The sequence below is a fragment of the Carassius auratus genome, chromosome 18, assembly GCF_003368295.1.
Source record: "Carassius auratus strain Wakin chromosome 18, ASM336829v1, whole genome shotgun sequence".
Classification (NCBI taxonomy): Eukaryota; Metazoa; Chordata; class Actinopteri; order Cypriniformes; family Cyprinidae; genus Carassius; species Carassius auratus.
The window spans coordinates 14315648-14376595 of record NC_039260.1 but is presented as its reverse complement, the minus strand read 5'-3'; the positions used below and the strand labels follow the sequence as shown (position 1 = coordinate 14376595).

The 60948-nt window shown below is 37.0% G+C and overlaps 1 protein-coding gene across 1 annotated transcript; it reads left to right on the top strand.

Annotated features, from left to right (window-relative positions):
• The first annotated feature begins 18643 nt into the window (after positions 1 to 18643).
• On the top strand, positions 18644 to 27216 carry LOC113118019 (extracellular calcium-sensing receptor-like). Its single transcript, XM_026286872.1, has 7 exons — positions 18644 to 18697; positions 23607 to 23866; positions 23958 to 24249; positions 24700 to 25488; positions 25597 to 25824; positions 26061 to 26184; positions 26318 to 27216. Exons 1-7 carry the CDS (start codon positions 18644 to 18646, stop codon positions 27214 to 27216), a joined length of 2646 nt encoding a protein of 881 aa, XP_026142657.1.
• Positions 27217 to 60948: the final 33732 nt, after the last annotated feature.

Sequence of the window (60948 nt, the reverse complement as noted above, 5' to 3'; positions counted from 1 at the left end):
TTACTATTAAACGTTGATGGAATATTTGAATCAGGTGGCATCTGGTTATTTGTTAATTTAGCCACTGTGCTAAATAAAAACCTTTGATTGTTTTGGTTAGTTTCTATGAGTTTGTGGATATTATCTTAGGTTTTTAGAGCCTGTCTATAGCTGGACATACTGGTGTTCCATGCAATTCTAAAAACGTCCAAGTTAGTTTTTCTCCATTTGCATTCAATACTACGAGTTTCTTTCTTGAGAGAGTGAGTATTACTGTTATACCATGGCACAGTACGTTTTTCTCTAACCTTTTTCAGTTTGATGGGGGCAACAGCTTCTAATGTATTAGAGGAAATAGTGCCAATGTTGCAAGCCTTTTTTCTAGTCCATGTGTATTTTTGGGTACAAATAGCAGTTGAGATAGATCAGGCAGGTTATTTGGGAATCTGTTTTTGGTGGCTGGAACAATAGTTCTGCCCAGACGATAACGCTGAGCCATATAGTTAATATCAGTGATATGCAGCATTCACGATACGAGGAAATGGTCTGTAACATCATCACTTTGAGGTACGATATCTATATCAGTAAGATCGAGATGATCAGTGGGCCAGGTGACATTTTGCTTGACTCCAAAATAGTTTATTAGATCAGTAAACGCAAGTCCTAATGCATCATTTTTATTATCAACGTGAATATTAAAATCTCCCATGATTAGCGCTTTATCAACTGTAACTAGAAGGTCTGAGAGGAAATCTCCAAATTATTTTAAGAAGACCCTGGTGGTCTATACACAGTAGCCAGAGCAAGAGATACATTAGATTTATTTTGCATGTCTGACAGTGTAACATTAAGCAGAAGTATTTCAAATGAGTTAAACCTGTATTCTGTTTTCATGCTTATAACAGTAATTTTAGACCAATATAATCATTTGGTTTTACCCAGGTTTCAGTCAATCTGAGTACATCAAAACTATTATCTGTGATCATTTCATTTACAATAACTGCTTTGGGTGTTGAGTGATCTAATATTTATGAGCCCAAACTTTAATAATTGTTTTTGTTCATTTATTTTAAATTTTTCTGGTTTAATCACAATAATATTTTTTTTCTAGATCCTACATTAAATGTATATTTTGAATTCACTATTCGGGGAACAGACAAAGTCTTAATAGATTGTACAGCGCAATTCCTTTTATAATTTAAGCGGCTGGAACGAAAGTCATCATAATAGTTATTTGAGAATTGTCTTACTAGTCACATGGTGTTAGTGAAAGTTCTTGAAGATTGAGACGTTTACACGGATGTCATATTTCTCGTTCTTTTTACTTCAGAATACAAGAAGAAAAAAGCCACGCAACTCACCTACTTGACAAGGCTAAAAGATTAATAAAGTTATCAGCATACTTAGTGTGTACTTGAAGTATAACAGGGTGAGATACATCATTGCGATCTTTCAAAATAAACAAAAACATAATAAAAATAATAAAGTGTTTATAATTATTTACACTTAGCATCACATATGCTTCTATTCCGAAAATCTTAAATAATTATTCAACAACAAAAGTTACAACATCCTCCCACCCGATGAACTAGGTTCATCTATACTAATTTTAAGGACGTTGAATTAAATTAACTCCAAGGGATATAGCAGTTGCACAGGTCTTCTTAACACACTGCCTGATGAAGTACGGACAATGCATGAACGTACCAGGCCATCTCTTCCTGAATTCAATTTTTCAATTCTTCCCATTTTCCAAGTTTGTCGGGGTACTTTGTCATCTCCAACTAGGACAACATCACCTTCCTTCAGCATAGTTGCTTTTATTGAATCACTCTTATGAGCTGACTTTAAGTCCATCAAATAGTCTTTTCGCCAGCGGTTCCAAAATGTAGCTAGAAGTCTCTGTCGGTACTTCCATCGGCGAACAGCATGCTCTTTAGTCAGAATGGAGGAATTAGACTCAGAGACCACAGTCTTTGGTGGCAGAGAGGTTAGTCTTTGCCCTACCAGGAAATGTGAAGGCGTCAGAGGTTGGGGCTCATCGGCATCATTGTGTACGTACGAAAGTGGTCTAGAATTTATAACTGCTTCTACTTCTGTCAAAATAGTAGTCATCTCTTCAAAGTTTAGTGAGGCCTTTCCTAGGACTTTTTTCAAACAATTCTTTACTGATCTAACAAGTCTCTCCCAAAAGCCTCCCCACCATGCCGCGCGTTCCACAATAAATTTCCAAGTAATAAAATTTGAAGAAAAGAAATCTGTAAGCTCAGAGGTTTTAAATGATCTCCACAGTTCCTTTAAATCTTGGTCTGCCCTTTTGAATGTTTTTGCGTTGTCCGAGTATATTATTTTGCACAGACCTCTTCTTGCTATAAATCTTTTCAGAGCAAGGAGGAATTTCTCTGTGGTCTGATCAGACACTAACTCTAAATGTACCGCCCGAGTAACAGCACATGTAAAAAGTGCAATATATGCCTTTTTTGGTACACCATTAGATTTAACATATAATGGGCCAGCAAAATCGACCCCTGTGACTTCAAAGGGTGGTGCTTCAGTAACTCTGTCCTTTGGCAGAGGTGCAGTAGTTTGCTGAGCTGCCTTGGCTTTCAATCTATTACAAACATGACAGTGTCCTACTATTTGCTTCACAAGCTGTCGGCCACGCAAAATCCAATATTTCTCCCTAACCTGGACCAGTGTATCTCTTACACCTGAATGCATCACTCTTTCATGATAACTCCGAACTAGTAATTCCGAATATCTTTGTTTTGTAGGGAGCACCCATGGGTGTCGTTCTCTGAAGCTGAACTCAGACTGTTGTAATCGTCCACCTACACTAATGAGTTCATTTTCATCTAAGAAGGGTTTCAAATCCTTGATCTTTGAGTCTTTGTCAACCATTTGTCCTAGTTTGAGCAAATGTATTTCCTTGCTGAAACTCTGTTCCTGAGTCATCTTTACCCAGTACATTTCAGCTGCAAGAAGTTCTTTTGCTGTGAGCTCGCCTTGGATTTTACATCTTGATCGGGCATTAGTTATGAACCTCTTTATCCATGCAGTTATTCGCAACACTGTCTTCAGTCTGCTAAATTTTGATAAATCCAAAAGAGGTTCTGTTGTTGAAACACCACCAAACTGCACGGTGACCTGAAACTTAGACCTCAGTTCAGTGTTCATTTCAGCAACACAATTTTGCTCAGGCTCTTCCAAGTGAGCTGGAACTAAAGATGCCGGCCCATACCACCAGAGTTCACTCTGTATGAGATCATCTATGCTCTTTCCTCGAGTGGCTAAATCAGCGGGATTGTCTTTCCCATTACAATGGGACCAAGATTCAGGGTTTGTGAGATTCTGTATTTCAGCTACTCGATTACCTACAAATGGTTTCCATTTCTGTGCAGAACTCTGTATCCAGTGTAAGACAATTACTGAATCTGTCCACATGTGAATTTGATGTTTCTCCATCTTCAAGGGACGAAGCAGATTATGTCCCATTCTAGCTCCGATTAAAGCTCCCATTAACTCTAAACGTGGTAAAGTAAGCTTCTTCAAAGGAGCAACTCGTGCCTTTGATGCTACAAAACTGTTTACAGTTTCTCCATTTTCATTTTTTCCTTGCAGGTATGCAACTGCGCTGTACACCCTTTCACTAGCATCACAAAACACGTGCAATTTGTGCGATTGAACATTAGGTTGAATCTCTATTTCGTACCATCTTGGTATAGCAATTAAACGAAGCTGTGGAACTTCACTACACCACTGATTCCACTTCCTTGACAATTCAGAAGGCAAATGTTCATCCCAACTAAGTCCTCTTTCCCACATTTCTTGAAGAAGACATTTCACTCTAACAGTAAAGGGAGTTAGGAATCCTATGGGGTCAAAGATACGGGATGATGTTTGCAACACATTTCTCTTTGTGTTTTCTTTTCTCTCCAAAACACTCAACAGTTGCTTGAAATCAAACACAAAATCATCGCTTTCTGGTCTCCATACTAAACCTAATACCTTCAGTACATTTCCACTACTGTCCGATACTAAGTTTTGCTCCATTGCATTCCCTGTCCATCTTGCTCTCAGTTCTGGTGAATTCGTCACCCATTTACACAATTTCATGCCTGCATCCAGTAAGATGTCTCTGGCAGCTGTAGAAATAGTGTGTGCCTCATCCACTTCACGAGAACTCACAATGAAATCATCCACGTAGAGCGATTCTCTCAAGGCTTCCACTGCCTTAGGCTGTTCTGACTCCTTTTGTTGAATGTGATGCCTAATAGTTGCAGCTAACAGGAATGGACTTGGGGACACTCCGAAAACCACTCTACACATTCGCATAATGCGTATATCATTTTTCTTATCATCAGTTGGAGAACCGTGTAGCCACAGGAATCTGACGGCATCCTTCTCCTTTTCTGCCAAAGCGATCTGCAAGAATGCCTTTGTGATGTCAGCAGTAAATGCAATTTTGTGCAATCTGAACTTGACAAGCACATCTAGCAAGTCAGGATTCAAGTTTGGTACTGCAAGCAAGCAGTCGTTTAGTGATGGACAACCCTCCGCATGTGAGGATGCATCAAACACTACCCTTAGTTTAGTTGTTGGTTTGTCTTCTCTGAGTACAGCATGGTGTGGTATATAATATTCAACAGCACCTGTTTCCTTTACTTGTGAATCATTGGCTGGAACATCTTCACAAATGCCTTGTTGTAAATAGTCTTGTATTACGTCTTTGTATTGTGTGTAAAAGGTTACATCAGCTTTTAGAGTTTTCTTCAGCCTTTCAAACCTTGTCTTAGCCACCTTGAAATTATTTTGTAGCTCTTGTTTATTTGGTTTCCAAGGTAATTCAACCTGATAACGACCATCCTTAAACCTTACTGTCTGGTTAAAGTGTTGTACGGCTTCTATTTCTTCTGGACTCTCAGTTGTCTTGTTTAGTATGCCCAAAGACTCTACTTCCCAAAAAGCAACTGTTTTGAAATCTGCGTATCTTCTTCTAAACAAATTTGCATGCAGGTTGTGTCAGTTACACTCAACATGGGAATTGGTCCTTGAACAGTCCATCCAAAAATACTTTCCAGGGCTACAAGAGATTCAGTTAATCTCTCAACTCTACCTGATACTATTTGCCAGTAGTAGTCTGCTCCTATTAATACTGAAAGCTCAGAATCATTGGTGTCCTCAGAGAAAAAATCTGCAAGTTGCAGACCCTTAGCTTTAAGCTTATTTTGCACATGTTCTCCAGGAACTTTCATAACAGCAGTACAGATTTGAGGCGTCCCAATTGCTGCGATTTCTATTTTTTGATTTTCATTCCATACACTTTCAAGTGTCAATTTCACGATGTTACGTTCTGTACTCACAGGACACTCAGCTCCGAAAGTGTGAAGATTCAAAGTCTCTTTTTTCAGCACTGGTAATTCTAGTGTTTTCACAAGACTCTCTCGCACAAAGCTTCTTTGGCTGCCTCCGTCCAATAAACAACGTACTAATTTTTTACCTGCTGGACCTTCTATCCATGCCTTAATTGTCTGAAGCAGCACAGTTGGTTGCCCTTCAGCCTTTGGTTTTACAGTGTTCGACAAAGACGACACTACAGCTTCAGAGCTAGGGTTGTTATCTTCCACACTGTCGTTTTTGTTCTCAGGCTGCTTATCATTTTGCTCACAGATTGACTGATGGTGCTTACGTCCACACTTAGCACAGTTAACTCCTTTAACCCTACAGAACTTTGCTATGTGTTTAGGACCCAAACAAGCAAAACATTTTCCCATTTTACTTAGCTTGTCTTTTCGAGCAGACACTGAATACTCAGAGCAATTTTCAGGCTTATGGTTCAGGTTCTCACAATATATACAAGCCTTGGGAACATGACTAACAGTGTGCAGTGCAGCTGCAGAAGACATTGTCCATTTTTTATGCCTTAGTTCATGAATCATCTCAGGTTTAGCGAAATATCTATTACTCATCTGTTTGTCCCTTTTTGAACTTTCTGGTCTAGTTAGTTGCAGTGCTCTTTCTCGGCTTTGCACTTCCTTTTGTAGAAATTGAATAAGCTCAGGCACTTTCCATTCACCATCAAAGTCCAACTGACGAGTATAAGCTAGAGCAATGTCCTCTGGCATCAATTGCAATAACACAGGGCATAAAAGACTGCCATACGTGTCACAAGGAACACCCAGAGATTCCAAACTACGAATTTGAATTTCACATTCATCATATAAACTTCTCAACGCGTTTACGTCTGATGATCTCTTTACAGGAGTCAAATTAAGCAGTTTAGACATGTGAGCACTGATAACAATATCCTTCCTTCCAAATCTGTTCTGTAACAATTCAATAGCTGCATCATAATTACTGTCCGTTAGAGTGAGCCCTGATACTGCTTTGGCCGCTGCGTCAGCCAAATACGTTTTCAAATAGGCGAATTTCTCTTTCTTACACAGCGCTTCATTAGAATGAATTGCGGCTTCATACTGACTCCAAAACTCCTGCCACTTGCTTATTTCTCCTGTAAACTTATCAATAACCAATTTGGGGAGCTTGACAGACTGTTTTTCTGGCCGTCTTTCTTGATTTGCATAGGCGTTTTTTACCCGTTCACTCTCTTGTTCACGCTCCCTTTCTATCATTCTCACTGCACGGGATTTCCACATGATAATGCGGTCCTGATAATCCAGCGCACTCTCTATCTCTCTCTCCAGATCGTCCGTGGGAGTTTCGTTTTCGATGCCTCTGTCAAGATCCACCAAGCTTTCTTCTTTCGTCGATAACATTGAAAGTAACTCGCGCAGCTTTTCACAGTCTGGTTCTTCTTTACCAATCTCTTCTTGCATATGAGTCAGTAACTTCGTCGTTGAGCTGCGGATTGTTTTCCTCTTCTTCTTCATCCGTTCTAACTGTTCAGCCATCTTCATTAAACTTACTTTCACTTTCCTACTCCGAGATTCTTATTCCGCGACCATTCTGTGACGCTATCCCGGCTTTCGGCACCAAAAAATGTTAGTGAAAGTTCTTGAAGATTGAGACGCTTACACGGATGTCATATTTCTCGTTCTTTTTACTTCAGAATACAAGAAGAAAAAAGCCACGCAACTCACCTACTTGACAAGGCTAAAAGATTAATAAAGTTATCAGCATACTTAGTGTGTACTTGAAGTATAACAGGGTGAGATACATCATTGCGATCTTTCAAAATAAACAAAAACATAATAAAAATAATAAAGTGTTTATAATTATTTACACTTAGCATCACATATGCTTCTATTCCGAAAATCTTAAATAATTATTCAACAACAAAAGTTACAACACATGGAGCGAAGTATCCTGGAGCAGCTCCGCTCCGACTCTGCTGGGGTCCAGGCCATCAGCGCGAAAAAGCCTAGGACGCTCCCAGAAAAGATTCCAATTATTAACAAATAGCAGTTTCTGTTCTTTACACTATGACAACAACCATTAATTTAAAGGAACAAGCCTACTGAACCTTTCGTGTCGTCGTCAATAACTGGGTAGTGCTCCTGACACGATGATCGTTGCCGCACGCATCGTGCCACGGACCATCTCGATTAGGCTCCTAAAGTCCCTCTCCAGCTTCTACGTCTGCCGCAGCAAAGTGTCGTTAACCCTGGTGTAAAGCACGACCATTCTGAGGCTCTTGTCGGCCTTCAGGGTCAGGGGTATCTGCGCAGAAACATCGAGCACCAGGGAAACAATGAGTGTGCACTTTACCTTCGGCTAACATAGCACGGACGTGTCGGACAATGGAGTCTCATATGATCACAGCGTCGTGTCCCGTCTCGTAAGGTCTTTGCCCGGCGCCTGACTCGCATCCTCCGCTTTGGATGCACCCAGGGTCCGTGTTGTACCAGAGTGAAGGACATCTGGGAAGATCGCCTCATGGGTGCACCGGGCCTGTGCAGAGAAACACATGGAGTAGACGTTGTGGGACTGTTAGCAGCACGCTGTATACTTACCCTGAACTTGTGAGTGTCAGCCCGGGAGGATTCCAGCGCGGATCTCCACTCTCTCAGCTGGGCCTGCCTCACCTCCAGGTCACGAATCTGCTTCTCCACTGCCTCCAGCTCGAGCTGCGCCGATTACAGCTCGAACGTGTCTTCACCTGCAATCAAAGGTAGACATTCATCTGCCATTAAAGCAAGTAACAGTAGGTAAAACAATGTTAATGTGTGTGAATAGAGAATTAGCAATGCAAGCGCGGTTAGCAGCAACCACGCTGCTGATGCTAATGGGCTATAAGCTAATAGTGGACCCGGGAGATCAAAATAAAAGTAGTGATAACGAGGCGTTCTGATCGTTTTTGTTGTAGAATACGATAGAGGATATATTTACACGTTATAGAAATGGAAACGATGGTGTATACATTATTATTTTTTTTTTTACAGCAGGCTTATTTTAGTAAAATAGCAATACCCCTATCATCCTCTACCATTTTCTTTCTATTTATCATGTGGAAACTGTCACCATCAAAGGGTTCATATTTTCACTGTCCTTCAGATGAATGGTTTGGTCTGGGAACAGAGGATCCTGTAAAAATTTAATAAAACACACTTTCTCTAAATAAATTGTATTGTTTAAATGATCTATTAATCTTTTCCCCCTTTTCAGGGTTATGACATAAATACATGAATGATGTTAGAATGATGAAACATAACATGATAATAAAAATTTAATGAAAATGGGCAGCGATTTTGTTAGCTGAACTATACAGCAATTCACAAGATCGCATATGCACATATGAAGAGTTTTGTTCCAAAGCGCAATAAATCCATTTTGATTAATATTAATAAAAAACGAGTTTTCTTTACCAAAAAAAAGTGGCAAGATGAAAACCACTATTTTATATTTCAAACCTTCACATAGCATCTTTAGGTTATACAAACATGAAAAATTAAAATCCAGGTTTTGATTTTCAAAGATTTATTATACAATTTTATTATTATTTTTCCCCAAAATGAAATAAATTCGTGATACTTTTTTTTTAAGCAAAAAATTCATTGAATCAATATGAAAGTAATTTTTCATATTGAAACTGTTAAAAATACACAACATAGTAAGTTGATCCACATATGACAGCCTCTCAACTTGGTCTATACGAATTATATTATATCAAAATCAATAATTATATTATATCAAAATCAATAATTATATACAGGCACAATCAATACTTATATACAGGCACAATCAATACTTACACTAAGTAGACATCGAAAACACCTCTTTATACCGCGGCGGCTTTTGACCACTGAGTGGCGCTTTAACCACAAGTTATCAAACAAGCGCATCAAAGCACATTTTCGCAAATAGACGTCAGTTTTGCCTCGCTGATGTGTTACATTTGATGGCTTCAGTCACGGAAAATGAAAGAAAAACACTATAGTTTAAATATTTAATATATTTAATATTTAATATTCACAGATGAAAGTTTGGTATTTATGAAGTTATGTGCATTTCTTAGAACGAGAAAGAGAAAGAGTATGTGGTTATATTTTCTAAGCTACATGGTATTAAACCATATTTTAGATTGGACACATTTAAAAGGTGTTCAGTATTATTTATATTATATTAATTATGCGTTATATTATTCAGAAATTGAGAAATTAAGATTAAGAAATTGTTGCATGTTTAAATGTGAAGCACTGTATAATTTCGTTCCCATTATTTAGGCCTAATTTGCCTAAAACAAGAAACGAATAAAATTAAACCGTCACGATTAAATCTTTGAAACTCTAAAGAATTAATAAAACGTCCTCACGATTAAACTCAAGTTCGCTCATTATAATCAACAACATTCACACGATGTAAAAAAAAAAAAAAAAAAAAAAAAAAAAACTTTAGTAAACTAAAGTAATTTTAGAGTAATGTTAGAGTCTGCGCTGCAGATGATTTCTGAAAGATAACAGCTTTAACACCAGCATTAAACACTTTTTTAAATAAATCAAGCTCAAAACAGTCAGCAGCTAGTCTTTGAAATAACTTGATCCAATGTGTACACAAGGCAGAAATATTTATAAGCAATGCAAAAGTCTGTGCAGGCTAGGCATTAACATTACCATAGTAAACATGGTAAATATGACCGTTTGAGGAAATCAGATGTCAGCTTCTTATTTTCGTGTATTTATTTAGTAACGTATATTATCTGTCAAAGCCTCATCTCGAGAGTTTAGCTCACGTCATAAAAAAATATAATAGCCTAATGTTTATGTTCGGGAGCTTTTATATATTTTTGTGATCTCGCATGTTCCAGTGACTTTTTCTGATAACTTCTCTTTGTTGGTGAAATAATGAGGTTGCATGACGTTGTTCTGAGAGGCGTGTAAAGGGCGTGTTTTAGTGTCGCGCAGCGGAGCTTCAGGCTCCACTATGGAAACCCTGCGCTATTCTGACCTCGGTCCTAATGGCCCGAGGCTACGAGCCCCGCCCAGCCCGCTTTAAGCCCTTGCTCGCACTGGCCCGACATAGGAAATGCGGCTGTTGATACCAGAAACATGCTCCGCCTTCACTCCGTGAATAAAGTATTTTTATGTTTGAAATGTTATGTTCATAACATAGCATATAAAATAATAATAATAATAATAATAATAAAAAAATAATAATAACAGGAGAGTTTCAAAGTGGCTTACGCTATGTGTAAACTTTTTTTCCCTACATCACATGCCAAACTAATCTTTAATTGCTGCTTTCTGCTGTGAACATTTTGTTTGTGATGAAAATAACATCTTTGTCAGTTATTTTATCTAAACAGATTGATTAACTTCAAGATTTCAAAATCAGATAGCATGCTGATAATGTAGCACTGTAAGATTACATTTGTTTGAACGCATTAGGCTATTGCAAAAGCGATTGAGTGTGTATCTGTTTAAATCATGCTTTAACCCGAAAATAATCAGTAAAAGAAACAGACAAACTCTTAACATCCCGCTCGACTTTTGCAGTCAACCTTCTGATCAAGCTAAATATGTTGACTGTTGGCATGAATTTTACTCGTGATAAGAAGCTCATATTCAAGTGTTTGTGCAAAAATTATTATTGTGCATTAATGACAGGGAGGCGCCGTCTCATCACTTTAATTTTTCATGATAATGAATGTATTATTTTTTAATTAACATAATATCGTGGTGTCTCACATAGGTACATTAAAAATATATATCTACAGAAAGCTTGAAATGTTTTTAAACGAAAAGGAATAGTGTAATGTGTGAATGTTGCATTTCTCTCGTGGGAGAGAGCCAGCACTGTGAATATAACCAAAACAACAGTCCTATATAAACCGGTTCAGCAAGTGAAAGCCTCATAATACACTGTCCATATGAAAGAGCAATTCACACCTTTATCTCGACCCCACAAGCCATGAGTAACTATCCAAAACCCAACCCCCTCCAGCTGAACAGAATTCGGTCTGTGTTTTGGCTCTGAGGAATGGTGTGTTACTGGGCTGAAACATGTCTGCACTCAGCAGCACTACTCTTTGTATTCATAATTTTCTCGCAGCCCATATTATTATTTTCACAAGACCATAATGATAATAATAATTCATCAATTAATAATTAATCATTATTTTACGAAAATCATTGTTATTTGTGATCGTGGAAGTTTGAAGGAGGCTTTAAGACCAAGCGGAGTCCTCTGTTCCCGCCTCACAGCACGCGGGTCTCCGAGGCTTCACTGTCAGCGGTTTGACTTCACTGAATCAGATTGAGGCGAACTTATTGATCATGAGCCCAACATTTAGCGAGGCATGAAAATTCTAACGGAAGAAGACGTATATCATTGAGCTAATGCTGTTAAAAAGAGAGAGAAGTCTAGGACTATTCTTAAACTTGGAGCTCATTATATTGAAGTACATATCCAAACACCAGAAACGTTATGCATTTTATGAATAATGAAATGTTATGAAAATTATGCATCATTTTATTTATTCACATGCTGTATGGTTGAAATAATATTTTAGTTCACAACTTTAAGTTCCGTTGTTTAAAAAAATGCTTTATTGGCTAATGTTTCATAAACCATTAGTTGTTATGCTCTAAAATCCATGCCATTATTATTTTCACAGTATTTTTACCACCTAAATGACTAATCTTTAAAGTCACAATTCTATAGCCTAATGGTCAAAATTACTCAGGCCAATGGTATTTTTAATGACATTATTTTATTATTATTATTTGAATAATTGTAGCTTACATAAATAGTTATGCAAAACAAATTTTGGGATTGTCCCTTATTTTTTCCCTTGTTTTCCTAAAGAATAAACACATATTTTTTACAAGAATAAACATGATAACATATTATTAATTAATAAAAATAATTGAAGCAATTAAAACCTTTTTTTTAACTTGAATTTAAATACTATTAAACTAATAATAGTAAGTAAAAAATAGTTTAGCCTATAAGTAAAAAAAAAATTCTAAATGAACTTGTGTTAACAATATAATTAGAACTAACAATAGTTCTCTCTCTTCTGCTCTCAACGGAGGCGGTCGCATTTCTTTCCTCTCCTCCCTGCCTTTCCTTGCTTCGCTTGTTTTTCTCTTGTCTTGTCTACTTGAGAGACTCTCTCTGCACTGCTCTCCTTAACTGGAATTATGGATTTGATAAATTGGTCTCTCAACGCAATTGACACCATCTTCTCGACGAGAAGCCTGGGTTCGGGGAACCTGACTGCCCTGCCGGAACGTTTGCAGCTGGCTACACGATGGACGCGTGGGCGAATTGGCGGGTCGTGTGTCTGGCGGCTCTTTCCGTGGAGGACATTGAAGACATCTACCTATTCGGAACCATGATAACAGGTCTTCTGCTGATTGGATTAGGCTTTGCCCTGGGTTATCGGAAAATTAAGAAGACAGGAACAGCTGTCCAAAGCCTCACAAGGCTGCCCGTCATGATTGAAGTACTGGGCAGAGCGGTCAGCATTGAGACTGAGACTATTAACCGCAAAATGGATAACATCATGAAGAAGCTCACGGATTTGGAAAAGAAATTGGAGAATTTGGAGACCAATGGACAATGAACAATCATAGTGACCGTGAAAAGAAATGTGGCTACTAGACCAAACAACTGGTATCTTATCTTCTTTTGGCTTTCTTTTTTGGCTGGATGACAAAAATCTCCCAGGCGAGCTGGGCAGCTTGACTTCTCTTGCATTCCTCCACCCTCTCCCACAGACACCTGCTTATTGTTGACTCTGTCTAGGACCTGACCAAGGTCGTCTCCATGGCAACTTGCTGTGACGCTGTATAATCTGCGGACTGAGGCATCTAGAGAGAGTCTCAACTCTCCAGGCCTACCAATACACAAACTCTTACACATATACAGATATGCATTCACCCTCCCAACCCCCATCCCCCGCCTTTGCCGATTTGTACCGCCAGTCTGGCAGGCGGGTCTGTGACTAGCGCTTTTCAGCTGCTGGACCGGATGGCTGTTTGCCTGCGCTGGATTACCTCAACCACCCCAAGTTCCGTACCCAGTTGCAAAGTCGTGTGTCTATGGTGTATTGATTATGTGCTTTTTGTGCTGAGGTGTTTTTCCTGTTCTCATACTGTGCTCCCATAAGGAGCATAGTCTGGGTGTTGGTTTTTTGCTCCTCACTTCCCTAATGTTATGCTGTATTTCTTCCTCTTCCTGTCCTGTCTACCCCACTGTCATATTGTATGTATGTATGTATGGACAGGTTGATGGCTAATTTCGCTGGTACTTGTGACTAGTGACAATAAAGGGCTACTACTACTAATATAATTTGATTTTTTTTAAATGAACAATTCCTGTATAAAATGGGACAGCAACCTTTATATCAGTGGTTCTCAACCTTTTTTCCAGCGGGCCGCACTATGGTCTAAGTGCAAGTCTACGCATATAATTTACATATTACGTCAGCAATACAAACCAACCTGATTTATAATATTATAGCCTAACTATTATGATATATAATCTATTACATTCATTGAAATAAACAATTCTACTCCCCATAAATAAAACACCTGATGCTGTCGGGCAGACATGGGGACTTGTGACTTGGTGACTTGGACTCGAGTCGACTCGAGTCGCTATTTTTATGACTTGAGACTTGACTTGGACTTGGAAGTTAAAGACTCGGGACTTGACTTGACTTGAGAGACGATGACTTGAATGACTTGCGTGTTAATCACACCACGTTTTCAGTTTAAATATAAAATATATAAATTATTTTTAAAAATAAAGTTGATTACTCAGCTGGAGCGTAGGCTGAGAATAGCGTCGTGACTGGATCAGGACACTATCATCAGTCATGTCCTCTCTACCTCACACCACGCCCACTTAGATCAGATATCACATCACATCAACATGTCAGCCTGAGGGGTACCGAGGGTCATCGCTTTTGTCTTCAATAATTCGCGCCTAAAAATGCGTGGAAAACGCTGGGTGCGCCGCGGTACTGCCCCAGAAAGGCTGGCTACCTACTGTATATACAGGCACATTCATCAATCAATGCTTCCAAAATGAATTCAACGGGTCATCTTTTTAATGCTATAAATTAATAACAGCAATAAAATACAATTTCATTATGAACAAGAAAATTAACAATATCACATTAGACCACCGAAATTTCCCTTACATTTAACTTCCAAAAGTGCATTCATCTTTGCCATACTATATTCATTTAGTTGACTAGTGCTATGTGCTGTATTAACAAAAACATAAATGTAATTAATAAATTACTAACACTGATAAGCTATGTGATATCATGTTCATTATCGAATGTGATATAAGGTAGCTTGTCACTGATCTAATGCTCTGTGTATTTAATGTCGCGCCATCTAAAAGCCTGTGATGGAGATTTACCCTTACGAAAATTAACCATGGTTTTACTACAAATAAAACCAAAAAACCATGGTTACTATAGTTAATCCATGGTAACCACAAATTAACCATGGTTTTGCTAAATTAACCATAGTATAACCATGGTATTTGTAGTAAATCTGTGGTTATACAAATGGTAGTCAATACGCCAAAAAACCACGGGTTACTACAGTTTTACTATAATAAAACCATGGTTATTTTTCGTAAGGGTATACCGGTACTATTAATCACAGAACTGGCTTTACTGACTAGATGTGCATGACAATCACATCCAATTTAACTTGCAGCCCTTGTTTACTGATCACAAAGTACAAAGTAGAGGAATAAAACTAAGATGCGGAGTGTATTCAAAGTGCCGCCACTATTGTCTAAAGTTGGACAGTGTTTTCTCTACTTCCTGTTTGCCTTCTGTAGCTAATCGTAGCTCCGTGTAGCTGTTTTCACGAGTTCACCCTTACATCTAATCTGAAGGCAAATAGTAGGCATATTTTGGCGTGCTGTCCTGGGGGAGGGGTCCGGGCCCGGAGCATAGCCCGAACCCAAATAACTCCCCCTATCCCTAATTTGGGATAAATAGATCTGAAGTGAGGAGTTGGGGTGGAGGAGGGTTGCCGAAAAACTGTCGTGGGACAGGAGGTAGGAAGACTGGATATATATACGCTTGCGTGCTATTTAAGATGATTAGCTAAACGAGATGCACCTGTGCCAAATTGGATGATTATCTGATCGTGCTTCTCCCGAACTTTGTTAATAAAACCACATTTTTTTTTTCTCTAGAATTCTCTAGAATCTTTATCTTATTATCACTCTGTTTTTTAAAGTGATAAAATATAACTAAATTCAGACCCTATTTCTGATATTATCGATCAATTTTATAAGATTAATTTTGATTGTTCACTTTTATTTTATATCCGTGAGTGCAGTACACCTGCAAAGCACTAGCACTCGTTAGCTTGTCATTAGCGTTTTTATTCGAACCTATCGCTGTTTTCTTTTCTCCTCTCCTCTCTCTCGCTCCAGTTTTTCACAAGTTCATCAAACAACCTTAGTAAGAATATTTCATCAAGCACGGTGAGTAATGGTTTCTCCTGATATTGTTATTTGCACCTCTTGCCACATGTACAGTTTATCTAACTCTGTCGCAGATGAGGGATTCACATGTGATAAATGCAGGGAAATAGTTAGGCTGACAGAGAAGATTTCAGAATTAGAGAAACACATCCAAACTTTAATTGAGGACAGTAAGAATGTTAGGGCTCTAGATAAGGCTTTGGATGGGTCTAGCTCAGGGATTCCTGTACATTGTTCGGTTCCGGCAACAGAGCCCTTGCAGCAGGGCAACTGGGTGACAGTGAGGCAGCGTAGTCTTGGCTCAAAACACCGCTCTTCTGTTCCGATCAGAACATTAAACAGGTTCTCCCCACTCAGTGATGCACCCACTGAGAAACCTGATGAAAGTGCTCTTGTTATTGGTGATTCTATTGTATGGAACGTGAATATAGAGACATCAGCCACCACAGTCAAATGTTTACCAGGAGCCAGAGTGCCTGACATCTTGGCAAATTTAAAAGTGCTGGCTAATGCTTAACGTAAATACAGTAAGATTGTTATTCATGCCGGCGCTAATGATGTTCGACTTCGCCAGTCGGAGATCACTAAAAATAACATTAAAGAGGTGTGTGAACTTGCAAGCATGATGTCAGATACTGTAATATGCTCTGGTCCCCTCCCTGTTTACCGTGGTGTCGAAATGCATAGCAGATTGTCATCACTCAATGGCTGGATGTCTAAGTGTGCCCACAGAATAACATCGGTTTCATAGACAATTGGATGAGCTTTTGGGGCAGACCTGACTTGTTGAAAAGAGATGGTCTTCATCCCTCCTGGGGTGGCACCACTCTTCTCTCTAGAAATATGGCAAAAAGTCTTAGTGTTTATACTTGACTAACTGGGGCCCAGGTCAGGAAGCAGACAGACTGGCTAAACCGACAGTCTGCAAGCTGCCTCACGTCACAGAGGTCAGTAAATTATCAGCACACAGAGACTCTTTCACCTATTTAACCTTTAATTGAGGTTAAACAAATAAAAAAACAAATACATATGACAAAAAATTATAAATCTTGGCTTATTGAATATCAGATTCCTTTCTACAAAAACACTTTTGTAAATAATATGATCACTGATCATCATATAGATGTGCTCTGTTTGACAGAAACCTGGCTAAAACCTGATGATTACATTATTTTAAATGAGTCCACCCCCCAAGATTACTGTTATAAACATGAGCCGCGTCTAAAAGGCAAAGGGGGAGGTATTGCTTCAATTTATAACAACGTTTTCAGTATTTCTCAGAAGGCAGGCTTCAAGTATGACTCGTTTGAAGTAATGGTGCTTCATATAACATTATCCCGAGAAACAAATGTTAATGATAAATCCCCTGTTATGTTTGTACTGGCTACTGAATACAGGCCACCAGGGCACCATACAGACTTTATTAAAGAGTTTGGTGATTTTACATCTGAGTTAGTTCTGGCTGCAGATAAAGTTTTAATAATTGGTGATTTTAATATCCATTTTGATAATGAAAAAGATGCTTTGGGATCAGCATTTTTAAGCTTTCGATCAGCCTTTTTAAGCTTTCTTTCAAATTCCTTATCATATCCAAAACCTCAGAACAACTTGATGATTTAACAGAAATTATGGACTCTCTCTTTTCTAGCACTTTAAATACAGTTGCTCCTTTACGCTTAAGGAAGGTTAAGGAAAGCAGTTTGACACCATGGTATAATGAGCATACTCGCACCCTAAAGAGAGCAGCCCGAAAAATGGAGCGCAGCTGGAGGAAAACAAAACTAGAGGTATTTCGTATTGCTTGGCAGGAAAGTAACCTATCCTACAGAAAAGCATTAAAAACTGCTAGATCCGATTACTTTTGTTCTCTTTTATAAGAAAACAAACATAACCCCAGGTATTTATTCAATTCAGTGGCTAAATTAACGAAAAAATAAAGCCTCAACAAGTGTTGACATTTCCCAAAACCACAGCAGTAATGACTTTATGAACTACTTTACTTCTAAAATTGATACTATTAGAGATAAAATTGCAAACATTCAGACCTCAGCTACAGTATTGCATCAGACAGTGTACTATAGACCCCCTGAGGAACAGTTTCACTCAGTCTCTACTTTAAGAGAGGAAGAATTGAATAAACTTGTTAAATCATCTAAACCAACAACATGTGTTAGACCCTATACCAGGGATAGGCAACTTCGGTCCTGGAGGGCCACTGTCCTGAAGAGTTTAGCTCCAACCCTAATTAAAAACACCTGAACAAGGCAATCAGTGTTTTTGGGATTACTAGATAGATACAGGCAGGTGAGTTTTTATGAGGGCTGAAGCTAAACTCTGCAGGATAGTGGCCCTCCAGAACCGGAGTTGCCTATCCCTGCCCTATACCATCTAAGCTCCTAAAAGATGTGCTTCCAGAAGTCATAGATCCTCTTCTGTCTATTATTAATTCCTCATTGTCATTAGGATATTTCAAATGCAGAAATGTTAATCCATGTATTTATGACCTCAAGGTTAGATTATTGTAATGCTCTATTGGGTGGTTGTTCTGCATGCTTAGCAAACAAACTACAGCTAGTCCAAAATGCATCAGCAAGAGTTCTTACTAGAACCAGGAAGTATGACCATATTAGCCCGGTCCTGTCAACACTGCACTGGCTCCCTATCAAACATCGTATAGATTTTAAAATATTGCTTATTATTTATAAAGCCCTGAATGGTTTAACACCTCAGTATTTGAATGAGCTCCTTTTACATTATAATCCTCTACGTCCGCTACGTTCTCAAAACTCAGGCAATTTGTTAATACCTAGAATCAACTGCGGGCGGCAGATCCTTTTCCTATATGGCGCCTAAACTCTGGAATAACCTACCTACCGGTGTCACCTCTGGCTTGCCTAGTTGGGGTCACTTCTACACATCAGCGATATTGTTGACTTGATTGCAAATAAATGCACAGACACTATTTAACTGAACAGAGATGACATCACTGAATTCAATGATGAACAGCCTTTAACTATAATTTTGCATTATTGACACACTGTTTTCCTAATGAATGTTGTTCAGTTGCTTTGACGCAATGTATTTTGTTTAAAGCGCTATATAAATAAAGGTTACTTGACTTGACTTGACTAAAGTGTGTGGAATGGTGTTCTGTGATTGGTTAAGCAGATATATTGCATTCTGCGAAAAAGGGAGATTGGCACTTGTCACGGTTTGGCAAAAAAGGGAGAAAGCTTGACCTAATAATTCTGCGAATATTGCATTTTGCGTAAAATACAAAAAATATTTTTTAATACTGAACAGAAATTATGCTGATTTTGGCTGAAACTCAATTTTATTTATTTATTTTTTTTTTAAATAGCGCTTATCACATTTTGGAACCAAACTCTTCATATAACAGAGAGAATAAACGTATTTGCTGTAAAGCTTGGTATTACAAGATTAAGCCAGAACGCGTGCAGATCACTTGGATGTGGTTGTGTATAAGAGTTAAAAACTATATAAATACAGTTCGTTTTCTCACACAAATTGCTAATTTTTTGTCTTAGGTCATCAATGTGTACTTACTATGGGGAACTGTTTAATTTGGATTTATCTGTGCATGCTCTTTCAGATGGTCAAAGTCACCTTTATTTATATAGCGCTTTAAACAAAATATATTGCGTCAAAGCAACTGAACAACATTCATTAGAAATACAGTGTGTCAATAATGCAAAATAATAATAATAATAATAATAATAAGTTTTATTTATATAGCGCCTTTCCAGAGCTCAAGGACACGTTACAATAAACAAACAACAATAAAGGCAATTGACAAAGAGAGCAGACAGAACAACAATAGGCACATGAGAGTGCAAGTACAGTAAGTGAGAATTGGGTAGATGGGGCAGCAACCAGCAGAGAGAGAGGAAAAAAAAATGAAAATAAATAAAAAACACACTAAGACCTATAACATTCAGAAAATATGTGTGTTTTGAACATGGATTTGAATTCAGAGATAGTGTTAACAAAACGGAGTGATGGGGGGAGAGAGTTCCACATTTTGGGCGCAACAACACTGAATGATCTGCACCCCATTGAAGCAAGGTGATGCCGAGGGACAACGAGAAGGCTGGAATCAGCGGATCGTAAAGAGCGAGTTGGGCTGTAAGGGAGAAGCAGGTTACAGAGGTAGGGGGGACCAAGGCCATGCAGAGACTTAAAAGCGAGAAGGATAATTTTGAATTTAATACGGTAAGCCACAGGAAGCCAGTGAAGATCATGCAGAATTGGGGAAATATGTGCAGAACGCTTGGTGTGGGTGAGTAGTCTGGCAGCAGAGTTTTGAATGTATTGTAATTTGGAAATGGAGCTAGCTGGTAGGCCAATGAAAAGTGCATTGCAGTAATCAAGACGTGAGGTGACAAATGCATGGATGACAGTTTCAGCATCTGAGATACCGATAAAGGGACACAGCTGAGCGATACGACGTAGATGAAAGAATGCCAATGCCAAAATGATAGTTAAAGGCAGTTCATTATTGAATTCAGTGATGTCATCTCTGTTCAGTTAAATAGTGTCTGTGCATTTATTTACAATCAAGTCAAGGATATCCAGAGATGTATAAAGTACTAGAGACCCATACTTGAGTAAAAGTACAAGTGCTCTATCAAAAAAGTGACTTGAGTAGAAGTAGAAGTGCTCTTTAAGCACCACACTTAAGTAGAAGTACTAAAGTATTCAACATTTTTTGTACTTAAGTATTGCAAGTAGTCTATTTTAAAATTTACTACTCAAGTACTGAAAGTAAAAGTAGAAGTATTGTGTTATGTAGTTATTAAAGAAAGTAGTCAAAAGTTTGAACATTTTTGTTCAAAATAGTAATTGTTTTTACTATTTCAAATGATTAACCTAAAGGACAATCACAATTCCTTTGACTGTAACTTCTTGTAAACAAAAAACTGTTACTAGGGTTAGTTAGCCCAGTTTGCAAAATGATGTCATTAATAACTTACCCTCATGTTGTTTCAAACCCGTAAGACATCAGAGGGTCATTTAGAATTTTTTGAAGCATCGAAAATACATTTTGGTCCAAAAATAGCAAAAACTACGACTTTATTCAGCATTGTCTTCTCTTCCATGTCTGTTATAAGACAGTTAGAAACAAAGCAGTTTGTGATATCTGGTTCGCGAACGAATCATTAGATGTAACCGGATCTTTTTGAAACAGTCCACCAAATCGAACTGAATCGTTTTAAACAGTTCGCGTCTCCAATACGCATTAATCCACAGATGAATTAAGCTTAACTTGTTTAATGTGTCTGACACTCCCTCTGAGTTAAAACAAACCAATATCCCGGAGTAATTCATTGACTCAAACAGTACACTGACTGAACTGATGTGAAGAGAGAACTTTGTGAACGATTCGTGAACCGAGGAGCTGATGATACTGCGCATGTGTGATTTAGCGTGAAGCAAACCGACACACAGAGCGTCTGAAACGAACTGATTCTTTTGGTGATTGATTCTGAACTAATTCTGTGTTAATGTTATGAGCCCAGGTGCAGTCAACGCCAATTTTCAGGGGAAGTCGTGGCCTAATGGTTAGAGAGTCCGACTCCCAATCGAAAGGTTCTGAGTTCGAGTCCCGGGCCGGCAGGAATTGTGGGTGGGAGTGCATGTACAATTCTCTCTCCACCTTCAATACCACGACTTAGGTGCCCTTGAGCAAGGCATTGAACCCCCAACTGCTCCCCGGGCGCCACAGCATAAATGGCTGCCCACTGCTCCAGGTGTGTGTTCACTGCTCTGTGTGTGCACTTCGGGTGGGTTAAATGCAGAGCACAAATTCTGAGTATGGGTCACCATACTTGGCTGAATGTCACTTCACTTCAATGACGCCATTGCATTGAGCGCAAAAGAATTGGTGAACTGTTTTCTTCAACTGGTTTATTGAATTGAACTGTCAGAAAGAACTAACGTTACTGGTCATCCGAAAACCGATGCAACCGGTTCTTGACTCGTGAACGAGTCATTATCTGGCTCGGCTCGGTGTTCATCTCTCTCTTCACAGCAGTTCAGTCAGCACGCGCAGTCTCGCTTGATTCGCTCAATGATGTGCCAGCTTCATCAAACCTGCCATCTACAGTTCTGGCAGTGGTTTGTAATGGAATGATTCATAACATTATTATAATTGTAACGAGTAACGATGCAGCACATAAAAAAAATATCGGAGTAAAAGTATTAAACTCAGCGAAAATATGTACCGAAGTAAAAGTGGAAGTAGGAGGAAAAAAATAATACTCTAGTAAAGTACAGATACCGCCTTTTAGTACTTAAGTACAGTAGTGAAGTAGTTCTACTTCGTTACTATACATCTCTGAGGATATCGCTGTAGATGAAGTGACCCCAACTAAGCAAGCCAGAGGTGACAGCGGCAAGGAACCGAAACTCCATCGGTGACAGAATGGAGAGAAAAACCTTGGGAGAAACCAGGCCCAGTTTCGGGGGCCAGTTCTCCTCTGACCAGACGAAACCAGTAGTTCAATTCCAGGCTGCAGCAAAGTCAGATTGTGCAGAAGAATCATCTGTTTCCTGTGGTCTTGTCCTGGTGGTCCTCTGAGACAAGGTCTTTAAAGGGGATCTGTATCTGGGGCTCTAGTTGTCCTGGTCTCCGCTGTCTTTCAGGGCAGTAGAGGTCCTTTCTAGGTGCTGATCCACCATCTGGTCTGGATACGTACTGGATCCGGGCGACTGCAGTGACCCTCTGATCTGGATACAGACTGTATCTGGTGGCTACGGTGACCTCGGAATAAGAGAGAAACAGCCAAATATTAGCGTAGATGCCATTCTAATGATGTAGCAAGTACATAGAGTGTTCTGGGAAGTGTTTCCGGTTCCAGTTTACCTAATTAATTGCAGCCTAAAAATCCTTTAACAAATTTGGATATTAAAAGCATATTAGTACGTTATGTGTAAGCCAGGTTAAAGAGATGCGTCTTTAATCTAGATTTAACCTGCAAGAGTGTGTCTGCCTCCCGAACAATGTCACGTAGGTTATTCCAGAGTTTAGGCGCCAGATAGGAAAAGGATCTGCCGCCCGCAGTTGATTTTGATATTCTAGGTATTATCAAATTGCCTGAGTTTTGAGAACGTAGCATATGTAGAGGATTATAATGTAAAAGGAGCTCATTCAAATACTGAGGTGCAAAACCATTCAGGGCTTTATAAGTAATAAGCAATATTTTAAAATCTATATGAATACAATCTATACGATAAAGATGGTGACCACAGACCTGCATAACCTGGGTCACAGACAAGAACCGTTTGACCTAAAAATATAAAAAAATTTAATTACTTGCAGAAACAAAGACACCTTTATCTTGGATGCCCTTGAGGTAAGCTAAAACATACCAAAATGTAATTTGAAAGTGAACTATCCCTTTAACCCACCCTTGAAACCTACCCATACCGTATCCCTAACCATGCCCGTATCCCACCTCAGTAGCAGCGTTTTTTGTTTTTATTATTGCAATATTATTATGATTATTTTTTATTTTTTATTTTATTGTATCAGTACATAGTAGTCAAAGCCATCAAATATAGATCAGCTAAATATCTTACTTCACTATTGTTTCTTCCATAATGACAAATAAATGTAAAAAATCTAGCACGAAAGATTCATAATGCCAACCCCAAAGGACATTTAAAGACAATAAAAGGCAGCACTATCCCTGTTCTTCCTCAAAGGTTCTTACGCTTCATACAGATTGGCAATGACAAAGAGTACTGTGCCGCTACTGTTGCTGGTGGTGTATGGGGTCTATTCAGCACAACTCTGCAGACTGCTTAGTCAGCCCGCTCTTCCTCTACTATCTACAGAAAGAGACATTAACATTGGGGCGATATTCTCAATCCACATTAGTGCTCTGCTAAAGATGCATCCTTTCACTTCCAAACCAGAGCCAACAACATGCACCAGGTTTGTATGATGATATAAATTACTGAACATGACTCTTTGATGATGTAATAAAAAATGTTAAAGGAATAAAACTAATGTTTTATTTTCACAGCTTCAGTTTGCGTGAGTTTAAATTTGCACAGACACTGATTTTTGCCATTGAGGAGATTAATAACAGCACACAGTTATTGCCTGGTGTTTCTTTGGGCTATAAGATATATGATTCCTGTGGCTCAATAGCTCAGGCTATATTCTCAGGCATGGCTTTGATGAATGGATATGAAGAGACTCTGAGTGACACGTCATGCTCTAGACCACCAGCTGTTAATGCCATTGTTGGAGAATCAAACTCCTCTCCAACCATAGCCTTGGCTTCTGTAGTTGGTCCATTCAGTTTGCCTGTTGTAAGAACTCTTTTATCTGCTGCTTGATATCATGTTAAATCAGTGCATGATGAACCACTGAAGCAGGCACCAAAATATGTGCTTCAAGTTATATTTAACCAATTAAAAACAATTGTTGTAAATGTATAAAACAAGTATGTTAAATTATTTAGATTGTTTTAGTCTATTTAGTAACAATTTTGCCTTTTTGGATATTAGAAATTATTTTTTTAAAACATTATATGTATTAAGTAAATTAAAAACTGTGTAGTTAATTATTATTATTATTATTATTAGATTGTTTGGTCTATTTAGTAACAATTTTTCTTTTTTGGATATTAGAAATTATTATTTTTTAAACATTACATGTATTAAGTAAATAAAAAACTGTGTAATTAATTATCATTATTATTATTATTATTATTATTATTATTGTTAATATTATTATTATTTCTTCTTTTTTTTTTGCAGATCAGTCATTTTGCCACATGTGCATGCCTGAGTAACAGAAAAAGGTTTGCATCATTCTTCAGAACAATACCCAGTGATTATTACCAAAGCAGAGCACTGGCTCAGCTTGTAAAGCACTTTGGCTGGACCTGGGTTGGCACAGTAAGGAGTCGCAGTGACTACGGTAATAATGGCATTGCAGCATTTGAGGAGGCTGCAAAACAAGTAGGGATTTGTATTGAATACTCAGAAACCATATTAAGAACTGATCCACAAGAGCATTTTCTGAAGACGCTAGAAGTGATAAAGAAGGGTACTGCCAAGGTGGTCTTGGCTTTTGTTGCACTAAGAGATTTTTTCCCCCTTGTGAATGTAATTGCACAGCACAACATCACAGGGATACAGTGGGTTGGCAGTGAATCCTGGATCACTTCTCGAACTATTGCAGAAACAAAGGAATACAGTTTCCTTTCTGGAGCAGTGGGTTTTGCTATAGCAAATGCCAAACTTGTGGGCCTGCGAGAGTTCCTAGTGAATGTGCACCCTGATCAAGAACCAAACAATAAACTTTTAAAAGAATTCTGGGAGACTGCATTTCAGTGTTCTTTCAGGATTCGCAGCAATGGTGGGTGTACTGGTTCAGAGAATATGGCAGAGCTGCAAAATGAATATACTGATGTTTCAGAGTTACGGATAGCAAATAAAGTGTACACTGCAGTGTATACTATTGCACATACACTGCATAATATATTAAAAGACTTCAAATCCTCCACCAACAGCAGCAAAGGAAAATGGCCTACCCCACAAAAGGTATTTAGAGCATATACAATAAAAGAAGAAGAAGAAAAAAACTTTAATCTACAATAATAATAATACTAATAATAATTTAATCGAAATTAAAATATTGTTTCCTTCCAGGTTTTGGAGTATATGAGAGATGTGAGATTCACTGTTAAAACAGGTGAAGAAATTTTCTTTGATGCAAGTGGTGATCCAGTGGCGAGATATGACCTGGTGAACTGGCAGCCTGCTGGGAATGGAGGTCTGCAGTTTAAGCATGTGGGTGTCTATGACAGCTCAATGCCTTTAGAGAAACGTCTTCAGGTCAATCAAGAAAATGTGTTATGGGCAGGGAAAAGTGGACAGGTATGTTAATACTAATTAATAACAATTTATTGAGGTCACATTACATATTTGAATTGTGAAAAAGACAGCCAAGTACAAAACAATAATTTTAACAACGTATTTGAAATACAAATATATAAAAGCAGAGTCTCAAAATAATAATAATAATAATAATAATTAAACATTTCAGAGTGTCAAATAATAACTATTAAATCATAATAAATTGAGGTTTTATATGATATCTTATTTTCTTATAGTTGCCTGTGTCCATGTGCAGTGAGACCTGCCCCCCTGGCACTAGGAAAGCTGTGCAAAAAGGACGACCTGTCTGCTGTTATGACTGTATAGCTTGTGCAGAGGGAGAAGTCAGTAATGGCACGGGTAAACTAGGACATGGTGTGATAAAGTGATGAGTGATACTGTCTGTTGTTCTAGGTTCTTAATGATTCACTTTCATTCTTTCTTTCTTTACTTCTTTTTTATTTATTTATTGTTTGTTTGTTTTTCTTCACAGATTCTAGTGATTGCTTCTCTTGTGATTTGGAGTACTGGTCGAATGAAAGCAAAGACATATGTGTCTTAAAAATGGTTGAATTCCTTTCCTATACTGAAATCATGGGGATGGTACTTTGTATTTTTTCCTTCACTGGAGTGTTATTAACAGCAATGGTATCTTTTCTCTTTTATCTTCATAAAGAAACACCTATTGTAAGAGCAAACAATTCAGAGCTGAGCTTCCTGTTGCTCTTCTCACTCTCACTGTGTTTTCTCTGTTCACTTACTTTCATTGGTCAACCCACTGAATGGTCCTGTATGTTGCGTCACACAGCATTTGGGATCACTTTTGTCCTCTGTATCTCCTGTGTCTTGGGGAAAACAATAGTGGTCTTAATGGCTTTCAAGGCTACACTTCCAGGAAGTAATGTCATGAAATGGTTTGGGCCTTTTCAACAGAGACTGAGTGTCGTTTCCTTAACGTTAATACAGGTGATTATATGTGTGATTTGGTTAACAATATCCCCCCCTTTCCCATATATGAATTTGAGCTATTACAGAGAAAAGATCATCCTTGAATGTAACTTAGGTTCAGCTCTTGGTTTCTGGGCTGTTCTGGGTTATACTGGTCTGCTATCAATCTTGTGTTTTATTTTAGCTTTTCTTGCTCGGAAACTCCCAGATAACTTCAATGAAGCCAAGTTCATCACATTTAGTATGCTCATATTCTGTGCTGTCTGGCTCACATTTATCCCAGCTTATGTCAGTTCTCCTGGAAAATTTACTGTAGCTGTAGAGATATTTGCTATTTTATCTTCGAGTTTTGGTTTATTATTTTGTATATTTGCTCCAAAATGTTACATCATTTTGTTAAAACCAGAGAAAAACACAAAGAAACAAATAATGGGGAAATCTTAAACTCATTGAAACAAATAATTGAATAATATAGCTATATTAAGCAATATATCAATAACACACGCACACACAGAGAAAAACAGCCTTCAAGAAAAGGTTTAGAACCAGTAACTTAGAAATGTTCATTATATCTGTTTAAACTGATAAAAAATGCACCCCTGTCTGTTTAACTGGTGGTGCTGCCCCTTTCAGGCTGTGGCATGGCGTGCAGTCCGGTCCTAAAATAAGGTTACAGACTTTTCGTGCGAATTCACCATACAATTGTCAGAAGCCAATGAGATTACCATTTTGATAGGTCAGCGGTGCATCAGTATACGGGTCATTATACGAAAAAGTGCCATTTCCCACTTTTAATGTTTGATTTTCAAAGTATTGTTTTGAAAATCTTTAAGCTCCTTTTTGGATGAAGTAGATTCTTACCTCTGAGGAAAATCTGCCGTGCCATCTCAGGCCATCTTATTTTTTTTATTTTTTTCATATAACAATCTAAATGTGTGTTTTTGGTCAACCCTGTTACCAACATATTAATTAATTTTTGAAAAGGTTTTGATTACATGTATAGAACAAATCTGATATATTGTGGAAGATATACCCCCCCCCCCCCCCTTGTTACATTAAGAGTGTTTGTGAATTGAGAATATTGAAAGTTTTATTTTTTTTAAGTGGATGAATACGTTCATTTCCAAATGACACTCCCCAGCATCTTCCGTTTTAAGAAAAAAATTTATGGAAACAAAAATGAAACACCTCAATTCAATTTTGAGTGGATTATTAGCCTATCTTACTAAACATTTACAATTAATTGATTACATGTTTATTCAATTTTTTTAATTATATTAGAATATTATACAAGTAACAGGGTTGACACATCAGTAACAGGGTTGACAACAGTTACCGTATTGGTTATACTGCTTGTTTGAGTTACAGTTATGGTTGTAATGGAGTCTTAATTGGACATTCATAAACCTTTAATTCAACACGACTAATCAGCATATTTTGTAGACTGCTCTATTGGGATATTTTAGCATAAAAATGATGTAAAACCTAAACTTATCTGTTTGCATGAACTTTAACTTTACAATTTTTTAACTGTTGCCCCGCCTTCTACTTCTCAACCTCGTACTTTCTATGATATAGTGCTGAGAAAACACAGAGTTACCCATCGTGTGTTGGTAGTGGCGTGTACCACAGTTTGCTTTGCCAATTGCGAAACGTGATTGGTAAACGGTTTGCCAGAATATACCCTGACCCAGATCTATCCAGTTAGTGAAGCATTGGTTTCCACACTGGTTTCGTTAAATAAATAAATAAATAAATATATAAATAAATAAAGGAAATTATTATTTTAAAAGATTCACCCATAAGAATCATCTGTTCACGAATTGGATCGTGAACTTGCATTACCAAGCCAAAGATGATACTGAACATTTCGAATGAATAAAGAATTCAAGTTCATCTGTAAAGCACATAAAGCTATTGTTTAACTTCATAAACCTTTATTTCATGCATGCTTCATATGGATCTGTTGACTGAATGCAGAGTGTGATTTCTAGGAGAATGTTTGTGTTGTTATGTGCTTGTACGCACGCTCACTAGGAGTTGCTAAATGAACAGCTGCTGCACACAGTTTTTTGTTTCGCAGGTGTCACAGTATTGGTTGAAATACCCATACTTAAATATTAAATTAATAAATGACATCTGCTATTTGTACCAAAAAATACACATGAATTAGACGAAATGACTGACAACATGGGCACTATTTTCTCTAATACATTAGAAACTGTTGCCCCCATCAAATTGAAAAAGGTTAGAGAAAAACGTACTGTGCCATGGTATAACAGTAATACTCACTCTCTCAAGAAAGAAACTCGTAGTCTTGAATGCAAATGGAGAAATTCTAACTTGGAAATTTTTAGAATTGCATGGAAAAACAGTATGTCCAGCTATAGACAGGCTCTAAAAACTGCTAGGGCAGAGCATATACACAAACTCATAGAAAATAACCAAAACAATCCAAGGTTTTTATTTAGCACAGTGGCTAAATTAACAAATTACCAGACGCCACCTGATTCAAATATTCCACCAACGTTAAATAGTAACGACTTTATGAATTTCTTCACTGATAAAATGATAACATTAGAAATACAATAGCGAATGTAGATTCTACAGCGTCTAACACTTCGGTTTCATCCATCGCACCCAAAGATAAACTGCAGTGCTTTACAACCATAGGACAGGAAGAGCTAAATAAACTTATCACTGCATCTAAACCAACAACATGTTTATAAGATCCTGTACCCACTAAATTACTGAAAGAGTTGTTACCTGTAGCCGAAGAACCGCTTCTCAATATCATTAACTTGTCGTTATCTTTAGGTCACGTCCCAAAACCATTCAAGCTGGCGGTTATCAAGCCTCTTATTAAGAAACCAAAACTAGATCCTAGTGTACTGGCAAATTATAGGCCTATTTCAAATCTCCCATTTATGTCAAAAAATTTAGAAAAAGTTGTGTCTGCTCAATTGAGCACCTTCCTGCATAAAAATGATCTGTATGAAGAATTTCAGTCAGGTTTCAGGCCCCACCATAGCACAGAAACTGCACTTGTTAAAATTACAAATGACCTGCTCCTTGCGTCAGATCAAGGCTGCATCTCATTTCTAGTCTTACTTGATCTTAGTGCTGCGTTCAGCACCATAGATCATGACATACTCATAGACAGGTTACAAAACTATACAGGTATTCAAGGGCAGGCTCTAAGATGGTTTAGATCCTACCTGTCCGATCGTTACCATTTTGTTTACTTAAATGGGGTGTCATTTCATTTATCATCAGTAAAATATGGAGTGCCACAAGGATCCGTCCTAGGTCCCCTTCTATTTTCAATATACATGTTGCCCCTTGGTAATATTATTAGAAAATACGGAATTAGCTTCCACTGTTATGCTAATGATACTCAGCTATATATCTCAACGAGACCAGATGAAACTTCTCAATTATCTAAGCTAACCGAGTGTGTTAAAAATGTAAAAGATTGGATGACAAATGATTTTCTCCAGTTAAATTTGGATAAGACAGAGATATTAATTATTGGACCAAAAACACTACACAGAATCTTGTAGATTACAATTTGCAACTAGACGGATGTACTGTTACTTCCTCTACAGTCAGAAATCTGGATGTCATATTAGACAGCAAATTGTCTTTTGAAAATCATATTTCCAATGTTGCAAAAACTGCATTCTTCCATCTTAGAAACATTGCCAAGCTACGAAACATGTTATCTGTTTCTGATGTAGAAAAGCTAGTTCATGCATTCATGACCTCTAGACTGGACTATTGTAATGCACTTCTAGGTGGTTGTCCTGCTTCGTCAATAAACAAGCTACAGGTAGTCCAAAATGCAGCAGCTAGAGTCCTTACCAGGTCAAGAAAATATGATCATATTACCCCAATTTTACAGTCTCTGAACTGGCTACCTATTAAGTTCCGTATCAGCAGTGGTGGACAGTAACGGAGTAGCTTTACTTCGTTACTGTACTTAAGTACATTTTTCAAGTATCTGTACTTTACTGGAGTAGTTTTATTTCGAGTAACTTTTACTTTTACTTCACTACATTCCAAAGCATAAAATCGTACTTTTTACTTCACTACATTTCATAAAACATATCGTTACTCCCTATAATATATCACGTGCTCCGACACGCAGAAGCGGTGTCTGATTCATCATGAATGAACTGAGTCTTTTCAAAATATACTTTTAAATCGGATCGCGAGTCGCACCGAACGATTCGTTTACGAATTAGAATGATCCGATTGCAGCTGTTCTGGAGTCGACCACTCACTGATTCAAATGAACCGTTTAGTGCGAGTCAGTAAGAACCGGGAGATCTTGTGAGCGCGCGTGCGTCTGATGTTGCTAAAAGTAAGTTATTAATGTCGAAATTTAGGATTAATTATTGTAACTGAAAATCATATTTAGGTCAAAATTGTCAAGTTGTTTGGGAACTAAATCCGCTGTAAAGAGTGATCTGTTTAAGCCCACTGAAATGCTTGAGTGCAGACGATGCAGACACATCAATAAGCATCTCTGTGTTTTAGGTAAACACACACACACACACACATTAAACTAACACAGATTATATAAAATAACTCGTGCATGTTCAAATTCCCCGCTGCCGTAATATTAACAGTTTTATTAAAATGCTACTATGTGACGTCTGTTTTTATATTGTTTATCAACAGTAACGTTATATTGTTTGGATTAACTAGACGAGTAGACAGACATGAATGTTTATTCATAACCGTACTGAAAATAAGTAAATATTGCTAGCTGATGCTAACTGTCTACCTAACAAGCTTGCTGGTGCTAACTTGAGGTAATTTTTTATAAATAATGTCCAAATATTTTTATTCAACCACCTATATATATATATATATATATATATATATATATATATATATATATATATATATAGTCAGGTCCATAAATATTGGGACATCGACACAATTCTAATCTTTTTGGCTCTATACACCACCACAATGGATTTGAAATGAAACGAACAAGATGTGCTTTAACTGCAGACTTTCAGCTTTAATTTGAGGGTATTTACATCCAAATCAGGTGAACGGTGTAGGAATTACAACAGTTTGTATATGTGCATCCCACTTTTTAAGGGACCAAAAGTAATGGGACAGATTAACGATCATAAATCAGACTTTCATTTTTTAATACTTGGTTGCAAATCCTTTGCAGTCAATTACAGCCTGAAGTCTGGAGATCAATTAGACATCAGCGTACGCTGGGTTTCATCCCTGGTGATGCTCTGCCAGGCCTCTACTGCAACTGTCTTCAGTTCCTGCTTGTTCTTGGGGCATTTTCCCTTCAGTTTTGTCTTCAGCAAGTGAAATGCATGCTCAATCGGATTTAGGTCAGGTGATTGACTTGGCCATTGCATAACATTCCACTTCTTTCCCTTAAAAATCTCTTTGGTTGCTTTCGCAGTATGCTTCGGGTCATTGTCCATCTGCACTGTGAAGCGCTGACCAATGATTTCTGAAGCATTTGGCTGAATATGAGCAGATAATATTGCCCGAAACACTTCAGAATTCATCCTAATGCTTTTGTCAGCAGCCACATCATCAATAAATACAAGATAACCAGTTCCGTTGGCAGCCATACATGCCCACGCCATAACACTACCACCACCATGCTTCACTGATAAGTGGTATGATTTGGATCATGAGCAGTTCCTTTCCTTCTCCATGCTCTTCTCTTTCCATCACTCTGGTACAAGTTGATCTTTGTCTCATCTGTCCATAGGATGTTGTTCCAGAACTGTGAAGGCTTATTTAGATGTTGTTTGGCAAACTCTAATCTGGCCTTCCTGTTTTAGAGACTCACCAATGGTTTACATCTTGTGGTGAACCCTCTGTATTCACATGGTGAAGTCTTCTCTTGATTGTTGACTTTGACACACACATACACCTACCTCTTGGAGAGTGTTCTTGATCTGGCCAACTGTTGTGAAGGGGGTTTTCTTCACCAGGGAAAGAATTCTTTGATAATCCACCACAGTTGTTTTCCATGGTCTTCCGGGTAGTTTGGTGTTTGGAAAGCAACCAAAGAGATTTTTAGGGACATCTAGGGACAAAAGAAAGGATGTGATGTTCAGAACATGGTAACTACAGTAATTATCAAAGAGGGGAAGAGATGCACCCCGTTTGGCCAGGGGTGTTTTTACACCACAGACAAGATTTGAGAAGGAAAAAATCATTATGAAAATATAATTATATTTTCCTTAAAATGTTCTTCTTAACTTCAGGCCTTATTATCATGTCATATATAACTGTGATGTTCTGTAAAACAACAGACTTTAAAATACTTTGTTCTTACTGGTGAAAATCAGATGGTCATCTCTGTTTTCTCTCAGGTACATTACAGTGTAAACTTCACAGTGAATATCACTCTCGTCAACATAGTCCATATCAACAACAAAAATATATCTTGACTCCATATAGTGGTTATTTTGGAAAAAATCCCAGGGACCGTATTCATAAAGAATCTTAATGCAAAAAGTAGCTCCTAGTGACAAAATTCCAAGAAAATTCTTAGAAATGTGGGCGTTTACTCTTAAAATTAAAGAAAAAATCCTAGTAAAGAAAAAAGTAATTCAGAAAGCATCTTAACCCTTAAAACAGGTCTTAAGGTCAAACTTGTTAGGAGCACAGATGAGGACTTTTAAGAGGCTTAAGAGTTTCTTTAGCAGAGGAGAAAATGGCAGAAAGACGAAGAGGCAGAAGAAATGTGTTGCAGACAATGGATGACAGTTAGTTAATAAGACGCGATAGATTATATAATAATTTTTTTATATAATTAAAATTTAATATATAAATTAAAGTAATCACTACATTACAATATTTGGCAACTGGGAAAATGCAACAATGCAATAGTGATGATTTGTGTCTGTCACAACCTTCTGTAAGCAGAGTGATCACACAAACAATTACAGCACTTTCAGAACATAGCAGGCTTATAGGTGCGCACAAGCAGGGAGAATGAACCGTTAATAGTTTGTGCTATACGCTCCCATGTCTGCTTCTTGTCTCTTGCTGTGACACCCGGCCTGAATTTTCCTTTAAGAATGGCCTTGTATTCATCCACTAACTGGGCTAACAGTAAACTCTGTTCCTCTGTCCAGTTTGGCTTTCTCGCACTTCTTGGTTTTGATTCCATGTTTGATACATTTGAACCAACATTCAAACCGCCACTTAAATAGGACAACACTCACTGTAATTGAAAAGAGTGGAACAATTTTTATCATTCTAAGGCAATCAAATACCTTATAGGAAATTACAAGCATGGTTAATAAAAAAAGGATTTATATACACACATATAATGTGTGTGTGTGTGTGTGTGTGAGAGAGAGAACGGTCAAATAGGAAAAATTAGGCATGTAAATTCAAAGTGAGAATTAGAATAGACCCTATACTTAAAATCACTCTTTTTTTCCTTCTTGTACAACCAACCAATCACAGTCTTCAAAAGATTGTGTCATACATAGCAACAGGGTCAACCCGCCTCCTCACTGAGATGAAAGTTTTTGTCTTTTCCTTACTCAGAGTTGCTCTCAGATCGGTCCCGAATCGCTCTTAAGCTAAGACTCCTACGTAAAAGTTTTTAAGCTAAATTAAGAGGTTTCTGAGAGGATTCTTAGAATCTTTATGAATGCGGGCCCAGGTATTTTGAGCAGTAGCATTATTTAAAAAAAATATGTGCTAGTATAAAATTAAATTAAGTACCCTATATAAAATTTCAAACATCTATCTTTCAGTACTTTTTAACTAAGTACATAAAAAATTTAGTAGTTTTGTACTTTACTTGAGTAAAATTGAAAAAGGAGTACTTTTACTTTTACTGGAGTAATATTTTACTATACGTATCTGTACTTTTACTCAAGTACTTGATTTGTGTACTTCGTCCACCACTGCGTATCAGTTACAAATTATCATTACTTACCTATAAGGCCCTAAATGGTTTAGCTCATGCGTACCTAACTAGCTTTCTACCACGCTACAACCCATCACGCACCCTAAGGTCACAAAACGCTGGACTTTTGGTATTTCCTAGGATAGCAAAGTCCACTAAAGGAGGTAAAAGCTTTTTCACATTTGGCTCCCAAACTCTGGAATAGCCTTCCTGATAATGTTCAGGGTTCAGACACACTCTCTCTGTTTAAATCTAGATTAAAAACGCATCTCTTTCGCCAAGCATTCAAATAATGTATCTCTTAAATTGTGAGTGTAGTTGCATCTGATCTAATGTGCATTTTTATTCATTAGTATGGGTTAAACTAATTTTAATTTGTTGGGCTATGCTAATGATGTCTCTATTTTGTTTCTATGTTTTGCCACGGGATTTACATCCCTAGGCAACTAGGGTAACTAGGATTTACACAAGCTCCAGTCTGGATCCAGAACACCTGAGAAGAGATGATGCTGACCCTCAGAGGACCTCAGATGATGCTAACCCTGACCTCAGATGATGCTAACCTCAACAAACAGAACTAACAAATATTGCTACAAGTGTGACTGCATCATATAACAGTTATTCATTAATAATATTAATAATGTTCATCGTCTAGCTGACTACGTCTTGTATTAATTTTTTCTAAAAATCCTGTCAAACGTGCACAAACTTACAGTCACCACCATAAGCTACTACTAAATATTGTAGAAACATTATTTTCAGTAAAGTTGCTTTGTAACGATTCGTATTGTAAAAAGCGCTATACAAATAAACTTGAATTGAAAATTGAATTGAATTGAACATCAAAATAAAAGTAATCACTGGTAATCTAAAATAGTTTTAAGATGTAACTGTAATCTGATTACCCCTTATTTAAAATGTAATTATAACGAAATACAGTTACTCATATTTTGTATTTTATGTATATACATATATGTATTTTGTTACTCCCCAGCCCTGATTATTTATGATTGTGTAGCATACAGTAAATGTAAGTAGTTCACATGCCCTCAAATCATAGGTGTAGGTGTGGTCTCAGCTTTGGTGAATAATTTTGTTGTAAGATACCAGTGATTTAATGGTGATTTAATATAACTGTATAATTTCAAAAATGCACTCTCAAAAAATAAAAATCTGAGACTGTGTAATGCTGAACAACCAAATGTTTTATTAAGATAAATTATTATGTACATTTGTATTTACATTACCACAAGGAAACAAATCTAAATAAATAAATATAATAATCTTTTTCTATTATAAACACTATTTACCCTCCAGTAAACTCACGTTTATGTTGACTGCAAGATTCTAAGTTAAGGTAACTTACAGGCTTGACATTCAGTTACTTGCTAATGTAGCATTCTATCATCCTGGGTAATACTATCACCAGTTAATACTATTTTCCACAGAATATGCATTTGAAAGCCTGGTCAGTCACTACTGCTAGCTTATTTTTGTGGCTAGCTAGTTATTTTGCCTACTTACACTCTGACTCTGCTTTATGAAAAAGCTTCTTATGTCCCCTTTCTTCTTCTTGGGTGGCATCTACAAAGTACAAAAAGCTAATGTAGCAATACATTGCATGCCTTAATGAGAGGCTTAAATGTTATCATATATGTACATTTTTTAATATGTACAAAAAACTTTTTCATGTATGCTTTTCTGGTAACAGGGCTGACACAATGAGCATGTCCCTGTCTTTCAGACATTACATAAACTCAAAGAAAATTCATTAAAAAGAAGAGAATACTTACTGTCTTCTACCATCAACTTCATGAAAGTCAGATGATGCCACTTCCTGGAACTGATGCAACTTTTGGAACAGACCATTATCTTTAAAGAGGTGTTTTCATAAAAAGTAACAGGGTTGACGAGAACCTAGGGACTCGACTAAATTGTGTGTTTTTTTTATTTTATTTGACACATTAAGAATAAAATCCATTTATGACTAATGAACTGACACTTAAGGCTTTATACAAGTATATGTTTTTTTTATGATAGTTTCATTTATTTGGCCTCGATAGCAAGTAGAGGTAGAAAAATCGTAATGAGGGACAGGCCATTTTCAACATTTCTTCAAGATGCTTTGCACAAAAATGTAATTAAAATCCTTTAAAAACAAAAGAAACAGAAAATAATTTATTCTTATATTATGAGACATCATGGAAGCTAAATTATAAAAAACTTTTTATGTTTTATTAAGATTTACAGACCTTCTTTTTCCCTGAAGGACACAAAATGGCACGTTGTATCCTAAAAATTTTTTAGATCTGATATTTAAATATTCAGGCACAAAAAGACCTCTAACACTAGCTTGCTTTATTCTTTTTCTATTATATCTATTATAGGTTGACCCTGTTGCTATGTATGACACAATATTTTGAAGACTGTGATTGGTTGTTTGTCCAAGAAGGAAAAAAAGAGTGATTTTAAAGTATAGGTAGTATTGTAATTCTCACTTTGAATTTACATAATTTATCCAATTTGACCGTTCTCTCACATACACACACACACACACACGCACGCACACACACACACACACACAAACACACACACATTAAATGTGTGTATATAAATCCTTTTTTTATGTACCATGCTTGTAATTTCCTATAAGGTATTTGATTGGCCTAGAATGATAAAAATTGTTCCACTCTTTCTAATTACAGTGATTGCTGTCCTATTTAAGTGCAGTTTGAATGTTGGTTTTAATGTATCAAACATGGAATCAAAACCAAGAAGGGCAAGAAAGCCAAACTGGACAGAGGAACAGTGTTTACTGTTAGCCCAGTTAGTGGATAAACACAAGGCCATTCTTAAAGGAAAATTTTGGCCGGGTGTCACATCAAGGGACAAGAAGCAGACATGAGAGCGTATAGCACAAACTATTAACGGTTCATTCTCCCTCCCTGCCTTAATTTATATATTAAATTATGAATTATTATATAATCTATAGCGTCTTATTAACTCACTGTCATCCATTGTCTGGAACATATTTCTTCTGCCTCTTCGTCTTTCTGCCATTTTCTCCTCTGCTAAAGAAACTCTTAAGCCTCTTAAAAGTCCTCGTCTGTGCTCCTAACAAGTTTGACCTTAAGACCTCTTTTAAGGGTTAAGATGCTTTCTGAATTACTTTTTCTTTACTAGGATTTTTTCTTTAATTTTAAGAGTAAACGCCCACATTTCTAAGAATTTTCTTAGAACTTTGTCACTAGGAGCTACTTTTTGCATTAAGATTCTTTATGAATATGGGCCCTTAGACAGGGTCAATTTTCACAAAATCAGAACCCCGAAGGCATTTTGTGATTATTTTTATTGTACAACATTTCTAGGGGTATTAAGGTGTGCTGAATCCAAATCTGCTGTATATGAAGCTCAAAAGTTTCCCAAAATACCTCAAAATTAAGAAATTCAAAATGGCCGCCTCCGCCAGGCTGAAGTCTATTTTTCTGTGTATCTTTTTGACTAAACAAGGTATAAACATGAAATAAATGTGCTTTTGTAAGTTTTCCTACATGGGCAATTCAATGCCATATTCAGATTTAAGATATCATGTGAAGAAACTGCTTAGATATTGCAAAAATTTTTGTTTTTAACTATGAACTATTATTAACTAATTCATAATTAAGTTATTATTATTAATATTATTATTATTATTATTATTATTATTACTATTATTGTTGATATTACCAGGCTACATTTACTTTGTATTTTGTTTTCAGGTCAAAAGTACAAACAAATAAAGTTACAAAAAGTTACAACCTTTAATTAAATGTTCATAGGTTTTCACACATGGGGAATTTAACATCCTGTCCTGATTAAGATCAAGTATCAATAATCATCTTGAAAATCACACAAGTATAGAGAAAAAGGTGGTCATTAGTGATAAAGAAGTTGTTGACCAAATAAGACAGAAAAGCAGGAAGATCCATGGATCATGGTGATATTTATTGAACTATATGCCAGTAGAAGTTACAGTGACAGCTTATTCGCAGTCCTCTTCAATGTTCTGGCAAGTGTTGTCAAGTTTTCTGCAGTTACATGCATCTATACATTCCAAGCGACTCTTTCTGAATAATAGAAGATTAGAATAGATAGATTACAACCAGTACAAGAACAGGTAAATTGGAATACTCTACCAGTCTATCATATTTGTACATTCTTGTACACAATTATCAACATTAGCCAATTCCCTATACACATACCTGCAGCTGCAGCGTTGGCTGAGGCATCTCTTGGTACACCCACATGAAGTGAACTCCCTGCAGGCTTTAGGCATAGGTGGCAGAGACATTAGCTGTGGCACTAATTGACCTTCCTTGTGCATCCATCCCATTTCATCCACTGGAGGAAGATCAGGATGTGGCAGATGAGCTTGGTTCCAGATTGTCGCTTGATAGTGTGAACGCATGATATGAAACTTTACTGCATCTTAAGTTGGAGGCAGAGTCTCTTGTGGACGACCTTTGCAAAACAACTTCACTCTTGCTTTGTTGCATGTATCAACCTCAGGCACACCATACATCTTACAGATTAATTTCTCTGTTGGATTAAGAATATCTTCTGTGAGAGGGCCCTTCCCAAGGCCAGTAAGATCTGTGTGATGTTGCTCAAACACCTGCCAGGTTGTTTTCTTTCCATGACCGCTGAACTGAGACACACTATCACAGCCAGTGATGGCATGGAAGGCAAGGAGTGTGTCCAATTGATCATCAGAGAGTAACTTGTGAATGTCATGTACTGGAAAATACTTTGGATCCTTTGATGCCCCAGCTTTCATATAGAGATGGGTATATCCGATTCTGTCATGATGTGCTAGAAGTAGGAGAAGCACGTCTGTGTCACGCACTGACTCCACTATTGTGTCCATAGGAGCCTGAATGCAGTGCAAAATCAGTCATGTATCAGCCTCCTCATGGTCAGCACTCAGAGAGGAGATTTCAAGTTCTGGATCTGATGACTTGACAGTGGTCGCTTCAGCAAACCCACCTGATACTACTACCACTGGCTCATATTCTGGACTGTGTTCTATCAGATGGTTTGAGAGTAGTTGAGCGAGATTTGCTTTGTTCTCTTCCAGTGCCATGAAGCTCGACCTGTCTGCTGGAAGTGGAACAGGGTAATTCACGATCTCTCTGCATACTGGCTGGTGGTGCTGTTTACGCTTCTTTCTTGTGCCTGTTTTGATGGATTCGTCATGGTACCTGTCGAAGACTACATCAATCCTATGGTACTTCTCCGCCATCTTCAACACTGTGACAGCAAACCTGTTGGCATAGTGGCCGGATGTTGTGATGTCAGGCGGCTTCCTAAGTCCCATTACAAGTGCTTGGCCATCAATAATAAAGCAGCTGGGTTCCTGAAGGGGCACATCTGCAGGGGTTTGGATATGTTTTGTCAGTATATTTGCTAAAACAGATTTGTTGGTGGAATGTAGACTGCCGTTAGTTGCAGCCAGAGATGGCGGGATGGGCATGAGTTCATGCTGGAGAATATTTTCCAGGTCTACCTTGCGACCTGCTCTGTAAACTGTGATGAGCCTTTGTAGAATCTGCCTGTCCACTTTGATGATGTTTTGATTGTTCTTGGAAAGTTGCACGACTTCATACAAAGAGGCAAACGTTTTGGCTTTGTTCTTTCGAATGGGTGACTTCAGATCCAAGTGCTGGTCACTATCTGGAGGTTCACACAGACGTTTGTCCACAAACATTTTCATTTGTGCCTGTCCAAGGTGTTCTGCACCAAGCAGAGATTGTTGAATCTGGGGTGTGACCACGTCCTTGTCGATTATGTTCTTGAGTGTTTCCCCACCATCTTGAAATACAGTGTGCTCTTTTAATGATTGACATATTCAGCTTTCATCCAAATCATCTCTTTCTATTCTACTCGTTGTGCACTCTGTGTGTGTGTGTACTCATCATCTTCATTATCTGTTATCAGTCTCAGCATCGCTGTTGTCTGAGAAGCTATGACTGTTCTCAGATTATACGACAGTGTCCATCTACTGAGAGATGTTGGTATCCTGGTGATACCTACTAGGCCTCGACTCTTTTTTCCTGTAGCGTTTAGCCACTCTGTACTTTGACCCACTGAAACCTGTTTGAAGCGTAGATCACTGCGTTTTACTACAAAGTTGCCTTTCTTAAACTCAAGGAGGATTTCCTTTGGGAGAGCATACATCTCAGCCAGGTACACAGTACCCCATCTGGCGTAGTTGATATGATTGTACCTGAAGAAGAAAGGCAGCATACGTTTGGAAGCATTCAGGTGGAGATCCCACAATCCATCACGTTGCGCTCTTGTGAAACAGAGTAGAATGCTGACCATAGTCATATAGTCCCACCAGAATGCAGCATTCGGGTCATCTACTGCAAGTGATGCAGAAAACTCTTTCATGGGCTGCTGGAATCGGTCTTTGGTCAGTTTGTTGACCATTTGTGTGATGTGATCAGCATCTATGGACTGGCAGAGATCTGCGAGTTCAACTCTCAGTTTAACATCAACCTCATCCAGATATGTGTAAAGCTGTGGGGGTAGTAGTTGCCAAAGAGCCTGCAGGGTAAGCTTGTGGGTCCTCATAGCACGTGCATACCCCTTTCCTGCCATGACATGCTGAGCAGAATTTGCTCCCAGAAGATCACACTTGACCCATAGCTCTCTCAGGCCAGAATCAACCATGTGTTGTCCTATCACACCAAGGAAGTTCATGGCAATGTGAAGGCCTCCAAGGCAAGGTATAAGCACGTCCTTGTATTCTTCTACTGACCACTTCAGTTCTAGCAACTTCGGATAAAAATCCTCAACCACTGTCAGAATGACATGCTGTTGTTCCATTGATTTGGAGACATGGAGCACTCGCTTGACGACTGTGTTCAATGTATCAAGTTCAGATGCAGGAGCCTACTGTAGTTTTCTCTGGGTTGCCTTTTGATTATACAAGGTCCAGGAAGGCTTTGTTTTTGAGATGTCCTGGACATGAAAAAGGCCATATTTGTAGCTTGCGCTTTCTGTGCTGCGGGACATTATTCAGATGACTGTGTGAAACAGTCTTCTGCTAATACACCACTGATTGGCGGCTCTGTAATTCCTCTCTTTGGTGCAGGTATGATATCAGTCATTGGCTTGGGGATGTTGAGAGTGTCTGAACTGGAAGATCAACTCCTTCAAGGAGATCACCTTCAGGTAGACCACGTTGCCAGGCAGCCACTTGAGTGGCATGGAATGTCCCTTTTCCATCCAGAGTGTATTCGTTGATGTCAACATTGTCCGCTGAAAAATGAACAAAGCGACCCTTTACCAGATTTTGTAGAACAACGGCACCATCATCCCCCATGGTCTCCAAGGTCGTCTTAGCCAGTTCAGTGTCAAGTTTTATTACCTCACGGTAACTCGTAACATGACCTGCCTGGTGAAACATGTTCACCAACTCCTTCGAACGTGTAGTTTGAAGAAGGGTACAGGCAAGTTCAATGTACTTTGGAGTGAGGAACTTGTCTCCACTAGCTGTGTACATAAGATCCTGTGCAATGCTGAGGACTCTAAGCTGTCGTTTGGCTGTGTTCTCATCATAATCTTCAATGTCATCCTCCAGCAGGCACTGACCACCTAGTAACCATTCTAATCACACCGGTGTGATCGTACACTCCAGGGACCAGCCTAGACTGATCACACCGGTGTGATCGTACGTGCGAAAGGGTTAAATTAAGTCTGGAGGATTAAGTCTTTCCTCCAATCAGTTAGTGTAAAAGCAAGTGTGTTAAGTTTACTGACTTTTACCTCAAAACAAAATAAAAACTAAGTAAAAGTAGCCTGATAATATTAATAATAATAAATTAATAGTTCATAGTTAAAACAACAATTTTTGCAATATCTAAGCCGTTTCTTCACATGACATCTCAAATCTGAATATGGCATTAAATTGCCCATGTAGGACACTTACAAAAGCACATTTATTTCATGTTTGTACCTTGTTAAGTCAAAAAGTACAATGAAAAATAAATTTCAGCCTGGTGGTGGCGGCCATTTTGAATTTCTTAATTTTGAGGCATTTTGGGACACTTTTGAGCTTCATATACAGCAGATTTGGATTCAGCACCCCTTAATACCCCTAGAATTGTTGTATAATATAAATAATCACAAAATGCCTCCAGCACTTTAAATAAGCACTTTTTCAGAAATTCTGCCTAGACTACCTGGGATTTTTTCCAAAATAACCACTATATGGAGTCAAGATATATTTTTGTTGTTGATATGGACTACATTGACGAGAGTAATATTCACTGTGAAGCTTACACTGTGATGTACCTGAGAGAAAACAGAGATGACCATCTGATCTTCACCAGTAACAACAAAGTATTTTAAAAGTTTGTTGTTTTACAGAACATCACAGTAACATATGACATGATAATGAGGCCTGAAGTTAGGAAGAACATTTTAAGGAAAATATAATTATATTTTCATAATGATTTTTTCCTTCTCAAACCTTGTCTGTGGTGTAAAAACACCCCTGGCCAAAGTGCATCTCTTCCCCTCTTTGATTATTACTGTAGTTACCATGTTCTGAACATCACATCCTTTCTTTTGTCCCTAGATATATATATATATATATATATATATATATATATATATATATATATATATATATATATATATATATATATATATATATACATATTTATATATAGGTGGTTGAATAAAAATATTTGGACATTATTTATAAAAAAAACTACCTCAAGTTAGCTCTAGCAAGCTTGTTAGGTAGACAGTTAGCATCAGCTAACAATATTTACTTATTTTCAGTACGATTATGAATAAACATTCATGTCTGTCTACTCGTCTGGTTAATCCAAACAATATAACGTTACTGTTGATAAACAATATAAAAACAGACGTCACATAGGACATGGTAGCATTTTAATAAAACTGTTAATATTAAGGCAGCGGGGAATTTGAACATGCACGAGTTATTTTATATAATCTGTGTTAGTTTAAAAAGGTTTTTTTTTTTTTTACCTAAAACACAGAGACGCTGACTGATGTGTCTGCATCGTCTGCACTCGAGCATTTCAGTGGGCTTAAACAGATCCCTCTTTACAGCGGATTTAGTTCCCAAACAACGGACAATTTTGACCTAAATATGATTTTCAGTTACAATAATTAATCCTAAATTTCGACATTAATAACTTACTTTTAGCAACATCAGACGCACGCGCGCTCACAAGATCTCCCGGTTCTTACTGACTCGCACTAAACGGTTCATTTGAATCAGTGAGTGGTCGACTCCAGAACAGCTGCAATCGGATCATTCTAATTCGTAAACGAATCGTTTGGTGTGATTCGCGATCCGATTTAAAAGTATATTTTGAAAAGACTCAGTTCGTTCATGATGAATCAGACACCGCTTCTGCGTGTCGGAGCACGTGATATATTATAGGAAGTAACGATATGTTTTATGAAATGTAGTGAAGTAAAAAGTATGATTTTATGCTTTGGAATGTAGTGAAGTAAAAGTAAAAGTTACTCGAAATAAAACTATTCCAGTGAAGTACAGATACTTGAAAAATGTACTTAAGTACAGTAACGAAGTAAAGCTACTCCGTTACTGTCCACCACTGAAGCTAACTGAGACTTCTTATAGCACTTGTATATCATTGCTCTTTTGTGTTTTTAATTGCTTCCATTGTCTTTGTACGCTGTTTGTGATGGATTGAGAGACAAGAGCTGACATTTGGAGTCACAGACTTTGCGAAAAACACCCCCCCCCCCCCCCAATAAAAAAAAACTCGTCCAAAAGCATTCACTGCGCAATGAAGCCTGTTAGAATTAATAAATACTATTATAATGTCCTTATAATTTAAGCCATGAAAAAAAAGTGTTACGTTTTCATTGCACATTAAGCAATGCTTGAGTATCAGCACATGTGCATGAGCACAAATGTGCTATTAATTATATAGCTACAGTGCATTAACACAGTGTTTTGTTCCTTGAATTAATCAGATTTTCAACGAATCAAGTGAGCCAGTGATTCAACAGTCCAATCAGATGGACTCACTTGTTTCCTTATTAATGGAATCAGCCGTTTTGAACGAAAAGTTTTATTTGAACGATTCAATAAATACTTAAACCATGGATTTACTGTAACCTACTGACAGTTTTATTGTCATCATTATTCATCCATGACAGGCCTAAACCAGACAAAGTGCCAGCACTTGCCTACTACCAGCACAAAAACAAATTTAGTAAATTATTTACCGGAATTCATCAATTCCAAGCCCCAGAAGGAAAAAATCTTATTAATAATAGGTAATTATATATATAACCCTAAAGCAATTTTACAATTTCTAAACCCTAAAGCAATTTTACAATTTGACCACTGTATAAATACATTTGAATATATAATATTAATATACATAAAAATATACAATTTATTAAAGTGAAGATTAATAGCTTAATAATTTATTTTTAAGTAACATTTACTGGTGTCTACAGCTTATAAAAATGTATTACTGGGGTTTTAGCTGTTTGCTGTACACCTTGACCTGACCTGTGACTTTTTATTTTTGTATTGCTTAGCTTAGCTCTCATTTTAATAGTTTATATCTTTTTTAAAAAAAAAAAACATTATATATTTATTAGCCTAGTTTTTTATGAAATTGTACGAAAATACAGATGTTTAGATTGTAATTCGGGTATATTTTTTTATTATTTTTTTACAAAATATAGATTTTAAAATGTCTCAGTACATTTAGCCTAGTGACTGCAGAAAAAAAGTTGACCATGCATTCATAAATTTGCAATAGGAAATTATTAATAATTTTATTGAAAGATTTTAATGAAAGTAAAAAAAATATATATACATTATAGGTACACATTTCTGAATATTAAAATATCATATCTAAATATTCTTTTGGATACAATATAGAAGTAACTTTAATTCTAATATTTGGTCCCTACATGAAGAGAGAGTCGCCAGCTGCGCAAAGTGAGTCTCCAGCTGTGGAAATTGAGTCGCCTGCTGCGTGAGGGGAGTAGTTCGGTGCGAGAGGAAAGTGAATAACTCGTTGAGGAAAGTGAGTCATTCGCTGCGTGAGGAAAGTGAGACGCTCGCTGAGGAAAGTTAGTCGCTCACTGCGTGAGGAAAGTGAGTTGTTCGCTGAGTAAAGTGAGTCGTTCGCTGTGTGAGGTGTGTGTGTACAGTATACTGATGCACCGCCGACCTATCAGTGGTAAACTCAGTGGCTTCTGGCAATTGTATGGTGAATTCCCGCGACAAGTCGATAACCTTATTTTAGGACCGGACCGCACGCCATAGTGGCAGGCTTGGAAGGCCAGGTCAGCACTATGCACATAACTCTTGTTTGCTATTTACAATCACACATCTGGAGAAGAGTTCAAAAAAATAATTCAGCTTCATTGAAGGTTCACAGAAGCATGTAGTCTATGTTACCATTATTGGAAAAAGTTTGAAACAATCAGAACTCTTTGTAGAGCTGGCCTCCTGGCCAAACTAAGCAAATGATGGAAAAGGGCTTTGGTTTGAGTGGTGACCAAGAACCTGATGGTCACTCTAGTTCAGTATTCTTATGCAATGTACTTATTCAATTTATTATTATTTTTATTATTATTATTAATTTACGAATTGTTACAATTCAGTTTTTAATTTGTCAATGTGGTGTATGGAGTGAAGATTGATGTGGGGAAAAAAAGTAATTTAAAACAGGTTAACAAAAGGCAACAACATAACAAAATGTGAAAAATTGAAGGGATATGAATACTTTCACGAGACACTGTATCTATCCCCTCAACAAACTACATCATTGTTAAACGAGAAAACACTTCTGTCTTGGTAGACATTTTTCACTTTCCTTTTAAATAAGAATATATATGCTGCTGAATGTTTGTCTGTCACTGACAGCCCAGTCTGAGGCTCTACACTAGTCTTCTGTTGGTTGCAATGATTTTGAAAGTAAGACATGTTCCTCGATCAACATCTTTTCAAGATACTGGATTAACATTAATGTCCAAAAATGTAGAAATAACCTAAGTCCTACCCCTAAACCTAATCTTATCAATAATTTATTCCTGAAATCAGTGGGAAATAATAGCTGATTAAGCTCCATTAAAGTACAAGACTCAAAAGTGGATTTACATAAACAATATATACATCTTGAAGACTATTACTAAATGTCTATTTAGCATCTGACAGGATAGTCTTTGATAAGTATTGCAGATGAGCACATTTGAGTGATGTCTGTTTGCTATTATGTAGAATTCACTCACTGTTGTCAACACTGCTTTAGATGAGTGTAAGTCATGCAAACAAACAAATCTACATACAGTAACTAAACACAAGTTATCTATTTTATTTGTCCATTTGCAATATTGATAATTTTAGGAACATTTGTGTTGGATAAAAAGCGAGTTACATCAGTTACTAACTCAACATGTAGATGCAGTACATCACAGATAAATCACAGAGGAGACTGACTCTTGTCTGGATGTTACAGGAACAGATTATGTTTATCTGCTGTAAAGTGATGAAGGAATGCTGCCATCAAAGAATTTCTGTAAGTACACTTCAAAAAATAAATTTAACATTTCAATTAGTGTAATTTCAAACAGTTATTACAGCACTGATTTCTGTGCATTTGCTGCAGATCTTTTGTGGTGGAGCAGGACCTGCAATGAAAAAAGGAAAAACCTGAAACAAAAGAATAAAGTATTGACTTTTTTTTATTGTGTGTGTGTGTGTGTATTTCTATAGGTTATGAAAATGTCTGCAGACTGGTGTGTGCACTGAGGATGGACCACTGTCCACTGCAGCATCCAGAAATGGTCCAGAGACATGTATGAGACGCTCCATCACTTCAGCTCTTACTGTCTCATGAGGACCAGATGCTGCTGTGGTCTCTTTATCATCAGTGGCCCCAGAGCAGCGAGAGCATCTAGAAAAAGACCAAAAGACACTGAGGATTTGATTTTCGTAAAGTTTGTTCTTCTGTTTTAAAAATGAAGTCTGACTTTCAGAAGCTTCAAAAGCATCATCCAAAATTGTGATGAAGCTTTTATCTGAAGTCATTGACAGTGCTCTTATTACAGGGGCCTGGAGAAAAGAGCCGTGCTCAAGGATGTACTGGTGGTTTTGAACCAGTTCAGTGGTTTAGCACACTACAAAAGTAATAAATCAATGCATGTACTTGTAAACTCGGTGTAAATGTTTTACAGGTAGTTGTGCTCATGGAGAGCAGGCACTTGATTGTTTGGAGCAGACACAGCAGCAGTCAGATTGTCCTGCACGTGTTCTTCTGCTCTCGCTTTAAGGTTGTGTGATTCAGAGAGCCGACATCATGGTCCTTCCTCATCCTGTTGCACAATGCCATCCCCATTGAGAAGAGTGAGATTAGTGTTGCACGACGCACCGATACTTCAAAAGTATTGCGATTCTCGGAAATTAAAAACATCATGATTCCTAAATGTATTAGTATCGATACTTCAAAGAATGACTGCGTTCCAGATTTGTAAGAGACGAATTTCATGTTGGTGTGTGCAACGCATGCTTCCAGTGCCTCCCTATGGATGTCTGTGTTTTTTTTTCACCATGCAAGCAGCAAAAAAGCACTACAGCGATTTGTTTGGACAGACAGTTCATATATAATATTCACATTAATCGGGGATTAAACGTGGAGTTATGTTCTATATGCTAAATATGAGCGTATCTGCACAGCACCTATAACTGCGCTTTGTGTCTGCTGATTGCTGATCGAGATCTACGAGATGTATCAGTTCATTCAACTTATTCACGAATGAGAAGATCTCTCGATCTAGTTCAGTGAAGGGCTTATGGGTTCACTACATTCAACAAATCACATGCTCCGTCACATCTTGACTAACTCTTTGACAGGATGAAACAGTTCATAGAGCTGTTCACGAGCTGCGCATGCGCTGTTAATAGCGCCGAGCTCGCGTGCTGCTGTGGAGGGAAGAACTTCAGTGAACAAGAAATATGAGTCTAGTAGTAACGTATCTTCCGTGGGTAAAGAAATGTTACTTTATTTGCGGGCTGGGGCGGGCCAAATAATTTCATAAAAGCGGGACCCTCGGGTTTGACAAAAACCCGACCACCGCATCACTACACTCAAAAAAATGAAACACGGCTGTTGTTGGTTCAGAGAATGTAAATAAATTTGAATTATTTAATACACTTAAGTTGTGCTTTAAAATTAAAATATTTCTTTTGACAAAATTAAAAAAAGTAATTTTCTAATTTACACAATTCACTTACGTTAAATGAATGAAATAAAGTTGTGTTGCTTCTGCAGTACCGCATGTTGATCAGCAGGTGGAGCTATATCTGCACATGCGCAGATAGAACGCACATGGTTCAATCTTCTCTTCTGATTGACGCCATTTTGTGCAGTTCGTTTTGTGTTCATGCGGAGACACAGGTAAGATACTTATTTTACTAACTTTATACTGAGATTTTCAAAGATTAGAATTGCGAATTACAGATTACATAAAATCTAGATGTATTTCACGTGTAATTGACATTGTTTTCACATAATTATTAGTCACTTTGCATTCCGTTTTTGTTCCTATGTAATATTTTCCACTTTTTTGCACTTTGAAATAATATAAATTATCCCATAAAAAGACAAATGACTTTTTTTTTTCAATTGCTAATTAGTAGCATTCTCCCCATTTGTGTAAATAGATAGTAGTGTGCAAATGAAGTAATTTTGTCCTTTGGCTTAGTACTAATCTACAATAATTGCTTTAAATAATGGTCTGTGGCATTTCTATTTGATGTCAAATGAAGATAAAAAACAGAAATAAACGCATCTAATGCATCTTAAATAAGATGGCATTTAGCTGAGTAAGCTTGTTGATTAGGTCATCCAAAACATTTACAGTAGTTGGCAGTTTTACATCTTTTATTTTCTAAAAATGTAAAATCATAAAAAATAAAAAAAATTGGTGACTGATATCTTTTTCCTTTCACAGAGTTTTGGTGTTATGCCTCCAGAGTCCCTCAAGTGGCTGTGCAAAGATTGTGGCTCGTTTCACACATCCAGATCAAAGCTTTTAAAACACTTAAGGTTAGTACATAGACACCATAACCGCAGACAAGCATATCCATGTGTATATACTCACTGTCCATGCACTTTTAAAACATGGAATGCACTGCGGTCCCACTTATGCAGATCAGATGATCTGGGGGGTGAAAACTTTTGAACATGATGAAGATGGCCAAATTTTTCTTATTTTGTTGAAATATAATAGTTTTCCATTTAGTTCTGCCCTTCGTAAGCAACAGAAGATACTTGTATGTTTCCCGGTACACAAATTAAGTACAATTTACCTTGATCTTCAAATTCCAAAAGTTTTCACCCCCCAGCTCTTAATGCATCTTGTTTCCTTCTGGAGCATCAGTGAATGTTTGAATCTTTTTAAATAGTTGTGTTTGAGTCCCTCAAATGTCCTCAGTCTGAAAAGATGTATCTCAAAATCATACAGTCACTGCTGGAAAGGGTTCAAATATGCAAAGATGCTGGAAAACTGAAGAATCTGCAGGACCTTAAAGATTTTTCTGAAGAACGCTGCTCAGTTTAACTGTTCAGAACAAACAAGGGACTCATGCACAACCATCACAAAACAGAAAGACAGTCGAGGATCATCAGGTAACAGAACATAGTATTAAGAACCAAGGGTTCCCAAACTTTTGAGTGGGGTTATTTTAATAATTTCAGCAATTTTTTTGTCTTGTGGACTAAATGTTAATATCTTTTATGTACAATATCTTACTCAGGACAGTACTAAATAAAAAATAACATGCATTTAGTATGATCTCTCTTATTTTTTGAAAATTACTCATATTTTCACAGATTCTGCAAGGGGTGCCCAAACTTTCGATCCCCACTGTATATTATTGCATGTAAGTGTTGGGGTGGGCAAAAGATTCAATTCATTAAGGGGTAATCTTAATTTTTGAGTAGTAAATACTTACATTTTTAGAGTATAAAATCAACAATCTTCTCCAAAGGTGAGATCTTCAAGCAGCTGTTCAACGTGTGCAGACATTGCAGAGTCGCTGAGAGAAACTGTACTGGACTGTTGAGTTAGTGATGCTATGAGGTGGTAGTGCACCTGTACCTCATTTTTATTATTATTGACAAACTTAATACATAAAAGATCATGGTAAGACGGTTGTATCTAAAATTAACAATCATAATGCCAGAACAGTAAATACAAATGTAACGTGTTCATCATAGTATGAGATACTATACAAGAAAAAAAAATATCACATAAAACAGTTGAAAAAATAAGTATAATTTTGATAATAAAGATCATTTTGGGTTTTCTAATTCTATATAAAAAAATCACATTAGTGGATTTAAAAATATAAAACCTTAAATTAACAGTATTGGGTATACTACAATCTTCATTATCAAGATACTTACAAATACATTCATTAAACCTGTCAGTCATATCTTTTAAATTTTTACACTCATTTTAACTGTGTAGGTCACAAGATCAACATAGCGAATGATGATATCCAAATCGCATTAATGGTTCATACACAAATACACATTCAGGCTGTAGGCTGTACTCTTTTATCTCTCCTTAAATTAGTTCTTTTTGAAATTAAGTGCCTAATTAAAGGGTATTCGGTTTCGAACGCAGCCCTACAAAATATCATTTTGACATCTCGTGTGGTTCTGTGTGATTTGGACAACTTCAAATTACGCCTCTTTTGTCAAGTTACGCCCACTTTCAATTTACTGCCTTCTACAACCGTGTATACCGCAGCCACAGGGCCACGCCGTTAACTGCAAATCAGTTAACCCTGGTGCATTGTTCAAATTCACTACTCTTTCGTTATGTTCGGGATGAAAACATCCACTCGATTTGGGGGGGAAAACACATAAAATTACTTATTTTCAATATATAATTAATTGTGGCTGGATTAAAAAAAAAACTTTTTATAACAGTCTTGGGTATGTCAAAGATTAGTAACAAGATTGGCTTTGATGCAATTTTAGTTTTTGTGCAGCATTAGATTAAATTTTTTTCTCCCTCATTTACTGTTCATAGCTGTTTTTGCCCCATTGATTAGATTAGATTAGATTCAACTTTATTGTCACTGCACATGTAAGGTACAAGGCAACTAAATGCAGTTAGCATCCTACCAGAAGTCCAATAAGCAGTTAGTACAGAATATACAAGGTCTACAATATGTACAATAACTATACAAATAAGTATTATGAACATAATTTACAGATTTTAAATAACATTAGCATGATATACAGATAGGTGTGCTCAGGGGCGATTCTAGGATTTTTTCAACTGGGGGGCACAAGAGGGGCCACGATTAATACAGAGGGGCCAATCTTGTGTTGTTTGAACTGTATATCCAAATCATTTCAAGAGTTCAGTAACCTTTAAAATCAGTAATAAACAGTGATACCCTATTATATTTTAATAGCAGGTATTCACTGCTCTAAATTAAAAAAAAAAAATCAAATACAATTTGTATTAACTTTTCACTTTACAAAAGTGAAAGAAAAACTGTAATAAATAAAATAATCCAATGTAGGAATAGTGTACAACTCACAAATAATAATAATATAATTTATTTATAATAGCCTTATATAATATATATATAATAGCCTTATTTATATAAATGCAGAATAACATTAATAATTCATAGAAATAAATACACAATTAATTAATTAATATAACTAATATAAATTTAATATAATTTCATTATATGTTTTTGTTTATTATCCACATCCCATTCAATTTGCATAGCAGCAGTTGCAGTAAATTTGCATTGATGAATAAACAAAATCAACTTATGTCAAGGCTAATTAATCTTGAGCATATTGATTTAAAAATATCATATATCCATACTTTGTTGGAAAGCTACTTGTTCAAAAAGGTAGCTTTAATTTAACATGTAAAATATGTGGATCCTATAAAACAGTTTAGAATAGCTTAATTAGTCCAGTGTTATTTTAGTATTAGTTATTTATTTTGCTATTTAATCATGCATTAAATAATTATGTATGATTTTTTTGAGAATGTTTCTGGGTGTCATCAAATGACGTTTTGTCAATAACTTCTGTGAAGGGAGGGAGAGAGAGCTAGAGAGAGAGCTTTCCAGGGTGCAGACAGCAATCGCGGAGCACCATGGTGATTTAGAACGGCAACTGAATTTATTAGGAATCTACAGACGCAAATAGACTAAAGGTGTAGAAAAATAAAGACCTATATGTGTATTTTGGACTTTTTTTCACCACAAGTCTGAAAGAAGACATTTTACTGAAGACAAACAGCCCCAAATCTCAAAATTGACCAGTAAAAAAAACGATGTTTTTGCATGTGTCTCACCCATTATAGACCCATATAGAAAAAAAGTCTCAAGTGTGGAGCGTTAGATAAACATTACACGATTTGTTTTGTCACCTCACTTGAATGAAAAAAGTCGCTAATCGACTGCATGATTCAATAATGACTTTATTAGAATTGCTATTATAGTTTTTTTTTAAAAACCATTGCTTTAAATTGCGTTGTTGCCTATATCGGAGCGTTCGGCCGAAAAAAAAAAGTAAATCGTAACGCAGTAAACCCCTTTTACATTCAGCATCAGAGGAGCATAGTAAATATAATGATTAGCATCTTGGTCTGCTCTAGGAGATAACATCGTCATCGAACCTGGTCTGTCTAACACCGAAAGACGTTAACGTTAGTACCAAACACTTCTTGCACTGCAACAACTCGCTAATTGAAAAACATAAGCTATTTAAAATAGGTGCTTTTTTTCGTTGGAAAAGAGCAGCTCGCTATTCTTGGTCCTCGTTGAGAAGCATCGCGACGCAATCATGAGTTATTTACTAAACTGAAAGATTATAATTTGAATTTGTGAGTGACAGACAAGTAGAAGGGTGGGGGCACACTGGGGGGCCAATCAGTTTTCAGGAGGGGCCAGTGCCCCCATGGCCCCTCCCCTGGCTACGCCACTGGGTGTGCTATGAACATACTATACAGGTGGATTATGTAAAAGTAAATGACAGTAAAGTGCATGGAAAATATTTCAGTGTGCAAATGGATTATTCAGTGTTTCTGGATGAACAGACAGTAGTGCAAGTAATAACAAGTAACCTTTTTTTTTTTTTTTTTTTGCTTGTTGTAAATAAATTAATAAATCAGTCAGATGTAGTGTTGAAGAGGGGGAGGAGTCTGTGTGTGTGGTGTGGGGGGTGTTGAGGGGTGTCAGAGGGCAGAGTTCAGCAAGGAGACAGCTTTAGGGAAAAAGCTGTTCCTGAGTCTTGTGGTCCTTGTCCGGAGGCTCCTGAAACACCTCCCAGAGGGCAGGAGGTTAAACAGTCCATGGTCAGGGTGAGAGGAGTCCTTGAAAATGCTGCGAGCTCATTGTAGACAGCGTTTCCTCTGGATGTCCTTAAGATCAGGAAGTGGTGTCTCTGTGATGCGTTGGGCAGTTTTCATTGACTTCCATTATAACTACATTTTTTGATTGCAACGCAATGAGACCATATAATCATGAATGCATTCTTGATTGTTTGTGGTTTTCCCTTTTGGGAAGAGGTAAAATTTGTTATTTTTACAGTTGATCACTAGGTGGGATCATTAACCCTTTAGATAGGCCTGTGCAAAAAAGGATTAGTTTATGGCTTGTATATGGAGTTATATGGAGTATAACAGCAAATAATAGTGTTTGTGTGTGTGTGTGTGATTCTTGACTGTTGGTGGTTTTCCCTGCCGGGAAGAGGTAACATTTGTTATTTTTACAGTTGATCACTAGGTGGGACCATTAACCCTTTATATAGGCATGTGCAAAAAAAGCTTAGTTTCTGACTTGTATATGAAGTTATATGGAGTATAACAGCATATTATATTGTGTGTGTATGTGTGTGTGTGAGAAAGAGAGAGAGTGTGACTTGTACCAAAGTTTTAGAAATGATTATGCAGCTTGACCCCTCCAGCGAGCTGCAGCTTATTTGAAGTTGGTATTGTATTTTGATTCATAATACATTATGTTCATAAATTTGATGCAAAGTAGATTTTTTTTACAGAATTCTAAGGTTTTAAACTGGCTTTACTATCAAGAAAAGATGAGCATTCACACATAGGCCATCCGTACTTTTCACCATCAAAAGCCAGCAGGTGCATAAACACATTTCTTTTTTTTATTGTTTACTCCATGTAGTTCTGAGAGCTTAGGTGCATATTTGGATTTTTTCAGATACATCAAGGTATGTGCACAAAGGTCTCTCTCACACTCTCTTTTTCTCTCTCTCACAAATACACACACACACACACTATAATTTGATGTTATACTCCATATAAATCCATTTACAAGCCAGAAACTAAGCTTTTTTTTTTTGGCACATGCCTATCTAAAGGGTTAATGGTCCCACCTAGTGATCAACTGTTAATAAAATAACAAATGTTACCTCTTCCCAACAGGGAAAACCACCAACAATCAAAAATGCATGATTATATGATGTCATGGCTTTGAAATCAAAAAATGTTGTTATAATGGAAGTCAATGGGGCAAAAACAGCCACGAACAGTAAATGAGGGAGAAAAAAATAAAATCTAATGCTGCACAAAAACTAATAGCATACTGTATTGTGTGTATGTGTGTGTGTGTGTGTGTGTGTGTGTGAGTGTGTGAGAGAGAAAGAGAGAGAGAGTGTGTGTGAGAGAGACCTTTGCGCACTTACCTTGATGTATTTCAGAAAATCAAAATGTACACCTCAGCTCTCAGAACTACATGGAGTAAACATAAGTGTATTTATGCACCTGCTGTCTTTTAATGGTGGTGAAATTATTTGATTGTTAGTTTGTGATGTAAGAAGCGCTGTTTCCGGGTCCAGGCCTCAACTCACTTCACTTGAGAATATGACCTCAGCAGCCATTTATGAGAATTGTTTATTCATATTGATAATTTAAGCTAAACGCTTTCAAACTTATGATATACACTACAGTCTCCAAGCTCACAGCATCCCAAACACAAATAATTTTTACATATTTTTTTATATTTATATTTTCATTATCTGGCTTTCTGGGACTTCGGTATGGAGTTAAAGGTTAAGATTATAACTTTTTCACTAGTATTCTATTACAATGTGAGTTTATATTAGCACCTTTTGTTGTTTTCTCGTGGTAACTGATAGAGCGTTTGGACACGGAAGTGCTGCTACATGACGTCAGACTTAACAAGCGAATAGACTAAACAAAAGTTTGTGGATTTAAACACTTGCATGCCATCGTGCTGGTAATTTAATGGTGAGAAGAGCAGCAAGCAACACGAGAAAAGGCTCGACTTATCCCTTAAGAAAATTAACCATGGTTTTACTACAAATAAAACCAAAAAAAACATGGTTACTGTAGTTAAACCATGGTAACCACAAATTAACTATGTTTTTGCTATATTAACCATAGTTTAACCATGGTATTTGTAGTAAATCTGTGGTTTTACAAATGGCAGTCAATACGCCAAAAAACCATGGGTTACTACAGTTTTACTATAATAAAACCATGGTTATTTTTCGTAAGGGATACCAAAGTTTTAGAAATTATTATGTAGCTTGATCCCACCAGCGAGCTGCAGCTTATTTGAAGTTGGTATTGCATTTTGGTTCATAATACATTATGTTCATGAATTTGATGCAAAGGAGATTTTTTTTACAGGATTTTATGGTATTAAACTGGCTTTACTACCAAGAAAAGATAAGCATTCACACATAGGCCATCCGTACTTTTCACCATCAAAAGGCAGCAGGTGCATAAACACACTTCTTTTTTTATTGTTTACTCCATGTAGTTCTGAGAGCTTAGGTGCATATTTTGATTTTTTCAGATACATCAAGGTATGTGCACGAAGGTCTCTCTCACACTCTCTTTTTCTCTCTCTCACAAATACACACACACTATAATTTGATGTTATACTCCATATAAATCCATTTACAAGCCAGAAACTAAGCTTTTTTTTTGGCACATGCCTATCTAAAGGGTTAATGGTCCCACCTAGTGATCAACTGTTAAAAAAATAACAAATGTTACCTCTTCCCAACAGGGAAAACCACCAACAATCAAAAATGCCTGATTATATGTTGTCATGGCTTTGAAATCAAAAAATGTTGTTATAATGGAAGCCAATATGGCAAAAACAGCCACGAACAGTAAATGAGGGAGAAAAAAATAAAATCTAATGCTGCACAAAAACTAACAATGCATCAAAGCCAATCTTGTTGCTAATCTTTGACATGCCCAAGACTGTAATAAAAGGTAAAAAAAAAAAAAAATATCCAGTCCACAATCACTTTTTATATTGAAAATATGTAATTGTGTGTGTGTGTTTTTTTCCCCAAATCAGTGACATAATTTATGAACTTGGTAATTAAAGAGTTAAAATTTTGGATTTTTTTTTTTTTTTACATTTGGTAGTTTTGATCAGGACTGAGGTTGATTAATGGATTTATGCAAAAATTATCTGATACATTTTTACAGCAGTTTAATTTAGTGGATGTTTTCATCCACAAACATAACGAAGGGGTAGTGAATTTGCCCAAAGTGTACCGTTGAGTTTTTAAATAAATTCTAAGCATTTTCCCAAAATATGGATCAAAATAAGGTTTGTCACCAAAAATCATTCCATTAGCTCAAACACAGAGAAAGTTGTGGCCAAAATAAGACTCAACTTTACCCCCCATTGGCCAAAAACCACCTCAACAACGCATAAGGGTTAAAGTCATTCATGAAATTACCACCAGGTGGCGCAAGGGGACGGTTTGCAAACTGACTCCAATTATATTTTGTTTTGTAAACGGAGATCAAATAACAAAAAATAAATAAATAAATAAATAAATAAATAAATAAATAAATGAATAAATGAATAAATAAACATTATAATACAACATTATAACAACATTAGAAAATTAATTTTACATTTATTTTTAGAAAGTTAATTTCAAAACATGAGCCTAATGCAAAAAGTAATTTACACAAAGGCTCTTACTGCATGTTATGGTTATTAAATATGTATTATGACATTTCCTTATGTTGTATTATGCGCTTTCATTTCGATCTATAGGCTAAAGAAAGTTTTTGAATGAAAAATCCTGACCTTGGCCATTGGTCCACTGTACAAGCATACATATCAATGTGTACAAGACTGCACAGTCATGAGACTTTATTCGTGTCACAATTTTCTTTGACTCACACCATAAAAATAAATAAATAATAATAATAATAATATTAATAATAATAATAATAAAAAGTTGATAAGAATAAGTTGTAAGAAAATAAGTTGTGAGAAATCAAGAATAATTGGATAAACCTGTGACATGTAAAACTAGAAATCATACAAAAAAATGGGATGTTAACTTGAAATAGATTACATTTTAGAATGTGTGCATTATGCCATAAAAAAATAAAATGAGGAATGTGGCTTATTGTTGCATTTATAGGCTAGGCCTACTTCTAACACTTATTTTGGCACTAAAGTCACATTAATGTAACAAATTATTAAAGGCTTGAAACTTACATTTAATAATTTGCTTATTTATTTCAGGAGGTCACACATATTTATTCGTTATCTGGCCGTTGTTTAACAAAAGTATACAGAGCCCATGACATGCCAAAAATTATGTCCACGAAATGTATCACTTTTTATTGTTCATTTGTATTAATTAAAATGTGTTTAAAATAAATAAATAAATACAGTTTCATATACAGAATTTGGCCATGCAGGAGATTGAGGGAATCCTTAAAATGTAAAAAAAAAAAAAAAAAAAAAAAAAACCTTGATTACATTTCAGAAATTTAGCCTTCTCAAATCATCATGACTTGCTTAAAATAAAATCTGTAGATATAGAACACTTAAAGCATATTACAATGTTATTTTAAACATTTAAAAGTACACTGTAAGTCGTATATCTAAGCGTTTGTGCTGAGAGTAGGGAAGTTAATGCAAGGGGCGCCAGTGCAATCCCTTCATTCTGTTCTTCATTACAGAGGAAACAACTTGAAGCACGCCATAATTTTTGCTCATACTGTACATAAAAGACTAATATTTCATTCGGAACTGTAAATGGTGTACCCTTATTTTAGTGTACACTCACATGAATATCAACAAAATGTTGTGCTTCTGTAAAATAAATAAAACAATCCAGATGCACTTTCTGCTGTCTCTGTCTGCATGAACTTGTCGAGCTTGGGCTAAAATGCAAAGCTCTAAAACCAAGTTCAGTTTAGCTGTCCTGTGTCAGAAACTGATGGTTTATATTCACCATAAGCTACATAAAATATATAAGTCTGAATCCATGAAGGGCTAATAGTGACATTAAGACGTTAATATTATCGCGCTTTGGTTCATATTTAATTATAAATAATTAATTATTATTACAACAAAAATGTGTTTTTGTTCCATTAATAATTGTATGTGAGGTTGAAAAATTAACTTTCACAAGTTCAATGTGCTATTACCATTGGTGCTATAGACCTTTTTCATGGAACGCGAAATTACCCATTATGCTTTGCGCGTACGCGTATGTAGGATGCTTCGAACTTCCGGTTCGCAACTAGATGCGTTTAATTAGCCGTTTACAGCGTTTTTGGACCGCTCTGAAACCACAGTTGTAATCGGTTTTACTTACTTTTAACGTCCATAATGTCAACAAGCAACGGTAACATTAGTTTGCGGTGGCAGCATGGCCAAGGCTATTTAACAAAAACCGTAAACAATGTAACTTTGTCTGTTCCACATCCTACGAAGTTGACCAGCGCCACCTCCTGGTTTGATGATATGAAACAATGGCCAGCAGTCACATATGTTGACATATTCAATTATCTTGTTTTGTCTGAGGGCGTGGATGGCGAGGAACTTAGAAATTATAAAAGTACCAAAGCATACAGTTATCTACACAGTAACAAAATTGGACAAATTCTTTGCCATAAACATCAGCAGTTCACATTACTGAAAGCGGAGGTAGAGCCGAGTCAGGCTATTAATAAACCAAATCACATCGCGTGGGTTATGTTACAAAATAACGGAGTAGTGGAAACAGCTGGATGCTCCTGTGTAGCTGGTCCTGGCAGGTCTTGTAGTCATGCTGCTGCTGTGTTGTGGAAGGTGGGTATTTATAAATACAGCAAAACTTCTAATGTAGCTAAACGCAAACCTAACAATACTAGGCGGTAATAATATGGCAAAACATCTGTCCACTACAAGGACTGACTGCGTGATACAATGTGAAGACTTATTTTTACAGCAATATTTAACCAATTATAAATTTCAGTTATAACTAAATTGTTTAGCTCTAAAAAAAAGTGCTTATGGTAATGTATTGTTAATAATAAAGTAAACAATATGTTCTGGTTTTTGAAAGGTGCAAAATGCAGTGGTCAGTGGTATGACAGGGCTATCTTGCACTGATGAGCAGTGTAGGTGGAATGCAGGAACCAGAAGAAACCTTGAACAGAAAAGAATCAGTCAGATGACCTTTAGACGTCACAAAGCTGAGGATGTACATGGTGCCTCTCCAACAAGGGAGGGAGGAAGGCTACCATCTACACCAAGCTATGACACACATCAAGACTTCAGGGAGAGAGTCAGTTCTTCAGCCACAAAACCACTTTTTGAATTAAAAAACAGTCTTTTGGAAAAATGCTACACTGCCAATGTATCAGTGCAAGGAGATGACACTGAGAGCTTAGAAGTCCACCAGCCACATGGATAGACTTTGACTTGCTGTAAATGTAAAGCATTTTACAGCAAATACATAGAACTGAACTTTGACCAGGCAGCTGAATTGGAGATGCAAACACAAAATCAGAGTTTGTCAGAGGTGTGGCATAGTGCAAGACAGCCCAGGATCACTGCTAGTTCAGCTAAAAGTGTACCAGTGCGAGCAACAACAAATCCTGATAAATTCATGAGAGAGCATCTCTTTCCTACCTTTCGGGGTAATGCGGCTACAAAGTATGGAAATGAGAAAGAGGCAATAGCTTGTAGCTTTCTTGTAGAAAAAGGTCTACAGGTCTCCCACTCAGGTATCAGGGTCAGCCTGGCAGAACCATGGCTGTCTGCAAGCCCTGATGGCATAATAAATGGTATGGAACTACTGGAAATAAAGTGTCCCGTTCCCAAGAACAACACCACCTCTCTAGCAGACCATTTCACC

Coding starts and splice junctions, on each gene's coding strand:
- LOC113118019 (XM_026286872.1), top strand. CDS start 18,644: ATGAGCTCCTTTTACATTATAATCCTCTACGTCCGCTACGTTCTCAAA. Junction 18,698..23,606: donor GCTACGTTCTCAAAACTCAG/GCAATTTGTTAA, acceptor AGACAATAAAAG/GCAGCACTATCCCTGTTCTT. Junction 24,250..24,699: donor GTCCATTCAGTTTGCCTGTT/GTAAGAACTCTT, acceptor TTTTTTTTGCAG/ATCAGTCATTTTGCCACATG.